This window comes from Triticum aestivum, chromosome 7A, assembly GCF_018294505.1.
Source record: "Triticum aestivum cultivar Chinese Spring chromosome 7A, IWGSC CS RefSeq v2.1, whole genome shotgun sequence".
Classification (NCBI taxonomy): domain Eukaryota; kingdom Viridiplantae; phylum Streptophyta; class Magnoliopsida; order Poales; family Poaceae; genus Triticum; species Triticum aestivum.
The window spans coordinates 39,335,599-39,407,687 of record NC_057812.1 but is presented as its reverse complement, the minus strand read 5'-3'; the positions used below and the strand labels follow the sequence as shown (position 1 = coordinate 39,407,687).

The following is a 72,089-nucleotide window of genomic DNA, read 5'->3' as shown; positions in this document are numbered from 1 at the left end:
AACACTCAGGAGGTTAAGATTGTGTCGACATCCTTCAAAAGAAGGTAAGGGCAAGGGTTTAGTGAAAATGTCAGCAAGCTGATCCTTAGAAGAAACAAACTTGATCTGAAGTAGCTTCTGTGCAACGCGTTCTCTCACAAAATGATAATCAACTTCGATGTGTTTCGTTCGGGCATGAAATACCGGATTGGATGAAAGGTATGTAGCACCGATGTTATCACACCAAAGAACAGGCGGCTGGGCTTGAGAGACCTTCAAATCTCGAAGCAATGACTGCACCCATATGATCTCAGCCGTGGCATTAGCAACTGCTTTGTACTCAGCTTCAGTACTACTCCGAGACACGGTAGCTTGCTTGCGAGCTTGCCAGGCGATCAAGTTAGGACCAAGGAACACAGCATGTCCCCCCGTGGATCGCCTATCATCGGGACTACCAGCCCAATCCGCATCAGAGAAGGCTGAGATCAAACCAGAAGTCGCAGGCTGCAGATGTAGACCATATGAAGCAGTGTGTCGAACATAGCGCAGAATGCGCTTAACAGCCGTCCAATGAGGATCACGCGGTGCATGGAGGTACTGACACACACGGTTAACTGCAAATGATATATCTGGTCGAGTAACGAGCAAGTATTGCAGTCCACCAACGATGCTGCGGTACTCAGTGGCATCCTCAGAGGAGAGAAAGTCCCCATCAAAAGCTGACAATTTGTCTGTGGAGGACATAGGAGTGGTAGCAGTTTTACACTGCATCATACCCGCACGGCGTAACAGATCCTGAGAGTATTTCTGCTGAGTGAGAGTCAAACCAATGTCAGAATGAAGAACCTCCAGGCCCAAAAAATAGTGCAGTCTCCCAAGATCCTTGACAGCAAAAACAGCCCCTAGAGAAACCACAAGCCGATCTGCAGCAGTGACGGATGAACTGACAAGTATGATGTCATCAACGTAGACCAGAATGTACATGGTCACCTCAGGTCGCTGGAGAATGAACAAAGATGTGTCTGCTGTAGATGGTACAAACCCATGTGCACGAAGAGCACCGCCAAGACATGCATGCCACGCACGAGGAGCTTGCTTCAAACCATAGAGAGCCTTGTCGAGGCGACACAGATAATGTGGCTGAGCGGAGTCAACAAAGCCTGGTAGCTGACGCATATAGACCTCTTCTTCTAGAACTCCATAAAGAAAAGCATTCTGGACATCAAGCTGACGAAGTGACCAGCCTCGAGTAACAGCCAACGAAAGAAGAACACGGATAGTCATAGGTTTAATAACAGGACTAAACGTATGTTCATAATCAAGGCCATACCTTTGTTTAAATCCTTTGGCCACCAGTCGTGCCTTGTACCTCTCAATGGACCCGTCAGCATGTTTCTTCACCTTGAACACCCATTTAGAATCAATAACATTGACACCAGATGGAGGTGGAACCAGTCGCCAGGTATTATTCTTTCGAAGAGCATGAATCTCCTGTTCCATAGCAGCGCGCCAGTGTGGAATGCCAAGCGCTGCCTGAAAATGTCGCGGTTCAGCCATAGGATAGGCCTCAGCACGAGCAACACAGGCCGCAAGCCATGCGACCATACCATCCGTGCACTTGAGAGGCTTGACAATGCCACTCTTGTTGCGCGTATGAGGGCGCAGTATGACAGGCGGTGGAGGTGTCGGAGAAGCCACCACGACAGGAGAGCCAACGTCTGGGAGCGGCACGGAAGACACACCAGCAGGCGAGTCCACAGGCTCTGCCGAGGGAGAGTCCACAGGCTCTGCGGGCTCTGCATGCCCCGGAGTGACTGGCGAAGGCGGGCCAGGCGATGCTAGGCCCGGAGGGGCCGGCGAGGATTGCCCATGCGGGGCAGAGGCCGGGGAAGTCGCCGGCCCGGGTGTGGCAGCCGGGTTAGGCGCGGTAGCCGCCCCACCCGATCCACGTGCATGGGGCATGCACGTGCGATCGTCGTCAAGCGACCCATCCGGCGTCACGACTGCAGTTGGTGCCGTAGCAACCATGTCATCGTGAAGAAGCTCAAGGCGAGCGCCCCGTCTAGTTCCTGCACCATGGTTAGGCAATAATAGAGGAGAATATGCAGCATCTACAAATTGATCAGGAAAAACTGGAAAGGAGTGCAACTCGGTAGACGAAGTTGTTGGGGAACGTTGCAGAAAACAAAAATTTTCCTACTCGTTTCACCAAGATCATCTAGGAGTTCATCTAGCAACGACTGATTAGATGCATCTACATACCTTTGTAGATCGTGCACGGAAGCGTTCAAAAGAACGGTGATGATGTAGTCGTACTCGACGTGATCCAAATCACCGATGACCAGCGTCGAACGGACGGCACCTCCGCGTTCAACACACGTACGGGGCGGGAGACGTCTCCTCCTTCTTGATCCAGCAAGGGGGAAGGAGAGGTTGATGAAGATCCAGCAGCACGACGGCGTGGTGGTGGATGCAGGGCGTCACAGCAGCAGGGCTTCGCCGAGACTACGAGGGAGAGACGTAACGGGGGGAGATGGAGGCGCCAGGGGCTGGTGTGAAATCCCTCCTCTCCCCCCACTATATATAGGGGTGCCAGGGGGGGCGCCGGCCCTAGTAGATGGCATCTACTAGGGGGGCGGCGGCCAAGGGGAGGTTTCCCTCCCCCCCAAGGCACCTAGGGGTGCCTTCCACCACATGGACTCTTCCATGGTGGAAACCCTAGGCGCATGGGCCTATAGGGGCTGGTGCCCTTGGCCCATCTAGGCCAAGGCGCACCCCCTACAGCCCATGTGGCCCCCCGGGACAGGTGGCCCCACCCGGTGGACCCCCGGGACCCTTCCGGTGGTCCCGGTACAATACCGATAACCCCGAAACTTGTCCCGATGCCCGAAATAGCACTTCCTATATATAATTCTTTACCTCCGGACCATTCCGGAACTCCTCGTGACGTCCGGGATCTCATCCGGGACTCCGAACAACATTCGGGTTTCTGCATATACATATCTTCATAACCCTAGCGTCACCGAACCTTAAGTGTGTAGACCCTACGGGTTCGGGAGACAAGCAGACATGACCGAGACGACTCTCCGGTCAATAACCAACAGCGGGATCTGGATACCCATGTTGGCTCCCACATGCTCCACGATGATCTCATCGGATGAACCACGATGTCGAGGATTTAATCAATCCCGTACGCTATTCCCTTTGTCTATCGATATGTTACTTGCCCGAGATTCGATCGTCGGTATCCCAATACCTCGTTCAATCTCGTTACCGGCAAGTCACTTTACTCGTACCGTAATGCATGATCCCGTGACCAGACACTTGGTCACTCTGAGCTCATTATGATGATGCATTACCGAGTGGGCCCAGTGATACCTCTCCGTCATACGGAGTGACAAATCCCAGTCTTGATCCATGTCACCCAACAGACACTTTCGGAGATACCCGTAGTCTACCTTTATAGTCACCCAGTTACGTTGTGACGTTTGGCATACCCAAAGCACTCCTACGGTATCCGGGAGTTACACGATCTCATGGTCTAAGGAAAAGATACTTTGACATTGGAAAACTCTAGCAAACGAACTATACGATCTTGTGCTATGTTTAGGATTGGGTCTTGTCCATCACATCATTCTCCCAATGATGTGATCTCGTTATCAATGACATCCAGTGTCCATAGTCAGGAAACCATGACTATCTGTTGATCAACGAGCTAGTCAACTAGAGGCTCACTAGGGACATGTTGGTGTCTGTTATTCACACATGTATTACGATTTCCGGATAACACAATTATAGCATGAATAAAGACAATTATCATGAACAAGGAAATATAATAATAATGCTTTTATTATTGCCTCTAGGGCATATTTCCAACAGTCTCCCACTTGCACTAGAGTCAATAATCTAGTTACATTGTGATGAATCGAACACCCATGGAATTCTGGTGTTGATCATGTTTTGCTCTAGGGAGAGGTTTAGTCAACGGATCTGCTACATTCAGGTCCGTATGTACTTTACAAATCTCTATGTCTCCATCTTGAACATTTTCACGAATGGAGTTGAAGCGACGCTTGATGTGCCTTGTCTTCTTGTGAAACCTGGGCTCCTTGGCAAGTGCAATAGCTCCAGTGTTGTCACAGAAGAGCTTGATCGGCCCCGACGCATTGGGTATGACTCCTAGGTCGGTGATGAACTCCTTCACCCATATTGCTTCATGTGCTGCCTCCGAGGCTGCCATGTACTCCGCTTCACATGTAGATCCCGCCACGACGCTTTGCTTGCAACTGCACCAGCTTACTGCCCCACCATTCAAAATATACACGTATCCGGTTTGTGACTTAGAGTCATCCAGATCTGTGTCGAAGCTAGCGTCGACGTAACCCTTTACGACGAGCTCTTCGTCACCTCCATAAACGAGAAACATTTCCTTAGTCCTTTTCAGGTACTTCAGGATATTCTTGACCGCTGTCCAGTGTTCCTTGCCGGGATTACTTTGGTACCTTCCTACCAAACTGACGGCAAGGTTAACATCAGGTCTGGTACACAGCATGGCATACATAATAGAACCTATGGCTGAGGCATAGGGGATGACGCTCATCTCTTCTATATCTTCTGCCGTGGTCGGACATTGAGCTGAGCTCAATTTCATACCTTGTAACACAGGCAAGAACCCCTTCTTGGATTGATCCATATTGAACTTCTTCAATATCTTATCAAGGTATGTGCTTTGTGAAAGACCTATGAGGCGTCTCGATCTATCTCTATAGATTTTGATGCCTAATATATAAGCAGCTTCTCCAAGGTCCTTCATTGAAAAACTTTTATTCAAGTAGGCCTTGATGCTGTCCAAGAGTTCTATATCATTTCCCATCAAAAGTATGTCATCTACATATAATATGAGAAATGCTACAGAGCTCCCACTCACTTTCTTGTAAACGCAGGCTTCTCCATAAGTCTGTGTAAACCCAAACGCTTTGATCATCTCATCAAAGCGAATGTTCCAACTCCGAGATGCTTGCACCAGCCCATAAATCGAGCGTTGGAGCTTGCACACTTTGTCAGCATTCTTAGGATCGACAAAACCTTCCGGCTGCATCATATACAATTCTTCCTTAAGGAAACCATTAAGGAATGCCGTTTTGACGTCCATTTGCCATATTTCGTAATCATAGAATGCGGCAATTGCTAACATGATTCGGACGGACTTCAGCTTCGCTACCGGTGAGAAAGTCTCATCGTAGTCAACCCCTTGAACTTGTCGATAACCCTTAGCGACAAGCCGAGCTTTATAGATGGTCACATTACCATCCGCGTCTGTCTTCTTCTTAAAGATCCATTTATTTTCTATGGCTCGCCGCTCAACGGGCAAGTCAGTCAAAGTCCATACTTTGTTTTCATACATGGATCCTATCTCGGATTTCATGGCTTCTAGCCATTTGTCGGAATCCGGGCCCGCCATCGCTTCTTCATAGTTCGAAGGTTCACCGTTGTCTAACAGCATGATTTCCAAGACAGGGTTGCCGTACCACTCTGGTGCGGAACGTGTCCTTGTGGACCTTCGAATTTCAGTAGGGGCTTGATCAGAAGTATCTTGATCATTGTCATTAACTTCCTCTCTAGTCGGTGCAGGCACCTCAGGAACATTTTCTTGAGTTGCGCCATTTTCCGGTTCAAGAGGTAATACTTCATCAAGCTCTACTTTCCTCCCACTTACTTCTTTCGAGAGAAACTCTTTCTCCAGAAAGGACCCATTCTTGGCAACAAAGATCTTGCCTTCGGATCTGAGGTAGAAGGTGTACCCAATAGTTTCTTTTGGGTATCCTATGAAGACGCATTTTTCCGACTTGGGTTCGAGCTTTTCAGGTTGAAGTTTCTTGACATAAGCATCGCATCCCCAAACTTTTAGAAACGACAGCTTAGGTTTCTTCCCAAACCATAATTCATACGGTGTCGTCTCAACGGATTTCGACGGAGCCCTATTTAAAGTGAATGCGGCAGTCTCTAAAGCATAGCCCCAAAAGGAAAGCGGTAAATCGGTAAGAGACATCATAGATCGCACCATATCTAACAGAGTGCGATTACGACGTTCGGACACACCATTACGCTGAGGTGTTCCAGGCGGCGTGAGTTGTGAAACTATTCCACATTTTCTTAAGTGTGCCCCAAACTCGTGACTCAAGTATTCTCCTCCACGATCTGATCGTAGAAACTTGATTTTCCTGTCACGTTGATTTTCAACCTCACTCTGAAATTCCTTGAACTTTTCAAAGGTTTCAGACTTGTGTTTCATTAAGTAGATATACCCATACCTACTTAAATCATCAGTGAGGGTGAGAACATAACGATAGCCACCGCGAGCCTCAACACTCATTGGACCGCACACATCAGTATGTATGATTTCCAATAAGTCGGTTGCTCGCTCCATTGTTCCTGAGAACGGAGTCTTGGTCATTTTACCCATAAGGCATGGTTCGCACGTGTCAAATGATTCATAATCAAGAGACTCTAAAAGTCCATCAGCATGGAGCTTCTTCATGCGTTTGACACCTATGTGACCAAGGCGGCAGTGCCACAAGTATGTGGGACTATCATTATCAACCTTACTTCTTTTGGTACTCACATTATGAACATGTGTAGCATCACGTTCGAGATTCATAAAGAATAAACCATTCACCATAGGAGCATGACCATAAAACATATCTCTCATAAAAATGGAACAACCATTATTCTCAGATTTAAAAGAGTAGCCATCTCGAATTAAACGAGATCCCGATACAATGTTCATGCTCAAAGCTGGCACTAAATAACAATTATTAAGGTTTAAAACTAATCCCGAAGGGAGATGCAGAGGTAGCGTGCCGACGGCGATCACATTGACCTTGGAACCATTCCCGACGCGCATCGTCACCTCGTCCTTTGCCAGTTTCCGCTTATTCCGCAGCCCCTGCTTTGAGTTACAAATGTGAGCAACTGCACCGGTATCAAATACCCAGGAGCTACTACGGGCACTAGTAAGGTACACATCAATTACATGTATATCACATATACCTTTTGTTTTGCCGGCCTTCTTATCCGCTAAGTACTTAGGGCAGTTCCGCTTCCAGTGACCGCTTCCCTTGCAATAAAAGCACTCAGTCTCGGGCTTGGGTCCATTCTTTGGCTTCTTCCCGGCAGCTTGCTTGCCGGGCGCGGCAACCTCCTTGCCGTCCTTCTTGAAGTTCTTTTTACCCTTGCCTTTCTTGAACTTAGTGGTTTTATTGACCATCAACACTTGATGTTCCTTCCTGACTTCTACCTCTGCTGATTTCAGCATAGCAAATACTTCAGGAATGGTCTTTTCCATCCCCTGCATATTGAAGTTCATCACAAAGCTCTTGTAGCTTGGTGGAAGCGACTGGAGGATTCTGTCAATGACCGCATCATCCGGGAGATTAACTCCCAGCTGAGTCAAGCGGTTATGCAACCCAGACATAGTGAGTATGTGCTCACTGACAGAACTGTTTTCCTCCATCTTACAGCTGAAGAATTTGTCGGAGACTTCATATCTCTCGACCCGGGCATGAGCTTGGAAAACCATTTTCAGCTCTTCGAACATCTCATATGCTCCATGTCTCTCAAAACGCTTTTGGAGCCCCGGCTCTAGGCTGTAAAGCATGCCGCACTGAACGAGGGAGTAGTCATCGGAACGTGCCTGCCAAGCGTTCATAACATCTTGTTCTGCAGGGAGAACGGGTGCGTCACCAAGCGGTGCTTGTAGGACATAATCTTTCTTGGCAGCTATGAGGATGATCCTCAGGTTCCGGACCCAGTCCGTATAGTTGCTGCCATCGTCTTTCAGCTTAGTTTTCTCTAGGAACGCGTTGAAGTTGAGGACTACGTTGGCCATTTAATCTACAAGACATATTGTAAAATATTTAGACTAAGTTCATGATAATTAAGTTCAACTAATCAAATTATTAATGAACTCCCACTTAGATTAGACATCCCTCTAGTCATCTAAGTATTACATGATCCGAGTTAAACTAGACCGTGTCCGATCATCACGTGAGACGGACTAGTCAACATCGGTGAACATCTTCATGTTGATCGTATCTTCTATACGACTCATGCTCGACCTTTCGGTCTTCTGTGTTCCGAGGCCATGTCTGTACATGCTAGGCTCGTCAAGTCAACCTAAGTGTTTGCATGTGTAAATCTGTCTTACACCCGTTGTATGTGAACGTCTGAATAAAACACCCGATCATCACGTGGTGTTTTGAAACAGCGAACTGTCGCAACGGTGCACAGTTAGGGGGAACACTTCTTGAAATTAGTATGAGGGATCACCTTATTTACTACCGTCGTTCTAAGTAAACAAGATGCAAAACATGATAAACATCACATGCAATCAAATAATAAACGTGACATGATATGGCCAATATCACATAGCTCCTTTGATCTCCATCTTGGGGCTCCATGATCATCTTGTCACCGGCTTGACACCATGATCTCCATCATCATGATCTCCATCATCGTGTCTCCATGAAGTTGCTCGCCAACTATTACTTCTACTACTATGGCTAACGCGTTTAGCAATAAAGTAAAGTAATTTACATGGCGTTTCTTGATGACACGCAGGTCATATAAAAGAATAAAGACAACTCCTATGGCTCCTGCCGGTTGTCATACTCATCGACATGCAAGTCGTGATTCCTATTACAATAGCATGAACATCTCATACATCACATATAGATCATTCATCATTCATCACAACTTTGGCCATATCATATCACAAACCACTTGCTGCAAAAACAAGTTAGACGTCCTCTAATTGTTGTTGCAAGTTTTACGTGGCTGAATTAGGGTTCTAGCAAGAACGTTTTCTTACCTACGTTAAAGCCACAACGTGATTTGTCAACTTCTATTTACCCTTCATAAGGACCCTGTTCATCGATTCCGCTCCAACTAAAGTAGGAGAGACAGACACCCGCCAGCCACCTTATGCAACTAGTGCATGTTAGTCGGTGGAACCGGTCTCACGTAAGCGTACGTGTAAGGTTGGTCCGGGCCGCTTCATCCCACAATACCGCTGAAGCAAGAAAGGACTAGTAACGGCAAGAAAGTTGACAAATCTACGCCCACAACAAATTGTGTTCTACTCGCGCAAGAAGAACTACGCATAGACCTAGCTCATGATGCCACTGTTGGGGAACGTTGCAGAAAACAAAAATTTCCTACTCGTTTCACCAAGATCATCTAGGAGTTCATCTAGCAACGAGTGATTAGATGCATCTACATACCTTTGTAGATCGCGCACGGAAGCGTTCAAAAGAACGGTGATGATGTAGTCGTACTCGACGTGATCCAAATCACCGATGACCAGCGCCGAACGGACGGCACCTCCGCGTTCAACACACGTACGGGACGGGAGACGTCTCCTCCTTCTTGATCCAGCAAGGGGGAAGGAGAGGTTGATGAAGATCCAGCAGCACGACGGCGTGGTGGTGGATGCAGGGCGTCACAGCAGCAGGGCTTCGCCGAGACTACGAGGGAGAGACGTAACGGGGGGAGATGGAGGCGCCAGGGGCTGGTGTAAAATCCCTCCTCTCCCCCCCACTATATATAGGGGTGCCAGGGGGGCGCCGGCCCTAGTAGATGGCATCTACTAGGGGGGCGGCGGCCAAGGGGAGGTTTCCCTCCCCCCCAAGGCACCTAGGGGTGCCTTCCACCACATGGACTCTTCCATGGTGGAAACCCTAGGCGCATGGGCCTATAGGGGCTGGTGCCCTTGGCCCATCTAGGCCAAGGCGCACCCCCTACAGCCCATGTGGCCCCCCGGGACAGGTGGCCCCACCCGGTGGACCCCCGGGACCCTTCCGGTGGTCCCGGTACAATACCGATAACCCCGAAACTTGTCCCGATGCCCGAAATAGCACTTCCTATATATAATTCTTTACCTCCGGACCATTCCGGAACTCCTCGTGACGTCCGGGATCTCATCCGGGACTCCGAACAACATTCGGGTTTCTGCATATACATATCTTCATAACCCTAGCGTCACCGAACCTTAAGTGTGTAGACCCTACGGGTTCGGGAGACAAGCAGACATGACCGAGACGACTCTCCGGTCAATAACCAACAGCGGGATCTGGATACCCATGTTGGCTCCCACATGCTCCACGATGATCTCATCGGATGAACCACGATGTCGAGGATTTAATCAATCCCGTACGCTATTCCCTTTGTCTATCGATATGTTACTTGCCCGAGATTCGATCGTCGGTATCCCAATACCTCGTTCAATCTCGTTACCGGCAAGTCACTTTACTCGTACCGTAATGCATGATCCCGTGACCAGACACTTGGTCACTCTGAGCTCATTATGATGATGCATTACCGAGTGGGCCCAGTGATACCTCTCCGTCATACGGAGTGACAAATCCCAGTCTTGATCCATGTCACCCAACAGACACTTTCGGAGATACCCGTAGTCTACCTTTATAGCCACCCAGTTACGTTGTGACGTTTGGCATACCCAAAGCACTCCTACGGTATCCGGGAGTTACACGATCTCATGGTCTAAGGAAAAGATACTTTGACATTGGAAAACTCTAGCAAACGAACTATACGATCTTGTGCTATGTTTAGGATTGGGTCTTGTCCATCACATCATTCTCCAAATGATGTGATCTCGTTATCAATGACATCCAGTGTCCATAGTCAGGAAACCATGACTATCTGTTGATCAACGAGCTAGTCAACTAGAGGCTCACTAGGGACATGTTGGTGTCTGTTATTCACACATGTATTACGATTTCCGGATAACACAATTATAGCATGAATAAAGACAATTATCATGAACAAGGAAATATAATAATAATGCTTTTATTATTGCCTCTAGGGCATATTTCCAACAGAAGTATCAGTGGATGGTGAGAGCGTGGAAAAAGGGAAAACAGTCTCATCAAAGACAACATCACGTGAAATGTAAACACGATTCGTCGGAATGTGGAGACACTTATAACCTTTGTGAAGAGGACTGTATCCGAGAAACACACACTTCTTAGATCGATACTCGAGTTTATGCTTATTGTATGGTCGAAGGTGTGGCCAACACGCACAACCAAACACTTTGGGAAGAGAGTAATCTGGAGTTTCATGAAGTAATACCTCTAGGGGAGATTTCATGTGAAGAAGTCGTGTGGGAAGCTTGTTTATCAAAAAACAAGCAGTAACAAAAGCATCACTCCAGAACCAGAATGGGACAGAGGCATGTGCGAGCAGTGTTAAGCCAGTTTCAACTATGTGACGGTGCTTGCGCTCAGCTGCACCGTTCTGCTGATGTGTATGAGGACAAGACACATGATGAGAGATGCCAAGCTTCTGGAAGAAGGTATTAAGATTGTGATATTCGCCCCCCCCCCCCAATCAGACTGAACATGGACAATTTTGCACTTAAGCAACCTCTCAACATGAGCTTGAAATTGCATAAAAACATGAAACACATCAGATTTGCGCTTAATAAGATAAATCCAAGTAAAGCAACTAAAGGCATCAATGAAACTGACATAATAGTTGTGACCACTAACAGAAGTTTGGGCATAGCCCCACACATCCGAAAACACAAGTTCAAGAGGAGCCTTGACAACACGACTCGATACAGAGAAAGGTAACTGATGACTCTTTCCCTGTTGACAGGCATCACACACTAGAAACTCCTTATTGCTTGACTCGACAGGAAGACTATGGCAATGAAGCAAATGGCGCACAATAGGGGTGGCCGGATGGCCAAGGCGAGAATGTCACTGCAACGACGACACCCGAACACCACTGAAAACTGCAGAAACAGGCGGCACATCAAGAGCATATAGGCCATGGCGAGCTCGACCACTAAGAAGAACGTCCCTCGTGCCCGGTCCTTAACAAAAAATGGAAAGGGTGAAACTCAACAAACACATTGTTGTCACGAGTTAATTTAGGAACCGAGAGAAAACTACGTGTGACTGAAGGAACACGAAGAACATCAAGGAGACGCAAGGTTTTAGTGGTACGTGAAAGAAGAGATGCCTGACCAACATGTGAGATGGACATACCTGATCCATTGGCAGTGCGGACCAGGTCATGACCAGTGTAGGGCTGGCGAGTAGCCAGCTTGTCGAGCTGACTTGTCAGATGATCTGTGGCACCGGTGTCCATGTACCAGGAAGGATCCACAGAATAAGAAGGAGTAAACCCAGGCTCCTGATTAGCGAGAGCAGCTTGTTTCTCATTGCCTTTCCCGTTGTTCCCAATGCCAAGGAAGTTGCGTTTGAAGCGATGATGGCAGCGAGACGCCAAGTGCCCCTCAATGCCGCAGAGTTGACATTCAACCCCACCACCACATGCCTCGCAGTGTAGCCGCTTGCGGCCAGCCGTCGGAGGAGGTGGAGCGGGCGAACGGGGCTGGTTGCCCGCGGACGGCGGCGCCTTCTGCTTGACACCACGGGCACCCCCGCGAAGTGCAGCGTTCGCAGAAGGACCCTCCGTGTAGACGCCGACGGAGCGGCGAGCAGCTAGCCGTTGTTCGGTGTTGAGGAGGCGTGCGTAGAGGTCGCGAGGCGGCATCGGCATGTCACATCCATTGATGTTTTCAACAAGAGAATCATAGTCCTCATCAAGCCCATTGAGAATGAACGAAGTAAACTCCTCATCACGGAGAGGCTTCCCAATAGATGACAGTGTATCAGCCAAACTTTTGACCTTGTTGAAGAAGGCCGTGACGGAGAGATCATTTTTCTGACCTCACCTAGCTGGTTACGAATGGCAGAGGAACGTGCCAGCGACTGCGAGGAGAAGCTGGAGTCGAGCGTGGCCCATGCATCCCTCGACGTAGCGGCAAAGACCACCATGTCGGCCAGAATAGCTTGATGCTGAGCAATCCACCGACGATGAGCAGGGTTGGACACCATGGCGGAGCCACCAGCAGCCGAGGGAACCGGAACCATGGCCGGGGGACACGGCAGCGTACCGTCGACATACCCCTCAAGATAGTGACTAATGCATCAGCGGCAACACCTGAGCACGCCACATGAGGTAGTTATCAGCAGAGAGCTTCACCGTCACCAGATGAGCAAAGTGGAACGGTCCTGGTTCAGCCACCGGTGCGGGAAGCTGCGAGTCGTATGCCGGAGGAGCACTGTACGAAATCAGCGCATCGGCCGACGGAGGCACACGGTAGTGTTGGTGATGACCGTAGGGCGCCGTAGGAGGTACGCCGTAGGGCTGCAGCGACGCGACGTACGGCGCCAGGGTAGCGTAGGGCGCGCCATACGGCGCCTCGTAGGGCACCGCGAAGGACGAAGCATACGGCGCCGGCGCGACGGACGGTGATGGCGGCGGCGCGACGTAGGGCGCTGGATACGACCCGCCGTAGGGCACCTGAACAGGGGCACCATGGGGACCTGAAGACGGCGGCGCAGCATGCGATGGGATCCCGACGTACGGCGGCGGCGCAGCATACAATGGAATCGCTGTAGGTGGCGTCGCGCTGCGCAGAGGCGCCATATGGGCGAGCGACAGCCGGATCGCGGGGCAGCTGTTGCATGCGATCGTGGGAGTTCGGAACATGCACATGCTGTGTGCGATCATAGCGATTGTGGGAGTTTTGTTCCAGCGATTCACCACGGACGAGAGACGGCTGGATTGCGGGCGATGGGGGCACGGGCGGGCGTGATCCTGATTCGACCGGACGGGCCCAGGCGAGCGGGGCGGACGCCATGAACGGCGATTCCGTCGCCAGGATTGACGGAGGCGGCACGGCGGCGGCGGCAGACGAAGCGCAAGCACGGCGCGGATCGAACGCGTCGCTCTGATACCATATTAGACAAACTAGGGTTTGAACAATGCTCGATACCCTAAGCGGGTACGGCTGTCATGTATATATAGGAGAGAACGTACAGGTACAGGTATTGTGTTACAACACGTATATATACAATATACCTAGTCTAACACCCAGCCACCGGTTTATCACATGGTCTATGTTGCATGTAGCCATTTGACTCCACGAGTAGTTTGGTACAATTACTCCATTACACACTTATGTTTAATGTATTGAACCATATATTCTCTTGAATTAAAAGCCTGGATACTTTAGAGACAGTGCACGTCTTTGATTGATTTGGTGAACTAGCTAGCTATCATCTAGCTGGGGGAATTATGCCTAGAGCGCGCACAGTTATCAATTTGGCATTCCTTCACTTACGTTCTACGCGTACATGGCTGAAATGGTTAGCTAAATTTACCTAGCTTATAGTTCAATTGGTTTTAACCGGTGATTGAAAAGTGAATATATAATTTCCCTTGACCAAGGGGCATAAGTATCATACTGGAGAAACAGAACCAGCCAATCTTGGGCACGACATATGCATATCCGGCAAGATCAAGCTGATACAACAATGTATCATCCATCTAGTTAACCTGCAGCCTTTTTAGTTAGTTAGCTAGTTAAAGAATTTGTTGCTATTCCAAGCTAGTGTGCTTGCTGGTTTGGGTATGCATATTGCAGATTTACCTAACAAAACTCAAGGCTTTTGATGAATTGACACCAATCAATTGTTTCACACCCTAATAGCAAGTTGATGTGAAAATCTCGATAGGAGACATCAAATCATAGAGATGTGTATCTATGTACGTGTGGGTAACAGTTTGCCAACACGTGTTTAAGAAAATTACAAAAATAGTAGAAGTAGAAGAACGGAGTATAGTATTAGAGCTAGTTAATCAAGATGTTGCTAGCTATGCAGCTGCCTAAGCTGCACTGGCATGCATGTTGAAGCCGCAGCCTTCTAATTTGCGAGCTTGAAATTGGAGATGACTTTCTCATTTTTTCTTGTTTCAGGACACTGGCATGCTTTGTTTTGTTTTGTTTCAGGAGCCTATGTTCATATTTTCTCAAGGTACCCAGCTCAACTTTTTGTATGGCAAATATGTTTCTATCCATGCCCAATAATTTTCTTTTTAGATGAGCAAAGTCCGATTTATAATTGTAAACTTGGGTCATAATCTCTAACCTTTACCACTACAGAACTTTTATGAGCTGGTTTTTATGCAAGCAGCTAAGGGCCATCCAATGGTATAAACATTAATCTTCGTCGGTTGTCAGAATTCTTTTTGGGTTAGAACATATATTATACTGATCTCATGCAAAAAAATGAGTTTTGATGTTGGTTTTATAAGTTATTAGGTATAACAACATAACATAATCTGTAATGGAATGACGGAATATGCTGCAACAAAAATATGTGCACTCTCTGTTAGACATCCAACTATTACATGCCACTTCTATTCGATGTGAAAACTCCCAGCTTGACCTATAAAGTTATCCTGATTGGTTACATGTGTATTAATATGTTAGGAATTTCATCCTAATTTGACATATAGGTTATGTATATCTTGGGTTGGTGTGATGAATGAAGCTGGACATATAATGACTGTCTCTCTTCTCAAGATATGCTATTTGGTATATGTTTCTAACTGACACCTGTTTACTTGGTGTGCTTAGCTAGGTAGATTGAATTGATCAAGTGTATAAGAGTCCACTCAGGTTGTCATCTCTCCCATCAGGAAGCTCAATTACCAGGAAGCACTAACACGAGGCAAAATGATAGATCTTTTTGGTCTTGTATCATGATGTTTGTTGGGCGGTGATACTTTCAGTCCTTACCACTCGGTCTTGCCGGCCATGTACTAAAAATGATTTTTATGCCTCTTGTGCTGTGCTGTGTTCACATGTACTCAAATACTCAAATGCTTGCTGAGCAATGATAATTCCAGTCCTTAATTCGCCCTCCTTCCAGTTTGACATGTATGTGTGGTTCTACATGCCTCTTGTGCTGTGTTCTCATGAACTCAAATACTGAATGCTTGCTGAGCAGCGATAATTTCAGTCCTTAATTTGTTATACTTCCAGTTTGACATGTACGTGTGGTTCTACTAGATCTGGGGTGGCTTATTATCTATGTGCTAAAATATTTGTGATATATATTGATGTTTTTTAGTGACCAAGATGTTCAACTCTCTTGAAAAAATAGTGGTGTCACTTTAAGGTGTATGGATTTCATGCAATAAATATTTACAAAGATTTTATATCAGATCAGTTGTTTCAGACTAAGAGGAGATGAGCATTAGCATTGTATATCTGAAAATGGTTGTATTTCACGAACTCTTGAGGTGTATAATATAATCTCAGTTTTCGAGATTATACTAAACTCAAGAACCCTTCTCTTTTCGCAAACTGGAATGTGAAACCAGCGCTCGGTAAATGTTAGTACTTGTGAATGAGACCATTGCCTTGATGATTTAGTAATACATAGTTCATATTTCTCCCATGAACCTTGTACCCCCTTATCCTTTTACTGTGATTGGTTCTCTGATTAAGTAGTTTCTGCTCACTGTAGATCTAACAATTGTCTCGTTGAATGTTGACAGTGTTCACCTTCTCCAACTACAACTAAGAGAGTCAACACTTTTTCAAGACACTGATGAAGAGAAATTTCTGTGTGATAAAAAATATAACGCAAAGATCGCAGGGCGAAACAAAAGCTTACAAGGAAGCAGAACTTGTGTACTCTAATATATCAAATACAATGAGGACCGACAACGAACCACAATAGCTATGACATACATAGCAATTTGAGAATATTACCATGACACTACGATAAAATAAATGTACCTACAACTATGGATAAACAGATAACCATCTCCTACTCTGTTAACAGCTGACCGTATACAAAAGCTAGCACCTTATTATCTCTAATCCACTGCTAAAGATTTTCAAGTTACACCCTTTATATAAACAAAATGGTATTTGATTGATGTCTAATTATCCCTTCCGTCCGCATACAGCAGCCACCACCATAAACCCTCTTCAGCACATCATACCTCTGAACCTGCAATGGTAATAACGTGTTTAAACATCAGTCTGAATTCCTTTCAATGCTACCAATGGGAAGCAGTTATTTCAGTAGTACTCCCTCCGTTCCAAATTACTTGTCGCAAGTATGGATGTATTTAGATGTATTTTAGTTCTAGATACATCCATTTCTGCGACGAGTAATTTGGAACGGAGGGAGTACAATTCTACCGCAAGAAAACAAAGATGCATGACAATGATAAATTGGACCTTTGTTTCCTAGGACGCTGATCCATTAATTCTAAGGTTGATTCTAAAAAAACTCTTGTCTCTCCAAGTCACCTCACTAAAAAAATAATGGTGCTGGGTTCTCGGATTAATTAATTGTTCATTGTTTCACTATTAAATGATCACATGAAACTGTTGAACAAGTATTGGCGGTCATAATCTAAATAATTCATACACATATGTCATGTTTGGTACTCCCCTCGTCTCATATTAACTGTTGCCCAAACGGATGTATGTAGCCGTATTTCAATACTAGATACATCCGTTTGAGCAACACTTAATATGGGACAGAGGGAGTACTAAGTAAAGAAATGGGAAAAGGTTTCCCTTTGTATTAATAGGACACTAATGACTTGCAGATTTTTTTTGCAGGATGAGCACACATACTCCTCGATCTATTATAAATATCAACACAAGGCAGCACGGTTGTTGCCGTGCTATAAAAATAATAATTATAGCTTAATATACGTACAGGTAACGATCATAGGCAACAACTGACTCTTGGGCGAACTAGTTATTCTATTAAAATCAATTAACATATATCAAAACTATACATGACTACTTCTCGTGAAGCAATGACTCACCTACTATACCTAACCAACATATTGCCTAGTAATGAAGACGGTACAATTCTAAGCTCCTTATATGTCATCCTTGCTCTTACCTGTGCCACTCAACTAGCGGTGTGCTCTCCTTCCCACCTAAATAATGTTTCATGTTTGTCATCTTTTGCTTTGCTCTGCAAGTTCTGATAGGCATCGGAGGTGTTGAGAACCTCTCAACATCATGCTTTCAAACACTGACAGAGACGTCATTGAGTTTGATACAGAAGATCCCATGAGATTTCAGTAAGTACATTAAACTGGTCACTTTATCAGAAGGTAGATCCAAAATTGGATCTTTCCTGCAGCTCATCTACTTAAACCTTTCAAAAAAAGTTGGGAATATTGTTACTCTATCCCTATTTTGGAGCGACATATTTTGGAGCGCCACGTACTGTTTATGTATTTTCACAAGATAATGACTATCTGCAAGTATTCTGTTGTTCTAGGTGTGATGGTTGTGTCATTGTGTGATGGTTTAATATAGATGATTAGAAGGTTTGATCAATGTTGTCTGCCTAGATATAGATGGCCTGTGGATATTAGTTCTCGTAACAGTCTAGGAATCGGCCTGTCTGTACCCTCTGCAAATGACTTTGGCTCAAACAACTATGTAATACTACGTGATTGTGTTTCCCAATCAAAGAGAGTTGCTGCTTATTTCCTTGATTAAAATATAATCTACATTTTCTGTCTTCGTACAATTTTCTGTGAAAAGCCAATGTTGGTGTGATGTTAGTATTTGCGAACGAGACCATTGCCTCGATGATTTTGTATCCAAAGTTTGTATTTTTCCCATAAACCTTTGTACTCTTTATTCTTTTCTAGTTGTTGCATTCCCTCATTTAGCAATTCCTGCTCAGCGTAGATTTCAACAGATGTCGACACCATCTCTGTTTTGTACAACAGTGCTGTCACTCTCCATCGTGGGTGAAAATTCGCAGATGCAACTAAGAGAACCAAGAAATACTCATTTAACATCAAGAAAACTATTACCACAGTAATGTATACCCTCCGTCCGGAATTACTTGTCACATAAATGGATAAAAATGTATGTATCTAAAATTGACCATTTCTTCGACAAGTATTTCCAGACGAAGGGAGTATATTTTTCCTCGGTATTGAAAAACTCATTTAACATCAAGAAAGTTGTTATTTACATGTGTACCCCGATAGAACAGAGAGCAGAGTTTGATGGACAACAAAAGGAAAGTTATCACAACAATTGACCTACACAACAATTTGAGAATATACCATGATAATAGGATAAAATATCTACAGCTATCACTAAGGGCATTTCTAATTGATCCCTTATCCAGCCGTAAGGGAGTAAATTTGGCTCTTTTTTCTCCTCTAACCCGCACCTAGCCGATCCCTTATAACGGTTAGTGGAGTAAAAAAATTACTCCATTCCCATTGCTCATTATATTTACTCCGATCGCGGCGCCCGAGTAAAATTTCCCTACACTCTCTTCCTCTCCCCCGGCTCCTCTTCTCCCCCTGGCCCCGTCGCCGGTGCGACCCCCACCCTGTTCCGCCGCCCTCCCTCTTCCCGATGGCCAGATGAGGTGGCCATCGGTACCCACCGCTGATCCGCAGCGCGGATCCGCGCCGCCACACCCACGGGTCATCGTCCGCTGCTGCTTCCTTGAGCTGCCGCCACTCAGCCGATCTACCCGCCGCCAGGCCCCTCACGCAGTTTGAGGACTTCCCGACCCTTCCACTGCCACGATCGCCTACAAGGAACTACATGGGCATCCGGCAGTGGTCGTGGGGGACGTGGGTGGCCGAAATCACAGGCTGCGAGACCCACAAGCGGAAGTGGGTTGATTCGTTCCACACCGCCGAGCTCGCTGCCATGGAATACGACTGGTGGCAGGTCCGGTTCCATGGCTGCAACGCGCGGCTCAACTTTCCATTCGGCATGGCTCCGGTCCACCTTGTCCCGCCGGAGCTGGGGATGGTGACCGCTCAGATGGCGCAGGAGGACAGGGAGGCAAGGGAGGGCCTCGGCCTCGGCCTACATGAATGAGCTCGGCCAGCAGTATCTGAAGCTAGTGGAGGCGGAGCAGGCGATCTTCGCCGTCAATGATGGCGAAGTTATCGTCATCCCCGACGACGACGACATCTACACGGGCGGCGAGGTGGGCGACGACGATGAGATCAACGTCGAGGAGTGGCGGAGCGACTTCCCCGACGACGACGAGGAGGAGGATGGCACCAGCCCGAACCCAGCTCATACCGAGGGTGGCCTCACCCGGAAGGATTGGCTCGACCTCCACTTCAGCAGAAACTAGTTCTAGTTTAGTTTTAGTTTAAATTTATATTTAATGTTCGGTACCGAGAACTTCATGTGTTGAACTTATGTTTAAATGCATCATCTTGCGATTCAAATTTGATTGAATTTGTGCAAATTTAGTTTGCTCCGCTAACTTTAGGGGATCAGCTAGGTGCGGCAAAATTTTAGTGGAGTATATATACTCCACTAAGATATATACTCCGCTAACTTTTTAGGGGATCGGTTAGAAATGCCCTAAACAGCTAACCATCGGCTACTCTGTTTTCAGCTGACACTGTCCAGAAGCTAGCACCTTATCACCACCTCGAGTCCATCCCTACAGAACTTCAAGTTACACTCTTCATATAAAGAAAGTGATATCAACTGATGTCTGACTATCGCCGTCCTTCCGTCTACACATAGCAGCCACCACCATAAACTCTCTTTCACCACATCAGACCTCTAAGTGAACCTGCAAAGATAAATATGTGTTTGGTTAGCCAAGCAGGTTGGGCAAACAACAGAAGTCCAAATTCCTTTCATCCATGTGATCCTCCTTGCTACCAGTGGAAAGCAATTAGTTCAGCAGTAGGATTGTACCTAGAGAAAGTATGCAAGCCAATGATACAATAGTTGTTAGCAAGCACTCAAAATTCAAGAAAACCAGATCGATTTTATCAAATAAAAAACAGTGTGTGCAATTGATAAATGATACGCAATGTTTTGCCCCTCTTAAATCCTAGGAATATTGCTTCTCAGAGTAAAATCATATCCTGAACTCCAATACATTTTAATGGGTGCACCCTCAACTATCTGACATTAATTTGAGTCAATACGGGGCTCGTTTCATATACAGTAATGAACATCACTGAGGAATTCCATCCAGTATTCAATATGTTACTTTTCCAGCAAGATTGACCAATTTGAACATGACGTTCCTCCCTGGATAGACCAAGGAAAGTGGTTATTTTATTGGAGAAAATACAGGGCAAAAGACAAGATATACCTACTATACATACTTTAGATGAAGACAAGGTACACATGTAACCCTCGCACAAGGTACACCCACCATGAATAACAACACAAAACACGACATAGTGTATTACTCCTCACTGGATGCCTGGACCTGGATAAAACCCCTGCACGACCTTCGTTCCGGTACTTGCGGCCACGATCGCTACCCTGCGAAGGATAATGATCGGATTATGCATTGTCACTCTCACCAAGTTGTCTCCTGGCCTAGTGGGCCGGTTTGAGTACACCCCATGTCTGGTTCAGGAGTGGGCCATGATGGGTTGCCCATGATGTATAAACATAAGGCTCTCGAAGGCTTGTCATGACTCGATCTCCTCATATGTAGCCGATTAGGATGTTGTAACCCTAGACCCCTCTGTATATATAAACCTAGGATTATGTCTCATAGAAGACAGACAACAAATCTCAAGGTTGACCATCTCTACTTTGTACTCCAATCCAACGCAATAAACAAAAGCAGGACGTAGGGTGTTATCTCTTTGAAAAGCCCAAACATGGATAAACCATGTACCTACCATCGTGTCTAATCATCTAGCTCGGGGTCCACTAACCCGAGATCTGCCGGATTTAGCTCTGTCACATCGGTAAGCCATGGACACTAGAGAACACAGGTCCATGGCCTCCTAGGTCGGAGTGACATCAGTAGGAGGCTCATCGCGACGCCAGACGCATTCCTTGTACGACACGCCGTCAAGGGCAGCCGCCACTAGGGAGACACCACAAGAAACCCACTAAAATCCATAGTCGCGGAGCAATGGCCGCATATCAGAGGAATAAGAATGCCATCACGGCGCCACCAAGGGTGGCCTGACCCAGCCAAGGAGCCCCCGCCGCCACCATCCCCAGAGCCTGCGCTGACGGATGCAGGAGACGCCAACGAGCGCCAGATCTGGCATAGGATCGGGGGGGGCGGAAGGAACCTTGTCGACGTCGGGCGTAGGTGGCAGCCGGTGGCAAGTAGGTGGGTGAGGTCGGGAAGCAGGGGGGCGGGTGGATCAACGCGCCGGCACTGGGCGCATCGACCGGTGGCAAACCGAGGGGCGTGGAGGGAGATCCTCAAGAAATGGGGCCGGAGCCAGCCGGGGTGCCCCGCGGCCACCATACAGGGAGCTAGCATGGGCTTCGCTAGCCGCTCCTCCAATGGCGGTGTGGTGGGGGAGGTGGGAGGGGATGTTGTGCATGATTAAAGGGTTCCCTGACGCCGCCAGGGAGGGCGGCGCAGGGGGTGTGGGTCTCTTGCCGACTGCACTATCTACTTCCTCTATCACTACCATACATAGGCACCAACTTGTTGCACAGTGAAACCTAGTTGTTGGGTTAGAATATGCTAGATTAACATATGTACAATTAACAATGATGGGCTAGCACCAATTGTATATAAGCACTATTCACTTAACTAATTGTCATATTAAAATTGATAAACACATATCGAAACTGGACACAGCTACTTTTGCTGAAGTCATGACTCGCCTACTATTGTCTAGTAATGGAGATGGTACAATTCCAAGCTCCATATATACCATCCTCACTCTAAGCCGTGCACCTGAATCCTTAGTCTTAGCCGTCCAGCTCAACAAGTGGTTTACTTTCTTTCCCGTCTAAACAATGTGTCATCATTTGCTTTGCTCCTCGAATACTCATACGAATTGGAGGTATTGGGAACCTCTCAATTGCACGTTGACAAGTAGCCATAGAGATGTTGGTGAGTTTGGTACTGAAGAACCCATGGGATTTCATCAAGTACATTTGCCAGGTCACATTATATCAGAGTGTTTCTATCATAGTGCTCTGACCATCTCCTCCAATAAGTTAGGGATAATGTTGCTCCTAAGCCTATTTTCAAATAATTGACGCATATTCTTGCTCCTAAGTCCTAACTACTCTAGGTAGACTCCTTGGCAAGAGATAAACTGCTCATTATCAAAGTAGTCAAGGAACATAGTCACCTGATGTCCAATAGGATTTAGTGATTCATGTTCATTGCCACCGTCACCACCTCCAATGACAACGGCACCACTCTGCATTGTCTTGGGCTGGAGCCAAAACTAGTAGGCACAAGTAAGAGAACTAACACTTTGGCCAAGCACAAGTGAAGAGCATAACAAGGGCAGAACAAGGCAGCACAACCAACATACTCCAATAGATCATATAAGATGCAGAGCAACAACTAACTACCTCATCCGTTCCTAAATATAAGTCTTTTTAGAGATTTCAATATGGATTACATACGAAGCAAAATGAGTGAATCTACTCTAAAATATGTTTATATACATCTGTATGTAGTTCGTATTGAAATCTCTAAAAAGACTTTTATTTAGAAATGGAGGGAGTACAATAACTATGACAAGCACAACAACTTGAGAATATTGCTACTGCATGGGTAAATTAAATGTACCTAGATATATGAATATCGTGATAACCATCATCTGCACTGTTTTCAGTAGACACTTTCTGGAAGCTAGCACCTTATCATCATCTCTAGTCCACACCGCTAAAGAACTTCAAGTTAAAGCCTTCATATAAGCAAAATGATGTCAACTGATGTCACATTGTCCCCACCCTTCTGTCTAGATACAGCAGCCTTCACCATGAACTCTTTCACCACATCAGACCTCTAGGTGAACCTGCAATGGTAAATACATGTTCGGTTAGCCAAGCAAGTTGGGCAGACAACAGGCTGAATTCCTTTCATAACTATGATCACCAATGCTACCAATGGAAAGCGGTTAGTTCAGTAGTAGGATTCTACGGAAGAAAATATGCAAGCTAATGAAACAATAGACATTGGCAAGCACTCAAAATTCAAGAAAACCAGAACGATTCAATCAAAGAAAAAGTGAAAAACAGCATGTACAATTGATAAATGCTATCCAGTCCTTCATTCCAATTACATCCTAGGACATTGCTTAAAATCAAATCATATCATGAACTCCAACACCATTTACAACTATCAAAAATGTTACATGCCTGCCGAATCATCAATTTTGCCACCTCATCCTCTACAAGAAAGCAGACTAACATGTCTGGCATGAGAATTGGGAAGAAAAATAAAACAACTCATCCACCCAACACTTCACTGCCACCTTTCCATCCATGCCAGCGACGACGATGTGTCCTTCCACATCCAAACATAGCCGGTCAGTCGATGACAAAAACTAGCCCTTCCGCCCACTGCTAGCAACAGATGTGGCCAGCGGATGCCCATCCGCAACCGTTGAAGTATGTGCCTAACTTGAAAGCAACCGAAGGTATTGAGTAGCAAAATGTTGTTTGGGTAAATGTGTGGTCGGTATGGGAGGGAACAAAAACAAAGGAAGGGGGAGAAGGAGAGGAAGCCATCTAGGATGATCCGGAGGACAATAGAACTTCGAGTTGGGGCCAGTTCTTCAAGGCTCTGATTATAGTTCTTCAAGGCGTGAGTTAAACGGCATTAGAGTTGTGGTGAAAACTAAACTGCGAAAAACGTTCAGCTACCACAAGTAGACGTTCTCCTGTGAATTTTTTAGTGGAAGGCAGTGACATTCGACATTGATGTCTCAGTCAATGTGGAGCTCGTTTCATATACAGTAATCACTTTGAACGTCACTGAGGAATTCCATCCACTATCTAAAATGTCACTTTTCCAGGAAATTTGACCAATTTGAACATGACATTTCTAACTGGATATATCAAGGAGAGTGATTATTTTATAGGAGAAAATACAGGGCAGAAGACGAGAAATACCATAGTATTCTCTGTCTATTTCATAGACTCTCGTGTGAACTAGGTGTTATTGTATTAAACTCAATAATCATATATCGAAAGTAGGCACAGTTATTCGCGATGAAGTCATGACATACCTACCAAATGCCTATATTTATATACTGCCTAGTAATAGAGATAGTGCAGTTTGAGATCCTTACATATCATTCTTGCTCATACCCATGCCATTGAACTATCGGTTTGCTCTCCTTCCTACCTAAATAATGTGCCATATCTTGTCATCATTTGCTTTGCTCCTGAATTACTCATGGGCATTAGAGGTGTCGGGAAACACTGAACAACGCGTTGTCAAAAACTGATACAGATGTCATTGGGTTTAATAAAGAATAGCCCATGAGATTTCAGTAAGTACGTTTGCCCGATCATGTAGCGAGGGAGTAGTTCTACAACAAGTCCGCTGACAACATCTCTAGCGCTACAGAACTTTGTTCAAAGTAATGTTCTAGAGGGTTCAACGAACTTCCTGGTTGTATTCGAAGGGGAGCCATCGCCTTTGGTAGATCCCCTATTAAGAAGGCGAAGAAGATTTAGCAGGAAGAGATCCTTATAAAAAAATATGTTAGTATTCAGTGCAGGAAATCATCGCCTTTAATGATTTTGCGTACATAGTTCATGTCCCCATGAACCTTTTATCCTATTGCTCATCTCTAATTTAGCAATTGCTGCTCACCATAGATCTCATTGGATGCCCAAACCAATACCATCTCCAACAACAGTGCCACTCTATTGTCTCATACTAGTGCTAAAGCTCGCACACAACTAAAGAAAAGCAAGAGAAGCTTGCTCCAGACACCGATGAAGAGAATCGGTGCAGTCTTCAAATCCAAAGAATCATTCTCTTATCTTACAACAAAACAGATTTATGCTGTCATACATACAAAAATCACAGAGCTTGAGTTCCTTGTAGTATTGAAAATACTTAACAGTACATGGATCATTTACTCATTTTAAAATTTGGAATACTTCATCCAATGCAGAATTATGTTTCAGGATTCAGTTAGTCTTTGCACACGAATCATGAGAATGTATATACTTCCAAAGTGCTCACAGAATCATTATTATCTGCTATACATGATCCCAGCAGAACAGAGAGCAAAGCTTGATGGACTAAAAGGAAAAGTGATCCTGGCCACAATAGACAGCTGCTATGCAGAGCAATAACTGACTACAAGAACTATGACATACACAAGAATTTGAGAATAATACTATGACACTAGGATAAAATAACTGAACCTACAGCTATAACTAAACAGCTAACCATCGACTACTCTGTTTTCAGTCGACACTGTCCAGAAGATAGCACCGGATCATCATCTCTAGTCCATTGCTACAGAACTTAAGTTACACCCTTCATATAAACAAAATCATATCGAATGATGTCGTGTTATCTCCGTCCTTCCATCTAGATACAGAGCCCACTACCATGAACTCTCTTTCACCACATCGGACCTCCAAGTGAACCTGCACCCATAAAAACGTTGTTTGATTAGCCAAGCAGGTTGGACAAACAACAGCAGTCTGAATTCCATTCATCGGTGTGATCCTCTGTGCTACCAGTGGAAAGCAGTTAGTTCAGCAGTAGGATTCTACCGAGAGAGAATATGCAAGGCAAACCAGATCGATTTTATATCAATAAAAACAGTGTGCAATTGACAAATGCTATGCAATGGTTTGCCCCCTCTTAAATCCTAGGAATATTGCTTCTCTGAGTCAAATCATATCCTGAACTCCAATACCATTTAATTGCGTGCACCCTCAACTATCCACATTGATGTTTGAGTCAGTGCGGGGCTTGTTTCATTACAATAATCACTGTGAACATCACTGAAGAATTCCATCCACTATTTAAGATGTCACTTTTCCAGCAAAATTGACCAATTTGAACAGGACGTTTCGAACTGGATAGATCAAGGGAAGTGGTTATTTTATTGGAGAAAATGTGCGGCAAAAGACAAGATATACCTGCTATACATACTGCAGATGAAGAATTTGCTTTGTCTACAGAAGAGCTTCACACGTTGCCTTGTTGTGGCCAGCCTGCTTGCACCTGCTACAGAGCCGTATAAGAGTGGTTACCTTGTTGGGATTATACCTCTTTCTTCTTGGTTTATCTGATGTGCGTGGCTTGGGAGGTGGGATCGTTGCCCCGGCACTAAAATCAAAGGTATCCATGTCAGGAATTGGGAGGATTGTTCCTGAATATGTCATATGGTAGCTCTCTATTTTTAAAAACTTGGAACAGTAGTCGTAGAAAGATCGTCCAATCCTGTTAAACACAGCAACAGCATGCATACAAGGGAGGCCAGAAAGTTGCCACCTCCGACATGTGCATTCCCAATTTGCAAGATTAACAACAAAAATACCACTGCCCCGCACTTCAAACACAGTCTCGGAAGAGCACAGCACGGTCAGCTTACTAGCCTTCGACATCTCACCCTGCGCTTTGAAATCCATGGAAGGTGTTAAAGGCCCTTCCCATGACTTGCAGGCTTCACGCCTTGCTTCCATTATCTCCGCTATTTTTATTCTCAGAGAGTCTATCATCAGCACCATGGACCCCTCCTTTGTTGGTATCCAGTTATTAAATGCATCAACAATGTTTGATGAGAAATGGTCATACCGACAGCCCGTGAAGACGGCATCTGACCAATGCTCTGGCTTACTCGCAATGATCCAGTCGGCAGCTTCAGTGGATATATTCCTTATGCTCTCAATTGATGCATTAAACTCATCAATGCTGCATGCTTCGGCCGCACGAGTAAAATCTTCGACCATCGCATCTCTTATCTGTTGCGACCATGGTCCCTTCCTCAGTTCTCCTCTGAATTCCTCCATGATATGATGTAAACAGAAGGCATAGTGGCTATCTTCAAACACATGTGGGACAGCAGCATCCAGACCCTTTTGTCCATTGGACAAGAATGTCATAGCATTGAATGGGTAGCTGTGATATTGGAGAGCAATCCTCAGCTGCATCAAGAACCAAACCCAGCTGTCATAACTTTCATCTTCAACCACATTAAATGCCACTGGAAAGACACCATCATCTGCATCAACTGCAGCCGCAACCAGCAACTTGTACTCATTTGTGGCCTTGAGCGGAACCTTGTCAAGAAAAAGGAGGGGCCTGCACCCATTTGCAAAACCGTGTAAAGAAGCATGGAATGCGATAAAAACACGGCGTGTATCCACTGTCTGAGACAATTCAAGTGAGCTCCCTGGGTTAGTCTGAAAAAGTCTATCACGGTACCAGGGCAAATGGCCAAATGTCTCCCTCATAACATGAAACATCTCCTTCTGTGCCACTTCTCTACCCCGCCAAACCTGTGAATAGGTCAGCAGAACTCCATATTCTTCATATATTTCTTTGACAAGGTCCTTCGGCTTGAGTGATGCATTCACACGCAGTTTCTCCTTAATGATGGTAGTCAGCCACTGCCTTGTTGCTCGCCGCTGACCCTCTCCACCTTCTCCTCCACATGTGTGCACATCAGTCATTTTCTTGATAACAAACTTCTTGCTACGAGATGACTCAGATGCATGCAATCGCCAGGTGCAGCCATCCCCAACACACTTCACAGTCACTCTGGTGGTTTCATTTTTTATGAACCGGTATGCAAATCCTTTCGCGATGGAATACTTGCACAACTGAGCTCGGAAATCCTTCACGTTATCAAATTCTTGACCAACACCTTTAATAATGTCATCCCAGAACATAGTGGGGTTACTGGTAAGTTCCTGGGGAGGATCTATTATTATCTCCGAACCATCATATGCATTGATTGAATCATCAAAAGGCCCAATTAGTTCCCTGCAAAAGCCATGCAAGCATCGTTGGAACTTACATTTTTTGATTTTTACGAACTTTGTAAAGCACAAGACATAACTTGACTAGATAACTACCTTTGTGTGGTATCAACGAGAGCAAGCTTCTCCTGATTCATAACCTCTGGAGCAGAGGAAACAGCTTCAGCTGTGGTGGCAAAGGTAACATCACGCCCAAATTCTAGTTGAAAATCCCTAGTTTCATCAAGGACAATAAATTATTTGTTTCAAACAGCATCACATCACAAGTAAAATGATTGATCCTTAGTCCTTACAATCTACAAGTAAAGTAATCGTGCATAACAGTCCAACCAACGGATAACATATACGTAATCATGTGGCTGGAAGAAGGGCATCTATCTATGATGAACTAACAGTTCACTAAGCATTAACTGATCACAAAGTAGGGTTCATAAAAACAAATCTGTAACTCCTTCAAATGAAAGAGGAACAACAAAAGTAGCAGTAACAGAAAAATACAGAGACTGCAAAAAAAAATCACCTAAGGCACGCAATCAGAACATGGAACCATTCAAATAACTATGCGAACTGCAGAAAGTGTCACGGGAAACTAGGTAAAAGAAACAGCTATAACATGGGCTACTAGTAGATATGAATTAGCAATTGCCATAATTGAAAGGAAGGGACAGACAGAAATTAGTGAAGATATGACATGTTTCATAGACAAAATGATGCTATAAACCAAGGTGCTGGCGAGATTTAACTAGAGATTTCACCAAACATGAATAAATGAAAATGATGGTATCAGTGGCAGAACTAAATACTCCAGCAAATAATGTAGGGTTTAATTTTCTATGATAACCACAGCTTGACAATCTGCACCTCTTTAAGTAGGCATATATTTCATTGACTGAAGAAAGGCTACATTAAAAAAATAGGGATTCTGAATTTCCTGTTTCTGTTTTGAAGGGCACAATAGATTGTAACCAAGGTACATGTCATAAGGTAGCAACAAAGGCACAACAGAAATGCAAAGATGTAGCAATAGAAATGTACTCGTTGTAATCATTTAAAGTCTCCATCGGTCTTGGCTGATTGAAATCATGGGTATTAGCTTGAACTGCAGCACCGTTAGCATTTGGAATCTTCTTGTTACTTTTGGATACCCTGGACACACACACACACACACACACACACACAGAGACCATTGAGTATAATGTGAAAGAGTAATAACTAATAACATTAGAAAAACAGAATCAGAGCAGTAGCACCTACTTGTTTTTGGAAGCTGGCCTTTTCCTTTTGTCACCCTGTGCATTAGATCCAGATTTAACAGTGGAAGCTCCAGTGTAAGTTACAACACTCCTAGTTACCCAGTATAACAAAAATGTCAGTCGCATCAGAGATACTTGATATTGGCTCTTCTAGATGAACTATAAAAAGGCTACACAAAACAGTAGAAGAAGAAATACCTGTTCTCCCCTGTACTAATGACAAAAACGTCTACTTGCGCAGCACTAGCAGTAAAATCAACCATCCGTTGCAAATCTCGGTCACATGAGATTGTGATGAGCGTTCTGTTGTTGTTCGGCAGAAAGTATTTGAACGACATGTCAGTGACATCGACATGGAACACCTTGGACACCTCATCCTTGAAGATGTCCAGTGGCATCTCCCGAGAGACGTCAACGGCGTGCGCTTCCCCCCCTTTGTAGACCAAATTCCCATTGGGGCCAGAGGTGAACTCCCCGCCGTGCTGGCAGATGGCCACCACAATACCACCCTCCGTCATGCTTCCTCTGTTGTTCCGCAATGACACTGCATTTTAGAAGAAGAAATTACATTCTGGTACTGGAAAGTATATATACCATAAAGTTTATTCCCCCTTCAAATATTTAACTCCGCATATATAATTCATTTTCTCTTCATAGAATAATTGTGCAAACAAGAGGCTCCAAGGATTTCTGGTTCAGAAGAATACGAACTCTAGAACAGAGGTTGGATTGAAGATGAAATTTCAGATAATTCACCAATTGTATGACAAGTTGGCATAGAATTTCTTACACACGAGCAACAGAGGGGTGCAATTCCTTCTGATCTTTCAGGAGATACAAGCACGACCAGAAAAAGAAATCACCTTTAGGCTTCGCCGGGGAGGGGGGGCACGGACGGGACCGGCTCCGTTGGTCCTCGGGAGGCGCAGCGCTCTTCGGCGGGTTCGGAGAGGCAGCTGGCGTCGGGCAGGGCTGGGCGGCGGGGAGGGCGGCGCGGGCGGCGGCGCGGCGCAAACCCTAGGCCGCCGCTCCGTCGCGGATGGAGACGAGCCGGGAGAGGAGAGGAAAATCGAGGGAGGAAAGTGCGAATATACACTCAGTGGCAGACGTTCCGTAATTTGCTCTCGAGTCTAGGGGCATTTTTGAAATACTAATTGGAGACATAACCTGCGCACCCCCCGGAAAATGCCATCGGAGGCCGAGCTCCAGTGAGCTCGTTTTCATTTTTTATTTTTCTGGAGCACGAAAAATTCGAAATTTATTTTTTGAACACACATGCACATGTATACTATGTATATGCAAAATTTCACAGTATTATACGTTTACATGTGGCCTACAGGAAAAAGACAAATACACATTTTTAATGGGCCTTTTATTTTTGTTATTGGGCCAGAAATTTGTTATTTTTGTACAGCCTACAAATCACAACATTTTTCGACGAAATTTATCACGTTCTTGTGGAATACATATAAGTTTTCATGATATTTTTTCAGATTTTTTTGGAACTTTTAAATACGCTTTTTGATTTTTTCAAAATACCGAGCTCACTGGAGCTCGACCTCCAAAAATCCGCACTCGCGCACCCCCTCTCTTTAGAGCAAAATAATTTTTTCATGGGAACAAGAAAAAAAATTGCGGGTGAAAAGGAAAATATGTTAGCTTAGGCATGTCCCAAGGGGGATTTCTAAGCCGGACACCGATTTTTTCTTACCTATAAAATACGGAGTATATTTTTAGATGAGCAAGAATACGTAGTACTGGATTGTGTGCGCTCGATGAGAAACAACTTGCTATACTTTTCGGGTTGTATGTTGATCTTTTCTCTTAAACCAAACTGCCATGGTCATTTCAAGTAAAACTGAATTATGTGCGCTCAATGAGAAACAACTTGTGCTTGTCATTTTGTAAGAAACCGAAAGCTTCCTTGATGGGGTGCACTTGTGCTATGAGATTTTGTGAGAATCTAAGAGCTTAATTAATATATTGCGCTATTTCATTTTGTGAGCAACTCCAATAGCTCCCCTATCCATAGAAAAACTGATGTTTACGGGAAGTTGGAGCGAACCTCTCTAACAGTTCCGTAAACCATTTATAACTATTTTAGGGGATCATATAACCTCTCTAACTGCCACCAGACCGCCTCGCACCGTCCCTCGCTAGCGGCCGTCACGTGTGCCACTGATTGCGGGTCCAAGACCATTATCTATTTTTTGTTTAATTAAAAAATGAATTTAGGGGAAGAAATTTACGGGAACTGGCAAAAGTAGCTCTTAGACCACTTCCACTAAATTTATAAGTTTCTTAAGTGAGCTGTTAGAGTTGCTCTTAGACTGTGAAATATGTGTTGTGCACTTGTGACTATTGGATATTGTTTGGATTGTTAGTCTCAAAATGGTCTATATTTTTGTTTATTTTCCTGTGGTATTGTCGAGAGGACCTGATATGGACATTCATTAGGTTTGGTCATGGACATAAAGTTTAGCTCGTAGGTTTTTTCCTTGGGTGGGTATAGAATGTCTTCATGAATTTGGGTATGGATTTGATAATGTTCAACCCGAGCTGAAACCGACCTATTGCCACTTTGTGTCAAAAAAGTAGCATGCATTGGTGCCAAAATTCCTCTCACATCCCATGAACACCATTGTGGTGGTGCGTAGGAGCTTTGAGAAGTGTGGCTCTATGGTCCTTACACGAGCCGCACACGAACATCTGTCGATTCAGCTTGCATACATATGTTACTTCATACGAGTCTTGCTGGTCACTAGCTTCGTCAGAGCATGATATGTGCATTTTGCATCACAACTTCATAAAGATAAATTGCTCAATATGCATACTCAACTATAAGTCTACTATTTTATCTCTACTTTCTCTCTTATTGCAAGGTTGCACGAAGGGGGGGGGGGCGCTGAAAGTCTATCAGAGCCGGAAAATGAAGGTTTCATGAAAAATACTTTTCGAAGAGAGAAATAATTAAGCATAAAATACAACAGTCTTTTTTGAAGGAAAAGATCACCGGAGACAAGATGGGTCCATATGGTGGCATATGGGGCCCATGCTCCATCGGCCCATGACGCGTGTGTAGGATGTGCGGCGCCCACATAGCTCCCCTGATTGCCTACTTTTACATGCCACCATCATCTCAACTGCCATAAAAACAACACCTGGCTTTACCGTATTTTTTCACCACTTGGGAGGAACAAAGAACCATACTTTTCACCCTTACAGAGGTTGATCCTAGGTATGCTGCCTGTGGCCGGTTGAGTTCAAAGCCATTGTCACCAAGTTAAAGGCCCTGATTGGGAGCATATTCATCCACTCCAGCATCACCAATTCCGTCCACAACACCAACCCATGTCTCCATCTCCAACAATATCTCAACAGTTGAACCGTTATTAAATGGTGTAGATGATGTCAATTTGCTCCACAGAGATGATGTTGTTATAAAGCTGTGAAATATAGCATACTCCGATGAGTATGTTGCATGTAAGACACTCAAACAACATGGCCCCTTGCTCGGAAATCTCAATTTTGTTGAACTGCAACCAAATTTTGTCGAATCTTGAACATAGAGCTCTAGCTCGAGGAATTTTTTCATGCACCCCTCATGTGGTTACCACGCGCATGTGCGACTGTGTCCAGATACCATGCCACGTTATGTTTCCTGGATAACTTCGATTTTACTCTTTTTTTGTGAAGTAGTACCTTCCAGTTGGTTTACAATCATCCTCGTCCATAAGAAGAGTTGGGCCGTCGACTTCATGATTCGCCAAATTTTCCTTGATCTCAAGGTTAGGCTGCAAACATTCCTTCAAAAAGTAACACATCTGATGAAGCACTTGACCTTGGATAGATCAAAATTCTGAGATTTTCGTGCATTAGATTTACTGGCCTTACCATGACTTGCAGTCAGTGTATCCGCCACGCTTCATCTAATTAGAGCTTTCACCACCTTCGCACCTTCCTTTGCTACTTGGGGTCTCAGTAGCACACGAGTACAAGAGTTAGTTGTCTCATCCTCCCATGTTGGTGTTGCAGGTGAGTAGTTACCTTTGTTATGGTCATATTCTTGATGTATTGGTAAGCTGCTCTGATGATATACGTGAATTGTCAATCTTTGAACGGAAAATTTTCTCCATGATCTCAACTTCCTTGAGGTTTCCACAAGAAAATTTGGTGGTGCGCAACCCTTGCACCTCTTCACCGCTCTCTTCGGTTTATATACTAGAGCTACAGACCAATGCACGGAGACTTGCCCCAACACAATAATTTGCTACAAACACCCCATTCCGGTTTACAAGTAAGTGACTCATACGTCATGGCTTTGATAAACAAAAATCTAGACAAACTCAATAATATACCACTCTCTCCGTTCACTTTTATAAATAGTTTCAGACAACTGAAATTGAGTTGTTTTGCACGTTGTCTGAAGTGTTTACAACACCTTATAAAAGTGAATAGAGGAAGTATCTTTCTTTTTTGCGAATGTGATAATAAACTATCTAGTATTACTAAACATCTGAACACAACTAGGTTGACATCTTCAAAGAATCGAAGTGTCACAGTATATAGCCACATCCACGCGATGCCCATCATCTATGACCACTGCACCACAATGGTCACTATCGATACAAAACTTATATGTCTTTTTTTTCTTTTTGGAGGAAAAAGAACTTATATGTGTTTCAGCAATATGCGCAACTGTAGCTCATGATGAATATTCCTTGTATATTTTTAAATCTTTCCCTGATTTCTAGTTTTCCTTTTTCTTTTAAATGGGAAACAGTTGAAAATATCCTACTGGTAAATTTTGAGCTACAGATTGCTTTTCTTTCCCCTCTCGCGAGGCGACTATGGAAAGCCTTCCTCCTCTCGATCTCCATCGGCGAGCCTGTGGATTCGCCTCCCCTCCGCCTGTCGCTCCGACGGACGGTGGCGGGGAGGGTATTTTTGGTGCCTCGTCTCCAGCTAGTAGATAGGTAGGGTTTTAGTTCTCGCAGTGGCGATGTTTGGACGGAGGGCTGCATTTTCTTTTCAGGCCACTCTTCCGGCCTTCGATCCTTCTCAAGTTCATCCGCTAGGACGGATTAGACGGAGCTCTGGCGTAGATTCCTACCAGCTCTTTGGCACGTCGAGGTTAAGCTTTCTCATCGTGTGTACGAAATGGCGATACTCGGTGTCAAATTCTTCGGATCGATTCAAGAATCCAACGGCGACGACTGCGACTCCGGGACGCTGGTCCTTATGGCATCTCCAGCCGCGCCCCCAACAGGCCCTCCCCAGGCGATTTTGCCACGCCGGCGCCAAAAAAACGGCCCAGTCGCGCCCCCAGAAGCCCGTTTTTCGCCGGCTCGGGCAAAAACTGGTGCCGACGGACCCAGGCCGAACCCGGCGCCCTGGGAGGCGCTTGGGGAGCCGGCGCAAGCGAAAAAGGCGCGTGGGCCCGCCCTGGCGGCGACCCAAGGGCCTTTTCCCGCCATTTCTTGACGCTTTTCCCTCGCATCTCTCCCGCTCGCTCGCCTTCCTCCCGCTATTCTCTCCCTTTCTCCCGCCAAACCCCCTCTAGCTCGCCTTCCAGTCGCCGCCATGCCGCCGAAGAAGTACGTCATGCCGCGCGCGGCGGCAACCATGACTGGCACCGTGGCCCAGCCGAAGCAGAGGAAGCCGAGGGCGCCGCCATCGAAGCCACCGGGCATGTCGAGCGCCGAGTGGAGGGTGGAAGTTCAGCGACACGACGCAGTCACCACCGACCGGCGGAACAGGGCCATTGCCAAGAAGGCCCGCGACAACGCGGCGCGTGCGGCGGCGTCTTCCTCATCGGTCGACCACGCGGGGATGATGAATCCACCCGCCGTCAGCCACGCCCAGTACGCGCCCTGGGGACAGCAAGGCGTCGGCTCTCCATGGGGATCGTCGTCGCCCGGCTACGCCGACGGCGACGCGCACGGGGGGTTCAACCCAAACGTGACCTTCCCCCATGGCCACCCCGCGACGTGCACACCCTCGCCCGCCTTCGTCGGCGTGCAGTACCCTCCATACAACTACTCGCCGCCCGCCGCCTACGCGTCCACACCGACGCCCCATCTCCGACGTGGTCCGCTGCCCTTCTCGCACCTCGGCGACGCCGACGACACAGGAGCCGACACGGACGACATCATCGAGACAGGATCGACCGCGGCCGCCGCGTCTCCCGGGTTCGCCACCCAGGACGAGGTAGTGGATCTCAACGACGACATGGAGGCCGAGCTCGGCTACGTCTACGGCGAGGACGCGCACGAAGCGCAGGAACCCGAGGAGGAGGAGGAGGACGAGGAGGAGGAGGATGAGGAGCCGGCTCCTGTTCCGATGAAGGGGCGCCAGAAGAAGAAGAAGCGGGCGGCTAGGTCAGGCGAATCGCGCATCAAGTGGACGTCCAAGAAGGAGGAATGCCTCGCCGAAGCATGGAAAGTCGTCTGCCTCGACCCGACCACCGACGCGAACCAGAGCTTGGAGACGTACTAGGACCGCATCAAGGCCGAGTTCGACGAGCGGAAACTCGTCGACCCGTACTTCAAAGGCGTCTACATGCAGCGCGGCTCCAAGGCGATGGCGAACCATTGGGGGTGTATCCAGTTAGCGTGCAACAAATGGCATGGAATCGTCGAGGAGGTCGCGGCTCGCCCGGAGAGCGGCGCCAACATTGAGGATCAGGTACGCACGCCGTTCGCCCGCATATCTTCGTCGGCTACGCCCACCGCCCACCAACTGTTTGTTCCTCCGCGCAGCTGCTGCGTATGTTCGCCATGTATCGGGGCGACAACCAAGACGCCGACTTCAAGCACCTCCACGTCTACAAGCGCATTGACAAGTGCGAGAAGTGGGCGGAAGTCCGACGTGCCCTCGACAAGGCCAAGGAGACATACAAGCCGGACGCGACGACTCCGGGCGCGAGTGAGGGGCGGCCGGACGGCCACAAATTGGCAAAGAAGGGGAAAAACGCCGACGCGGCAACCGCACGAGTACAGGAGTCCATCGAGCATTGCCTCGCCGATGCCCAGGCCCGGGCCGTCCTACGTGAAGAGAAGACCGAGGCGCGGTGGTCATCGCTGATGAAGAACAGCGCCATCAAGCTCGACCTGCTCCGGACGAACGTCGCCGCGAAGAAGAGGAACACCGACATGGCTTTTCTGATGGGCGGGGCGGACATGCTCCAGAGCGACGACGAGGAGCTCAGGGCGTGGTACATGACGGAGCGCGGCCTCATCATGAATCAGATGCGGACGGCAACGCCGACGACGCCGACGACGCAAGCTCCCGCGCCCACGACCACACGGACGCCAAGCCCGAACGACGCCTCTACGTCGCCGCCCAGCAGTGCCGAAGCCGCGCCGACACAGCCCAGCACCGAAGCAGCTCCGACACCGCCGAGCCCGAGCACGCCGACTCCGCCAACGCCTGGAGCCGACCCCACCGAGTGAATCATGCACGCGAACTTACGGCGTGCGACGCTCTATTTTTTGTAATGTCAGACTACGTCCGATCGCCGGATTTGTGGCGTCTTTTAAGGGCGGGAACGACCAAGTTTTAAATTTCCCGCATCCTGGGGCCGGCGCTTGGGGGCGTGACTGGGAGCTAGGTCGCCCCCAGGGGCCGAACTAGCGCCGGCACGCCCCCAGGCCGCTCTATTTAGGCGCCCTGGGGGGCCGAACGGCTGGAGATGCCCTTAGGGGCACGTGCACGAAGACTTCTCTGCTGTCATCGACAAGGTCATGCCGGCTCCAGTATGGGAGTGGCGACAACGGCAATGGCCTTTCAATGGTCCATGGATTTCGATATTATTTTTATTATATCTTAGGTGTTTTGTACTTCAAGTGAATTTTTATAACAGATTTGATCTTTTCGTGAAAAAAAAGTTTAAATTTTGAGCTCTTACAGTACCCAGAATTTTGAGTATATTTACAGCGGCGATAGTTAAAGAGTCGCCTGTATGAAGCGTATGGAGCTGGAGAGATTGATCCTCAAGCGGAAATCAAATGCCAGCTGACAACAACAGTGGTCGATCATCGGTTGGACCCGCGAGCGGGCAGGCGGCCTCCTCGACGATGCACGGAAGATCTCCGTGAGGGTCTGCTCCCTCCCGACGAGCAGCTCCCGCAGCCGGCACTGCAGGTGCAGGCAGTTGTCCCGGTCGGCGGACAAGATGGCGCAGTGTTAGACTCTGTATATACTGGGCCTATATATATTATAGTTGTAATTATATTTGTACATGATGATGTATTCCCTATATAATATAAAGGCCACCCCATGTTGAAGGTGTGCCACAAACCCTAAAACCCTTCGTTTTACATGGTATCACGCCTATCGATCTAAACTACGTCTTCCGCTCCCACCCCGCCGCCAGCCGCCGCCGTCATGACGCATCCGGCCACCGACACCGCCGCTGCCCTCGCAGCGTCCCTCGCCGCCGCATCGTCTGCTGCTGCCGCTGGTGTGGGTCTCCGATCCGTCGCCACGGACCACGCGTTCCTCCCACCGTCACTCGCGGCTCTCCTCTATGGAGGGGCTGCGCCCTACACGACGGAGGGTACGCTCGGCCCCCTGTCGACGCAATCTTCAGGCCACCAGTACGCCGGCCCCGTCGCTTACCAGTACGCCGGCTACTCCTCGTCGCCCTCTGCATCTACCCTGCTTCCGGCCGCCTCGTACCCGCTGGTACCTGCGCCGCCGCCCTCGGCCGCCCCGCATCCGATGATGCGCCCGGCCGTGTCTGATCCGACTGCTGTCGTCTACACCGCAGCGGACTCGTCTGTCGCCGACGCCCCCCACGTGGCCTACGGCGGGTATGGTGGCCTTCCTCTATATGGTGTTCCGTACGGCTCTTCGCCCGCGCCGCGCCCTCCACTCGGCGCATATCCTCGGTTCGGCGCCCCCGCGGCCTCCTCGATGTATGGTCAGCCGGCAGCGTACGATGCACCCTCGTCCCATGGCACTGCGGCGTATGGCGCTCCACACATCAACCCCTGTCCGCGCTGCCGCCCTACATGGATCTTGAAGCTGCTTTGGCTGCGATCTCCTCGCCGCCGTTCCTGTTCTCGCACCTCCTCCCGGTCAAGCTCAAGCCGGATAACTACCTCTACTGGCGTGCGCAAGTGCTACCTTTGCTTCGCAGCCATTACTTGGAGGGCTTCATCGACGGTACCCTGCCGTGTCCGCCGCCGCATCATCCGATGTTTCGCGCGTGGATTGCTCAGGACCAGGCCATCCTCTCGGCGATACAATCCTCCCTGGGCGAGGGTGTTGCCGGCCTGGTTCTCTTTGCCACGACATCTCATGAGGTGTGGGACATCCTGGAGTCGAGCTTTTCCTCGCAGTCTACTGCGCAGAGCATGTCCATCCGCGCTAAACTTGCTGACACTCGCAAGGACAACGGGTCGGTGACCGTCTTCTACAACAAAATCAAGAAGCTGGCGGACACCCTTGCTTCCATTGGCGAACCTCTTCGTGACACTGAGTTCACATCCTACATCCTTGCGGGCCTGGATAACGACTATGACTCGTTGGCGGAAGTGATCAATGAACGCAAAGTTCCTATCCGTCCTCAGGATCTCTACAGCCGCCTCCTCTCAACGGAGCAACGGCTCAACGCACGCCGCCCGGACACTCCCGTGGACCTCTCTGTTAACGCTGTGTATCGTGGCAAAGGAGGTGGCCACGGCCCTTCTGCTTCCTCGCCTGGGGGGGGGGCAAATCCGGTGGCAGCACATCCTCGGGTCAGCAGCCGCCCTCGCGCCCTGGCTCCTCTGTGGTCACGATTGATGGCCGTCCACGTGCATGTTGTGCTGCGTGTGGAGCGGCCCAGCCGTGCCAACTCTGTGGTCTGCCAGGTCATGTTGCCTCTCGCTGTCATCGTCGCTTCAAGACCGACTTCCTTGGCCTCGGCAACAATGGCAAGGGCAATGATCGCCAAGTTCTTATGGTGCAGCAGGGACATACGCCTTCATATCCTATTGATCCTTCTTGGTATATGGATACTGGAGGAACAGCCCACGTGACGAATGAACTGGGCAAGCTCAACGTTCAGCAACCCTACTATGGCCACGACAAGGTTCACACAGCAGATGGGGCAGGTATGCACATCTCTCATATTGGTCAGGCATCACTTCTCACGAACACCTCTAGGAACTTGCATCTTAGAAATGTTCTTCGTGTTCCCTCTGTTACTCGTAACTTGCTCTTTGTTCCTAGACTTACTCAGGATAATAATGTCTTTTGTGAGTTTCACCCGTATCATCTTTTTGTTAAGGACCGAGCTACGAGGGACATACTTCTTAGAGGTCGTTTTCGCCGAGGCTTGTATGCTCTGGATGCACCCACCGCCGTGCCTGCTGCCGCTGCTGATCTTCAGGTCTTCAGCGGGGTTCGCGTGTCTCCTGCATTGTGGCATTCACGTCTTGGTCACCCTGCGTTACCCATTGTTCGCCATGTTCTCCACCGTCATGAGCTACCGTCAGAGTCTAGAAATAATGATGCTGCTATCTGTGATGCCTGTCAGCAAGGCAAGAGTCATCAGTTACCTTTTTCTGTTTCCAACCACATAGTCAAAACTCCTCTTGAGCTTGTGTTTTCAGATGTATGGGGCCCTGCCCAACTATCTGTTAGTGGTCATGAATATTATGCCAGTTTCATTGATGCTTATAGTCGGTTTACTTGGTTATATCTTCTTAAACATAAGTCTGATGTTTTTGATGTATTTCATAAGTTTCAAGCACATGTTGAGCGTCTTCTCAATCATAAAATCATTCATATGCAGTCGGATTGGGGGGGGGGGGTGAGTACCGCAATCTTAGCACTTTCTTTGAAAAACTTGGGATTGCTCATCGTGTGTCCTGCCCACACATACATCAGCAGAATGGTTTGGCTGAACGTAAGCATCGTCATATTGTTGAAACTGGGTTAACCTTGCTAGCACATGCATCCGTTCCATTTCGTTTTTGGAGTGATGCTTTCACCACAGCCTGTTTTCTTATAAATAGGCTCCCTTCACGGCTCCTTCATATGAAGACTCCACTTGAACTCTTACTTGGTCAAACTCCTGATTACACGTCCTTAAGGTGTTTGGGTGTGCATGCTGGCTGCACCTCCGTCCTTATAACAATCGCAAGCTTGAGTTTAGATCTAAAGGATGTGTCTTCCTTGGGTATAGTTCTGTTCACAAAGGGTATAAGTGTCTTCATGTTCCATCTAATCGTGTGTATATTTCCCGCGATGTTGTCTTTGATGAACATGTTTTTCCCTTTTCTGCTCTACCCGCATCTGTTGCCGCCTCCACACCGCCTGTGCACCCCTCCAGTACCTTGCCTGGTTAATTTTTAGATGCTGCACATTAGCCCCTTTTATTGTCTAACCATGGCGCAGGTATTGGACGAGGCACACGCTTGCAGCTTTTGGACGAGGAAGAGTCACCGACTCCCTCCTCCACGACCTCGCACGACGATCAGCCGGCTACCTGCATGCCCCATGCAGCCTGCCCGCCAGCTGGCCGTGCTCCGGTCCAGTGGACTGCCTCGCCTGGGCCCGGGTCTCCTCCACCGGCTGCATCCACGCCGGTCTCACCCGGGCCGGCCTCAGCTAAGCCGGCCTCCCCTGTTCGGCCCGCTACGCCGCACTCGCCTGGGTCGGCCTCGCCTATCGGGTCCCCTCCGCTGAGCTCGCCTGGGTCGTTCGTGTCGCCTGGGCCAGCTTTGTCCTCCGGTGGACTGTCGTCCCCTGTTCTGTCGCCATCGGCCACGTCTTCATCGGCTTCCTCGCCGTTGGCCTCTTCTGAGGTGGTGGTCTCCTTGCCGCTGTCACTGGCGCCTTCACCACCACCTGCCCCTGCACCTGTGTCGTGTCCTCATACACGCAGCAAGAGTGGCGTTGTTCAACTGAAGAAGCGCATGGACGGGACTGTTGCCTGGCTCACGACTTGCATGGCGCAAGCACATGCGGATCCTACTGTTGAACCAAGGCATTTTCAGGCAGCTATGAGCATTCCTCACTGGCGTCTTGCGATGGAACAAGAATACCAAGCTCTTCTTCAGAATGACACGTGGTGTTTAGTTCCTCCCAAGGCAGGTGTCAATGTTATTGATTCTAAGTGGGTGTTTAAGGTTAAGCGACATGCCGATAGTTCTATTGAGCGCTACAAGGCTTGCCTGGTTGCTAAAGGATTCAAACAACGTCAGGGTCTTGATTATGAGGATACCTTCAGTCCGGTGGTTAAACCCACTACCATTCGACTTTTGCTCTCACTGGTTGTTACTCGTGGATGGTCTCTTCGTCAACTTGATGTTCAGAATGCCTTTCTTCATGGGGTATTAGAGGAGGAGGTATATATGCGTCAGCCTCCTGGTTTTGTTGATCCCGCTCGACCGCAGCACCTGTGTCGCCTTGTTAAGGTGCTCTATGGCCTGAAGCAGGCTCCGCGTGCTTGGCATGCACGTCTTGGCACCACTCTTCGGGCTCATGGTTTTGTTCCCTCTACGGCTGACACCTCACTGTTTCTTCTTCAGCGTCCTACAGTTACTATGTACCTGCTAGTTTACGTTGATGACATCATTCTTGTCAGCTCTTCAGTATTTGCTGCGGATCGCCTGGTGTCTTCCTTGCGGGCAGATTTTGCGGTTAAGGATCTTGGAAAACTGCACTACTTTCTCGGTCTGGAGGTCTCGTACTCTGGTTCTGGTTTGACGCTGACTCAGCAAAAGTATTCTCTTGATGTTCTTCGACGTGCTGGTATGCTCAAGTGCAAGCCTGCTACTACACCTATGTCCTCTACTGACAAACTGTCTGCCCTCGATGGTTCTCTTCTTTGTGCTGATGAGGCCACTGAGTATCAGAGTATTGTTGGTGGTCTGCAGTACTTGACTATTACTCGTTCGGATATCTCTTATGCTGTCAACCATGTCTGTCAGTTTCTGCATGCACGAGATTTTCATTGGACTGCTGTTAAGCGTATCTTACGCTACATTCGGTTGACACCTTCGTATGGTCTGCATTTGCAACCGGCGACCTCTGCAGCTCTTTCCGCGTTCTCTGATGCAGACTGGGCCGGGAATCTGGATGACAGGCGATCAACGGGGGGCTATGCAGTGTTCTTTGGTGCTAACTTGATCGCCTGGAGTGCTCGTAAACAAGCAACAGTGTCTCGCAGTAGCACTGAGGCTGAGTACAAAGCAGTTGCAAATGCTACAGCTGAGCTGATTTGGATACAGTCCTTGCTTCGAGAGTTGAGGATCTCTCAGAAGCAACCTCCTGTTCTTTGGTGTGATAATATCGGTGCTACGTATCTGTCTTCGAATCCTGTATTCCATGCCCGAACAAAACACATCAAAGTTGACTATCACTTTGTCAGAGAACGTGTTGCCTAGAAGATGCTTCTCATCAAGTTCATCTCTTCAAAGGATCAACTTGCTGACATCTTCACCAAGCCACTGCCGCTTCCTCAGTTTGAAGGCTGTAGGCACAATCTCAACCTAGTAAACTCTTCTGAGCTCGGTTGAGATTGAGGGAGGGTGTTAGACTCTGTATATACTGGGCCTACATGTATTATAGTTGTAATTGTATTTGTACATGATGATGTACCCCCTATATAATATAAAGGCCACCCCACGTTGGAGGTGTGCCACAAACCCTAAAACCCTTCGTTTTACACGCAGCAGTGCTCGAGCAGCCCCGGGATGCCGCCGCCCGCCGCGAGCTCGCAGGTCCTCCCCTCCGTCGGGTCGATGTAGCGGCAGCCGTCCGCCTGGGCCTCGACGGAGGCCACCGCCGCCACCAGCACCATTGCCACCACCACCGCCTGGGCTGTGCCGGTCATTGTCGCCAGCTTCCTCGTGGCGACGGCCATGGATCGTGGCTGCAGAGCAGATGCTGCTTTGAAGCTGTGTGCTGGATCGGTTAGTTTCCGTTTGGAGGCCGTTGCGGTTCCTCGAGTCCGTTTTATAGACCCGTTGCTGTTCCTTAACTATATCATCAGTTAGCTGGAGGGATCAAGAGATGAATCAAGTAAACGCACTACTGTAAGCAAGCTGCATTATTATTATTGCAACGGAATTGGTTAGTTGTGTGCCAGGTCAGGGGAAATGCTTGCTTAACAATAATTCGCTGGCCGGATATATACGCAGCCTTTTAAGAACCCTAGCTGGCCTGTAGACATGTAGTAGTAGCATATACATACAATTTGCATTTCAATATATTATCAGCACGTCGCAGGATCAGAGGCAGTTAGTAAACTAATGGGGCACGCAGCACGCGCTGGATCACAGGATCAATATGACTAAACCAAGGATTTGCATCGCCACGCCCATAAATAATTTAAGGTTGCATTTTCAAGGCCCTTCTTCCTTGTGCGAATAACGATGGAGGGCGAATAACGATGGCGAGCCACGGTGGAGCGGGCTAGCCATCTACGTGTGCCGAGGTGGTGGTGGTGGTGGAGGCAACAATTGAAGTGATTTGAGGAGACACCAGAGACAGTGAAGTACTAAGTGTCGATGGGCGATTCAGTGATTTGAGGACGATGAAAAGGCAGAGAAAAAGGCCCGCCAGAAGGGAATCATCGGTATCGCCCCTCGGGTCAACAAGGCTAAGTTGGTGACAGTAGGTGGTGGCGGCCTGAGGAGTTGGTGTGTGGAGCTGCCACAAAATCCATGACGACACCCCTAAAGAGAAAAACGACGTCTGAGGACATCGTTGCCGCCGGCATCGACAAGGTAATTGCAAGGTTTTCATCTGGATCAGTGCAGCAAACCAACGAGCTATAGAGGAAGCCGACCACCGAGCCCCAGCTAGAATAGGCAAGTCCCCCCCCCCCCCCCCCCCACCAAAGCCGATCGCCGATCGCCGACGTTGCAGGCCCACCACAGCCAGGAATAGTGTCACAGGCCCTCCGGGGCCCAGATCTGACCCGCAAAGCCGACGGACACCGTGCCGCTACCAAGCACTCTTCGCGCCACCACCAACCAGCCAAGCTGCACCACGCCACCATAGGACTCCCTTCTAGTGTTGCGCCTCAGCGGGAAGGAATGGGCACCTCCAGAACTGGGCACGAGGCCCACCAGATCTGCCGGCCACCCTGGTGCACCATGCTCGCCGAAGTCGAGCCGACGCCAGGAAGACGCGCGCCCCCACGCAGGACCGCCAAGTCAGGTCCATGAGGGCATGCACCATCATCCAGAAGTCGCTCACCGCTGCATCTTTTCGCCACCATGGGAGCACCAAGGTCCACCAAGAAGAGGAGAAAACGATGAAGCATGTGAAAGAGGGTATCATGTTTTAGAGGGATGGCTTGATCAATACCATCATGTATGGAAACTTAACGCCTTCTAAGATTAAGCCACAATGTTTCCAAGCAAAGCACCCTATTTTCTTATGCTAGAAGGATGAACACATATGCAAAGGAACTGAAATCAACTTCAATGTTTGGCACATTTTTTTGGCAATCACTTCCGATTTTCAGAGCACTAACTGATGTACCTGCCAACAAAGACACAACTCACCCTTTCACTCCAGCTTTGTTCTGTTTATCTAACTACCAATGCCACATGAAGATAACCACAAGTGTCACATCTTCACTGTGGCCATGTGGCAGTCCAGGAGCCTAACCCAAATATCCTCAAGCATGAGTACAAGCTATGCCCGCTGCACATTCTTATATCTCTCATATTTATAAAACAAGAAAAATATAGTTTGGTGCAGCTAGGATAGATAACTTTGGTACTTTAGTGCCACTAGTAGAAAAAGGGTCAAATGTGAAGCACATTAGTGCCGGTTTGAATTTGAGCCGGCACTAATGTGACCATTAGTGCTGGTTCTAACGGCTATGCATTAATGCCGGTTCGTGTCATGAATCGGTACTAAAGGGGTGATGGCAGGCTGGCGTCAGGCCGGGGCCCCACGATCACCTTTAGTACCGGTTCGTGTCATAAACCGGTACTAAAGGCCCTTACGAACCGGTTTTAAAACTCCGTTTTCTACTAGTGTGCTCTCTCCTTTCCTAAATATATGATGTTTTGGGAGGGAGTACTTTCCAATTAACATGAAAATTGTACACCTATATAGATCAGAAGCAACTTTTGCAGGAACAAAATCGGATAGCGAAAAAACAGTTTGATATAACCAAATACATATAGTTAAAACACAAATAAAGGTTTGCACCCACTAAACGAAATAGAGTAGGACGGATGCAATAACACCATTTGATATGCATTGCCGATAGTTGATTTCAAAGTGTTAGGATCTGAAAGCCATGAAATAAAACATCTTCATGGAAGAAATTTGGACAGAAAATAATAACTTTTACACTGGAGGAATGTATAAAAGGATTATAACCTTCAAACTGTAGCTAATATGGTATACATCTCCCTAGTAGGTATATTGAGCTAACATAGAACTATTATGTAAAACTAATGATGCAATACAAAAAACAAGTGTCTAGTTGGTATCTTCATGCATCTTGCTAGCAAGTTCAGTATCAAACTGTAACTCTTGGCAGAGATTTTGGAGGAATGATGCTTTGTTAGGAGCAGCAGCCAAAACAGTACTAAAGGATTCTGTAAGCCTATTTCTGCATGCCTGTGCTTCACGCTTACCTGATCCAAATATATTTCTCAGGTCATTCAAAGGAATAAGCTGAAACTTTTAATCACAAAAATATTTATGTTAAGATACTAACATATAAAACACTTCAGTGGTCAGTAATATAAATTGTAGAAGACCATGTATCATGTATTTAGAGTCTCACAGTCAACCCAACTTATGAACTCTTAAAATATAAATACTTATGGACTCATGCCATTTGTGGTGATAGACATCTGTACGATGAAAGAAATCTAAAGAATTGACCATCATTAAGAAATTTGTGCAAATATTGCAGGTGCTCATAAGAAAATGTCCCTAATATTTACATACACATTAGTTATTAAACATGCAAACTGCAGCTCCATCTGTATTTTTTTACTGTATTGTTGTTTGATAAAATGCAGTTTTCATGCCTTACCCCGTACTTGAATTGATAAACTGGGTATACAGATGTTTGCTTTTTAGCATTATACTCCCTCTGTCCAAAAATAAATGTCTCAACTTTAGTACAACTTTGTACTTATTCATCTTAATGGTAAAGGGTACAGAGAGGTGATTTAGTAAAGGAGTCTATAATGACATTTAAAAGATTAAAAAATCCAGTATAGATATGCACAATATGGACATGGATGACATAAGCAGGAAGCAAGCAGCGGCACAATTCACTATCTCAATCTCGTCCATTTTCTTTTCACTCTCAGTCTTAAAATTTCTCTCAATCCCACCGAATCAAGTAGCCCCAACCCTCATCTCTATGTCATCTCTCATTTCTACAGCGACAGAGCCATCGCCAATCAGCAGCCGCTATGGAACACTAACAACATAGTTAGCTCAGCCAGAACAGCTAGCCACATCCCATCTTCTCCGCCACCTTGAATCTGCAACCTGAAAATAAATGTCTATGTCCCTAGAAATTAGACAACTACATCTGTACTTTTTAGTTCCTGTTACAAAAAAACATGGTTTCCTTTCAGATAACCGTGGGTATTTATTTATTTAAGCGATCATCAAGAAATCAAAATATTGCTAATTTATTGTATAAAAGAATAGTGTAATTCATTTGGATGTAAAACATTGATGGCAGAAAGGAGTGATACAAAAACAAATTAACGCATCTATGAATAGACCCTAAATCTTGTCTATCACTGACTCGTTGAGAGTTTAGGAGTAGCAAGTAGAGTTCCACACTATTGTCCCACAAAAACTGCAAACATGATGCTAATAATGATTGCAGCAAACACTTTCAACTAGGAAGTGATATACACAGGCAAAACCTTTGACAAGCGCACTACAAGAAAATGTATTATTAGCGACCACACCTATTGTTACCAAGCATTTTGGTGCCTACAGATGTACTAATTGCAACCAGTTTTGGACAAACTTGGTTATTCAATCACGTGAGTACCTATAGCAACCAGGGAGGAAATTGAAAAAAAGCCAAATCGGCTCAGTCCAGGGCATTCATCCATCCCCACGCTCGAAGCAAACAGAGGCGAGGTAGCGGCGGCCGACGGCAAGGTGACTCGCCCCAAATCCCCCAAATCAAATCGTCCTGGCGGCGGTCGACGGCAACCGCGGGTCCTTGCGGTAGGCTGACTTGTTCCTTCCGGCGAAGGGGGCGGCGGAAGGCGGAGGGCGTGTTCCTTGCGGCAGTGTCGGGCGTGTCCCTTGCGGCGGCGGTGGCAGCGCGGCTGCGTGGGGGAGGGGAAGCAGCAGCGGCCGCCCGCCGCGTGGTCAACATACCTAGGCTGCTGCAACATATCTCGCTCTCACCATCAAGACCAGCTCTGAACCAACCGACGCTCCAAGCTCGCCAGATCTCGCTCTCACCATCAAGACCAGCAAAGGCTACAACCCGTAAGAATGATCTCGCCTCTGTCCTTGCCCCCTTCCCTGTGTTTCTCCATTTATTTGCTTGGAGTACTTGATGGCTAGATCATGCACATCAAGTGTTTGTGGAAATGTGGAAGTAAAATATACTGTCATGCCTTCTTCCGTTGGAACTTAGAAGCCTGACACTCAAGAAACGGATCCCGTCAGCTGTGATCCATTTGACAACTAACAGGTTCAGAGGCGCATCAAGGCAGGGTATGTGTGTGTGTGGGGCCTGCGTGCCAGCGTGTAAGGCGAGTGCGTGTACCCGTATGCCTATAGATAAGGACCAACAACATGTACTGTGCAGAGAGGAAAATGAATGAAAACTGAATTCTGCATCTCATCCCCCGTCTTCCCTCTGTTTCCCATCCCCTTCTTGTGATTCGCGTAGTGGGATACTACAGTTGGTACTCAGAGCTTGGTTCGGTCTGGCTGCGCTCCGTAATCCCTCGATCCTACCGGTAACATCGACCAGCTGGTTGGGAATCGCTCTCGGGTTTGATTCCCGTAAATCCGAAGTTGGCGTTCGGTTGATTTGGGGGGAGTTGCACTGGCACCAGTCTCCAAGCCTTCCGCACAAACTCGATTCGTTTTAGAGAAGATGGAGGTGCTCCAAAAATCTCTGGAGGAGGTCATCTCCACGCTGAAGGGATTCGGCACCAAGCTTGACGCCGTCGCCGTCGATGTGAAGGGCAACAGTGAGGAGGTCGTCCGCCTCACCAAGCAGGTGGATGATTTCGGGGTGGATCTTGAAGAAATTCGCCGTCAACAGCTCACCGCCGATAAGGCCAAGCGCTTGGAGACGGAGGACACCGGGCAGCGTCCTTCAGAGACGACTGTTTCCGGGGCACAGCGGCACGCCGTCCTCGCCAACAATGGCAGACCCCTGCTTCCGGAACCATCGCGTGCGCGCGAGTTCGGGGATCCGTCCCGCGTCGGCGCTACGGGCAGCGATGGTGGTGGATTTCTTGCCAAACCACCCAAGCACCACTTCCCCAAGTTCAATGGTGAACACCCGCTGTTGTGGATCGATTTGGCCTACACATATTTCACCATGTACTCTGTTCCTTCAGCTCACTGGGTGGCTACGGCGACTTTGTACCTCGAGGGCCATGCCGCGTTATGGTTCCGTGCATACAAGCGTCGCCATGCCCAGCCAAGTTGGACAACATTTATCGCAGCGGTGGTTGACGAATTTGGTCAGGAGGAGTATGAGGGACAAATGTCCAAGTTGCTTCAACTGAAGCAAACAGGCTCTGTTCCTGAATACAAGGCTGCCTTTGAATCATGTATGTATCACCTTCTCTCCCTGGATGAATCCTTGAGTAATCGCCGGTTCGTCTCTCAGTTTGTCTTTGGCCTCCGCGACGAGCTACGAGCTGCCGTCCGCCTGCAGGCGCCATCAAGCGTGACCCGCGCAGCCTCCTTGGCACGCATACAAAAGGAGGAGGCGGAACACCAGCGACCTCGCACGCGGCCTCCCGCGCCCACCAAACATCCCACGGTGGGCACTGCACTTCCTCTGGGATCGGCTGTGGTCCCTGTTGGCGCGCGCCGGGCGGCCACCGACGAATACACTCGGGAGCGCCAACTCCGGGATTTTCGTCGCACCAACGGCCTTTGCTTCAAGTGTGGTGACAAGTACTCTAAGGACCATCAATGCAAGAAGCCAGCACATGTCCTGATGATTGAAGTCGGGGAGTTTGGTGAAGTTCTATCTGATGATACAGTTCATGCTCTGAACTTGCTTGATGGTAGGCCTGATGCTGCTCCAGCTGCAGAGTGTTGCACAATCTCGGTTCATGCTGTCTCAGGTACCGAAGACAATTCCACTATTCGCATAAGAGCAATGGTTGGCAACCAGGTGATGTTGTTGTTAGTCGATTCTAGTAGTTCTCACTCCTTTGTGAATGCTGCTTTTGCTGATCGAGCTGGGTGTACAGTCACCAAGATATCTCCTATCAACGTCAAGGTGGCCAATGGTCAGGTGATGAATTGTATATCAGCGGTTGAAGGGCTACAATGGTGGTCTCATGGCGCCACATTTTGTGATGACATGCGTGTTCTTGAGCTGGGCGCATATGACGCAGTGTTGGGCATGGATTGGTTATCCAAATGTGGGTTGATGACTTGTGACTGGGCTGGCAAGGTCTTGCAATTCAAGCATCAGGGGGCTGTAGTTACTCTCAAGGGTGTGGCATCCAAGTCAACTTCTGCCCTACAAGAGATGAGTGTGGAGCAATTGGATAAGTGGATATCGGGGAATGAAGTTTGGGCTATGGCTGTCATTGACTCTATTCCAGCAACAGAATCTTCCGCAGGCGCATCTACTCCTGTAGCACCTGATTTACAATTGTTGTTAGATGCCTATGCAGATGTGTTTCAGGCACCCAAGTCCTTACCACCCCATCATGCCTTGGATCATGCAATTACCCTCGAGATAGATGCAAGGCCAATCAATACTCGTCCTTATAGGTATTCACCTCTTCACAAGGACGAGATTGAGCGCCAAGTAACTGAGATGTTGGAAGCTGGGATAATTATACCGTCCATGAGTCCTTATGCCTCACCGGTGCTTCTGGTCAAGAAGAAAGATAATACATGGCGTTTTTGTGTGGATTACGGGCGGTTAAATGATGCCACGGTAAAGAACAAATTTCCCTTACCAATAGTGGACGACCTCTTGGACGAATTGGCAGGCACTAAGTTCTTCTCCAAGCTGGATCTTCGGGCAGGCTATCATCAGATTCGAATGCGTGAGGAAGATGAACCCAAGACCGCATTCAAAACTCACCATGGCCATTTCCAGTTTCGAGTTATGCCATTTGGTTTGACCAACGCACCAGCTACTTTCCAATGCGTGATGAATTCCATATTTGCCAAGCATCTGCGCAAGTTCCTAATTGTCTTCCTAGATGATATTCTGATATATAGTGCTTCTTGGGCAGAGCATCTTGATCATCTTCGCCAAGTTCTTGAACTGTTGCGCCAACACCAACTATTTGCCAAGCTGTCCAAATGCTCATTTGGTCAATCTAGCATCAACTATTTGGGACACATCATCTCTGATGCAGGGGTTGCTACATATCCTGAGAAAACTTCTGCAATGGCTCGGTGGCCTATTCCAAACACTGTCACTGAATTGAGGGGATTTTTGGGCCTCACCAGCTATTACAGGAAATTTGTGAAGAACTATAGTTGGATATCAAAGCCTCTTACTCGACTGCTTACGAAGAAAGGTTTTCAGTGGAATGAGCAAGCTCAACAAGCATTTGAGGCTCTGAAGGTAGCTATGATCAATACTCCAGTTCTAGCTCTACCTAACTTCTTCACTTCCTTTACCATTGAAACCGATGCTTGTGCAACGGGCGTGGGTGCGGTCCTGACGCAGAATGGCCATCCAGTAGCCTATTTGAGTAAAGCACTTGGTATCCAGAACAGCAAGCTATCAATATATGAAAAAGAGTTTTTAGCCGTGATTATGGCCATTGATCGTTGGCGCACATATCTGCAAAGAGGACCTTTTGTGATTCTTACTGATCACAAGTCCTTATGCACCTTATCTGAACAACAATTGGGCACTGATTTGCAGCGAAAAGCAATGGCTAAATTGATGGGTTTGCAGTTTCAATTTCGCTATAGGCGTGGAGTGGACAATGGTGCAGCTGATTCTCTCTCTCGGGTTGGGCATAAAATGGGATGCCAAGCGTTGTCAGTTTGTCAACCTGGTTGGATTCTGGATGTTACCCATACTTATGAATTGGATGTTGTTGCGCAAGATTTACTCGCCCAGCTTGCCATTCATTCTCCTAATGAGAAGGGTTTTTCTCTGGATAGTGGCCGTATTAAATACAAAGGTCGTATCTACATAGGTGCGAATTTAGCATTGCAAACTCAGTTAATTGATGCCCTCCATAACAGCCCAATTGGTGGTCATTCGGGGATTCAGGCTACATACCAACGCTTACGCAAGCTATATTACTGGGTCGGTATGAAAGCTGCTGTTGAAAACTTTGTACACCAGTGTCAAGTTTGTCAACAGGCTAAACCTTTGCACACGAAGCCGGCTGGTCTTCTTCAGCCCTTGCCTATCCCACAACAACCATGGGAGGATCTTACTATGGACTTTATCGAGAGTTTACCATTGTCGGAAGGTTATGACACTATATTGGTGGTGGTTGACCGTTTCACTAAATATGCCCATTTTCTACCCCTTCGACATCCGTTCACTGCAAGTTCTGTAGCAAAAGTGTTCTTGGATTCTATTGTCAAACTTCATGGAGTCCCTCACTCAATCATCTCTGATCGTGATAAGATTTTCACCAGTGCCATGTGGCGTGACATCTTCAAGGCTGTGGGTTCCAAGCTCAGTTATAGCACCGCTTATCACCCTCAAACCGATGGTCAGAGCGAGCGGGTGAATCAATGTGTCGAACAATATCTTCGTTGTGCTGTTCATGACCGACCTGGCAAATGGAGGTCATGGTTGCCCATGGCCGAATTCTGGTACAATTCCAGTTTTCATACTTCTACTGGATGCTCTCCTTTCAAAGCTCTCTATGGTAGAGATCCTAACTTCGGTGGCATGCCTAATGTTTCGTTGGCTGTTGAGCATCTTCCTTCCGGTTTGGCCCTCCCTTCCCAGGATCATATTGAGCAGTTGCGTGCCCATCTACTCCGTGCACAAGAGCGTATGAAGAAACAAGCTGATAAACATCGTTCTGAGAAGGTGTTTCAGGTGGGCGATTCCGTGCTCTTGAAGCTGCAACCATATGCTCAGTCTTCCATTGTCAATCGTCCCTGCCCTAAATTGGCTTTCAAATATTTCGGGCCTTTCAAGATTGCTACTCGTATTGGTGCTGTGGCTTATCGCCTAATTCTTCCGGAGGGTTGTCAAGTTCACCCGGTGTTTCATGTTTCCCAGTTGAAAGAATTCAATCCAAGTTTTGCTCCTAATTTTCAGTCTCTGCCACCTCCACGTGTGTTCCAGGATTGTTCAGCTCAGCCGTGCATCATTTTGCAACGAAGGATCGTTCAAAAAGGTAACGAACCTGTGGTTCAAATCCTTGTGCAGTGGTCATCGTTGCCGGAGGATTGTGCCACCTGGGAGGACTATTATGTTCTTCGCCGTCGTTTTCCAACTGCTCCTATTTGGGACGAGGTTCTTCGCCGTCGTATTGTGATCCGTTTGACAACTAACAGGTTCAGAGGCGCATCAAGGCAGGGTGTGTGTGTGTGTGTGTGGGGCCTGCGTGCCAGCGTGTAAGGCGAGTGCGTGTACCCGTATGCCTATAGATAAGGACCAACAACCTGTACTGTGCAGAGAGGAAAATGAATGGAAACTGAATTCTGCATCTCATCCCCCGTCTTCCCTCTGTTTCTCATCCCCTTCTTGTGATTCGCGTAGTGGGATACTACATATACATGCAGCATTTGGTCTGTGATTTGAAAACTGGCTTGGCCTACGATGTAGAGTTCGGTTTTGTGATCTGAATATAATATGAATGTAGTAAAATATACAGTATATTGATACTTACAACATCAGGACTTGTAGTATATTTTACTAGTACAATGTTTAGAAAGGATGTACAGTTCTATGATGACTATCTTCAAATACTGTTATGTGAAGACTGTCTTTGTATAATGTTGTAGTATAATATTTGAAGACTGTCTTTGCATACAATTCTAGTACAACATTATAGAGTTCCATGGACTGCTGTTGCTGTGATATTATATTTTAGTATAATGTTACTGCATATAAAAATAATTACATATGCAAGCTGCGGGTTTAGTTTGATAAAGTGCAAGTTTTCTTTTGAAAATACAGTGGCAATGTGACACATATATATGGGGTACTGTAGGATTGTTATTTTGATAAATATAAGCCTGATTTAACCAAAATTCAGTAGATCAATTAGTTTATCATGTCGGGTGGACTGGTTGAAAATGATTTGTAGGTAATGTGGTTATGTTGTTATATTTTACATTTCTAGTACTATTTTGGTTTACTTGTAGAGTGCTTGTGCAGGAAAAGATAGAGTATGGATAAGAGTTGGATGAGGTTGCCTGATAGGTTTTCAAGCGATTACGTTTCAGGGGTGAATGCATTCATTGATTTTGCTTGTCAACATAACAGCGGCAATGATAAGATGCGTTGCCCTTGTGAAAATTGTATGAATATAAGTCAGCAGAGTGTTAGTCAAGTTCGAACCCATTTGTTATTGTATGGTATACAAACTTCGTACACAAAATGGGTATTCCATGGAGAACAAACTATTATGTGTACCATAGAATTATGATAGTTATGCATACCAGCAAACTATTATGTGTACCATAGAATTAAACCTCGATAGAATAGCCATAGCCATGCCAAGAAAGAATTACAAGGTGCACTAATATTTCCTTAGAATACAGATAAGCCCCTGCAGTAATGAAGAACAAAGCTGAAATTAGCAATCAGTTAGTGCATCTATAAACGAAATATTGGTTGATTACCTTAATGGTAAGAGGTTCACAATTCTGGTCCTGGTCTGTTTATACAAGAAGTTGAAAGAACATAATAGTTAGTAAAAGTATTAGCTCTAAAACAACATGTTTAGATACGAAGTGCAGATGCAGTCATCAAATTTTCATAAGACAACACGCTTGCTAACACCATACCATTGTAAAGAAAACATGAAAATGTTGAGTAATTTATCAAAAGTGCAGATGCATTGGCAATATAGATGTATACACTTGGTAATGCCAATATCTAGAAGAGATATTTAGTAGATATAAGATATACACATGCCACAAATGATGTTACCTCGCGTTGGAAGGTTGTCATGTAGAATTAGATGGATGCCCTTTTTTTATAGAACACTATATGTTAGTATTCTCCAACGCTACATGTATACATAACATTGATAACATATAAAAGAAGGGGAAGCACGGATGCTATGGCCTATCTTCAACAAAAGGGAAAAGAGAAGAAAAACTCCATGAGCAAGTAGAACCCACAAACAAAGTAGAAGTATATCATCAATGATATACAGAAGGAAAATTATTTTTTGTTACTTCATTACTATTTGATTTCGAATGCATAATCCACACAACAGTAATCAAATATGTTATATCTGCATCATGAACCAAGAATCCCTAGCAGCAATTTGATCGACAATCCTTTTGTGCCCATGAAACCATCTTCACCAGGATTGAGAAGTACATAGATCTTCTATAGAAGAAAGTCAACACTTCCATTAAACCAACAAACTGAGGAGTAATTGATGAATTGAATCCACAAAAAGGAGATAAGCATGCATTTGAAAAATTCTCAAACCTGAGTCAGTGGCGTCCAAGAGAGTAGCACCTACGTTCACAATCACTAAGGACACTGTCAAGCCAGCGAGGTCAACAATCGGCGAGGTCGAGCATGAACGACCTGACCAGCTTGGCAGTGGCGAGTGCGCCGCCGAGTATCATCGCCCGAGCAAATGTTCCAAGTGTCTTCAAGGTTGATCCATTGCAAACTTCTTCACCCACGACGTGCTTCTCCCATGTCCTGGTAAATAGATGTTAGTCACAAACATCATAGTCTGGGGTGAATAATCAGTGACCTCTGCAGTAAAGAACATATATAACAACTATCCATTACCGGAGAAATAACTAAAATGTTCAGAAGCTTCAGGCAATAATGAATAGCAAGTAATTAGTAATACTCTCCAAGCTTCAAGGCTCAGGCAATGAATTGAAATTGACAGCAAAAATATAAGAAAGAAATAACTGAAAACTGTTCAGAAGCTTCAGGGAATCCATAACTGAAGCGAGAACCACCAAAGCGTAGAGCTCCCAGTTTGGCGACGAGGACAACCTGCCTTTCCTCCAGGCCTTGGCCGCGCCTCCTCAACTTGGATGTGGATCTGCACAGAAGGAACATCGGAGCAAATAAAACATGTAGGCAATAAGATTGATATGCTCCTCAATGGATCCTGCAGCGACCACCGTGGCCACCTCGCTAGCATCGTCGGTGGTGGCCGATGTAGCTGCATTGGTTGTGGCCACCGCCAGATCCATGGAGCATGGCGACGGAAGGTCGGGAAGGAGACGAACGACGACAGTGGAGGTCCCCCTCCATTGATCTAGCGACGTGGACGTAGCCAGCCGGGAGGAGATCGATGAAGGTCGAGAGACGGCGACGTGCAGGTCAAGGCTGGTCGGTGGCGATGAAGAGGAAGGCGTCGGTGGACATGGTTGGATCCAGCGACCCCAGCCTCCTGAAAGGTTGGGGCGATGGGGGCTCAGGCAATCTCATGAGCGAGAGGGGCTGGGAGCTACCTTATCCACCAGCCCTGATTGTCGTCGCCAGTGGGGAAGGAGCAGGGTGTAGCGGAGAGGATGGGGCTGTGGTGGAGCCGATCAACCAAAGGGGAAGAGTAGAGGGCAGGCGATCGCGAGGTTTGGGAAAGAGAGATCGTCTGTGGGCCGGGGATGCACCGATCGAGGGATCGTTCTTAAATTCTGTTATTTTTTCCTTAGAATTCGCCATTTTATTTCCTAAAGCAAATTGCATTGATGGGAAAAATCAGTTGATTTAGGTAAGTTAGGATAGGAAAGTTAGATTTGTGATCTTTTGTACCTTAGGAAAGTCTTGGTTTATAAGAAAAGAATGAAGAGGAAAATAAACCAGTAGAAAAGAGAGGAGGGAGGGGACGAAAAAAAATCAGACGAAAAAAAACCAGACGAAAGTCGTGGGACTATTCAACCAACTCGTCCATTAGGAGTAGAGATGTGCCGTAGTGTTATCTCGTTATTGCAGTCTGTGTTCCCAGGCCACGTAGTAACTGCAACCATAATGTCGTACAAATTCTGACAGAAAAATTCAAGTAGGTTCACATGGTGTGTTTACTACTCCCTCCGTTCCTAAATATTTGTCTTTTTAGATATTTCAAATAGACTACCATATACAGATGTATATAGATATATTTTAGAGTGCAGATTCACTCATTTTGCTCCGTATATAGTCACTTGTTGAAATCTCTAGAAAGGCGCGTCGCGGGTCGTGTCACCGCCGCCACTTCCGCTGCTTATGAGAGCCCTCACTGCCGCCACAATCTCCTCCCCTATACGCGCCCTCCTCCTCCACCACCCCTAATCATAGCTTAAAGATTGTGTAGTTTGTTTGCTGTAGCTTTTCTGAATGTCAAGTATCATTTCCTTAGACCATGAGATTGTGCAACTCCCGGATACCGTAGGAGTGCCTTGGGTGTGCCAAACGTCACAAGTAACTGAGTGACTATAAAGGTACATTACAGGTATCTCTGAAAGTGTCTGTTGGGTTGGCACGAATCGAGACTGAGATTTGTCACTCCGTATGACGGAGAGGTATCTCTGGGCCCACTCGGTAATGCATTATCATAATGAGCTCAATGTGATCAAGTGGTTGATCACGGGATCATGCATTACGGCACGAGTAAAGTGACTTGCCGGTAACGAGATTGAACTAGGTATTGGGATACCGACGATCGAGTCTCGGGCAAATAACGTACCGATTGACAAAGGGAATTGTATATGGATTGATTGAATCCTCGACATCGTGGTTCATCCAATGAGATCATTGTGGAGCATGTGGGAGACAACATGGGTATCCAGATCCCGCTGTTGGTTATTGACCGGAGAAGCGTCTCGGTCATGTTTGCATGTCTCCTGAACCCGTAGGGTCTACACACTTAAGGTTCGATGACACTAGGGTTGTAGAGATATTAGCATATGGTAACCCGAAAGTTGTTCGGAGTCCCGGATGAGATCCCAGACGTTACGAGGAGTTTCGGAATGGTCCGGAGGTGAAGATTTATATATAGGAAGTCAAGTTTCGGCCATCGGAAAAGTTTCGGGGGTAATCGGTATTGTACCGGGACCACCGGAAGGGTCCCGGGGGTCCACCGGGTGGGGCCACCTATCCCGGAGGGCCCCATGGGCTGAAGTGGGAGGGGAACCAGCCCCCAGTGGGCTGGTGCGCCTCCCTTGGGCTTCCTCCTGCGCCTAGGTTTGGAAACCCTAGGGGTGGGGGGCGCCACCCTTGCCTTGGGGGCAAGGCACACCCTTTGGCCGGCGCCCCCCCTAGGCACCCTATATATAGTGGGGGCGGGAGGGAGGGCAGCCGCACCCAAGCCCCTGGCCTCTCCCTCTCCCTCCCGTGACACTCCTCCGTCTCCCTGCGCTTGGCGAAGCCCTGCCGAGATCACCGTTGCTTCCACCATCACACCGTCCGTTCGGCACTTGGTCATCAATGATTTGGATCACGCCGAGCACGACTCCATCAACCCCGTTCTCTTGAACGCTTCCGCACGCGATCTACAAGGGTATGTAGATGCACTCATCTCTCCCTCGTTGCTAGACGACTCCATAGATTGATCTTGGTGATGCGTAGAAAATTTTAAAATTCCGCTACGTTCCCTAATAGTAATAGCTGGGTATTAGGGCCAAATGCCCCAATGCGGCCCAGAATCCTGACGAGCCCGCTTCCCGGAATTCCTCTGGTCCTCCAAATATGCAAAGGGTAAATCAGCAGTCAATCTCGCCATCATTTCGGCTTACCAACCTTGAGCTGGGCCTACCTGTCAACCGCACGGTGACGCTTCGAACTCCCAATGCCACCACACCTAGCACCAGTCAAGTCACTCCTCCGCCACCTCCTCTGCCCCGCCCAAGAACATCCGACCTCGTTGCCATCCGCTCCGCCTCTGCCGCAGCAATGGCGAACTTCCCCTTTGACCCCCTCCCCTTCCTTCCCTCTGGCCACCAGCCTCTCCAAGTTGAAGGAAGACCACCGCGTGTGCGAGTTGTTTGCGAACACATTCACAGGAAGAATGAGACTCTGGCTATGGCGACGATCATTCCCATGCCCGCAGGAGAAGTCCACTTTGCCAATGTAAGAGAAATCCTCTCTGAATTTCTTACCACTCACAAGCGACCAGGGTTTCAGAAGATTTCCACGTGCCTGCTGGGACAAGCTTTTGTTCAGTTACATAATGTTTTCGACAGAGATGAGTTGGTTCTGCAGAGTCCGCATCGTTTTGATGATGTCCATATCATCTTTGAGAAGCATGATGAAGGAATGAACTGGAGAAGATTTCAGCTTAATCGTGAGTGTTGGATCTTTATTGCGGGTTTTCATGCAGATCTCCGCAATTTTGCTGAAGTTAGGAATGCAGTCAAATCCTTTAGCACTTTCATGTAGTGGGATCAGCAGCTCAGCTCGGATGCTGGAATTCTAGTCAAGATAAGAGTGGAGGAACTTCGAGATATCCCTTCAAGTATTCTTATTACAGGGTCTAATGAGTTCAGAGGAGATTCTTGGTCTTGCCCAGTTTCCATTCTGTGGCAACGTCTCATTGAAGAAGGGCCAGCAGATGAAGAACCTGTCCCCCATGATGGAAACCCGCACCCAATTCCTCCGCAGCCGCACTTTCATCCAAACCAGCTCCATTTTTTTGGGCCTGTCAATCAGCATCAACAGGAGGAGAATAATGAAGAGCAAGATATCCAGGCAGAAGAACAGAACAATAATCATGTCAATTTGGACCTGAACTTAGTTAATGTGCCTGTCCATCAGGTCCACGATATTCATCCTTGGGGACCACAAGAACATTTTGACCTCAATGTTGATCTTGAGCTGCATCAGGGGGAATTTATGCAAATGCAAGAGCTCATGGAGCCTTTTGATAACATGGATCTTCCACATGCAGAGCTGCCACTCATGCGCCGGCTGATTCTGGGCCACTGGATGTTAGTACTCGGTGGCAGCTGGTACATTTCGCACAATGGACCTTGTAAAGGCACTCAACTGCGCAAAGCAGTCCTTCCGAGATCCCATTGCCTTCTTCCCTTTGCTCTGCTCGTACCTGTACACCGGCGATTTGCAAGCTGGGGTTAGCAATTTGCTCTGTCGCCTCTCTCCCCTCCGCCCCTCCTCTGCTGGGCCACTCGACCTCTTCCCGCCTGGTCATGTACGTAGTTTCAGCGTTGTACAAGCGCCAGCGCCGCTCCTCTCCCCTGAAACAGTCGCACTGTCGGCGAGCGCGTACATGTAGCGCCGCCATGCTGTAGGCCCGGGCAATGTCAACCCAGCCATCGCAAAGAAGACGGCCATCTTCTGCAGCTTAAGGTATCAAGGTATGATCTCCTATTCGATTACCCAAAGTATTACGTTTCTTCCCATTTATCAGTTTTCCCCAATTGCAGCAATGGACTAGAAATCAGGCAAAAGGTGTGCTCGTTGTTCCCATACTTAAGTCGTAAACAGTATCTATATCTCCTGCAGGCTATAAAGTAAGATTTGTGCATGAATGTTATGACTTGTATGTGAAAAATGATTACGAGCCTGGAGTAGATTATATTTTGTTGTGTGTTCTTTTGATTCATTTTGTTGATCTTAAATCGAAACTGCACTTTGATGTCCAGTTGAACTTTCTGAAATCATTAGTAGTTCTTCTTATTCATGACTTTTTACTTGTTGCGATGCACTTTCTAACAATGCTTTCAAAATCCCCTAAAAACAATACTTTAAAATCAACAATAATGATCTGGCGTACATGCCTGGAGTCATCTCAACAATTCTTGATACATGTAACTCTAATACCTATAAATTTTAATTCTAGGTATACACTTGCTTTCATTGGATGATTCTGAATAGGTTGTGCAAGCTAGTTAGAGGCTCATGTGTCAGTGCTAATGATGTCCCAGAACACATCTAGAAGGAACCATGCTGCGATTTCACATCTTCTCGCATGGTCGATCATCAAGCGCTCTTGCTTGGCAACATTTATTTTGCCTGTTGATTTAGCTTGTACTCTGGCTATCATTATTTTTGTTCAACTGTTTCTTTTATCCAACCAGATAATTTTGTTGACCTTTCATATTGGATATGCTTCTAAAAATACATGATGTTCCTATTTTTTCAGGTATTGTCGGCATGTTCAGTTGCAAGCTCATCTCTAGTGAAAACAAAAAGTTCGCTGTGCAGACTAATGTTGTAGTTGTATCCACTTTGTCTCTTTCAGCCAACCAAGATATCTCTGTTAGATGACGATGGGAGCTGCGGAACCAGATCCTCTACCGTGCCTGAAGGCACGTCAGAGGTGCCGTGCCTTCTTGCTTTCCAGGAAAACAGCGCACTGGGCTCTAGCCTACGAGCAGAACGGCCGAGCTAATGGGCCTGCTATTTTGATTTTTTACTTTCAGCAGCTTGACAACGTTTGGCTAGTCTCAAAAAAAAAAAAAGACAACGTTTGGCTCAAAAAAGAAAACAGCTTGAGAACGGGAGGATCACGCGTGCGTTGAAATAGCAAAGCAAGATTTTTTCTGCGGAAAACTTCTAACCTATTTTTTTCCGGAAAGATCAGATCTATTATAAAAGTTGATAAAATAAATCAAGATGCTATGTCTGTGGTGACTTCGTACAATCTCAAAATGCCATGGCAGCTCAGTCTCTTGGAGGTGCTCATACGGGTAGGGTGTACATGCATGTGTTCATAAGGTGAGTGTATGCTCGTGTATGTGAGCGACTATTCAACGTTGGGTTTCTCGTGCCTCCCGCCGGTGCCGCCGCCGGTCTATCCCAGCCCTTGCCGGCGAGAGGGCTCTGTTTTTTCAAGATTTTTTTAGTTTTCTTAGGGTTTGTGTCCTCCCCAGAGAAGTCAAGCGGCGGTGACTATCTGAAGATGGAATAAAGTTCTCCCCGCCTAGTTTGCGTCCCGGTGGTGTTTCTAGCATCATCGGAGGGTGTGTGGAGGTTTGTCTCCGGCTGATCTCACGGGATCCCATCTTCATTGGTCTGTGTTCATGCGTCTACAGGTTGAATCCTTCCGATATATGCCTCTCTTCAACAGTGGTGGTTGTTGTTCTGATGCGCTGATCATATGGAGCCTTGGCACAACGACTTTCTAGTTGTCTACAACAAAAAGGTTGGCGGGTTCCGAAGAGGGAGAGGCGAAGACGGCGGCGCGCCTTCGGCTTGCTCTAGTGCTTGTAGTCATTGCTAGGTCTCTACGGACTTAAATGTATTTTTTACTTCTTGTTTTCTTTATACTCCCTCCGTCCCAAAATTCTTGTCTTAGATTTGTCCAAATACGGATGTATCAAATTATGCTTTAGTATTAGGTACATCCGTATCTAGATAAATGTAAGACAAGAATTTTGGGACGGAGGGAGTACTACCTTGACAGTTCATGAATAAATTAAAAGATAATGGTCATTTGATGGTTTGAGAATCTCGATGTAATTTTTATTATGTTTGAGATGATTTATACTTTTGATGAACTTTTATAGTAGATTTGATTTTTCCAGAAAAAATGTTGGATGTTTTCCGCATAAAAAATCTTGCTTTGCCTATTCAACTACCGTGTGATGCTCCCGTTCTCAAGCTGTTTTTTAGACAAATGTTGTCAAGCTGCTGGAAATAAACAGAAAAAACAATCAAAACAACAGGCCATTAGTTGGGCCGTTCTGCTCGTAGGCTACAGGCCCAGTGCACCTGTTTTGCTGGAAAGCAAGAAGGCACGGCACCTCTGACGTGCCTTGGGGCACGGTAGAGGATCTGGTTCCGGGAGCTGCATGGTGCTCAACCTATTGCTCAAGTCAGGATATATTGGCATCTGAAACGAAGTGTATCTATTGTAATAAAGTGACTGGTAATAGAGCACAACAGGCCTTCTTTTCGGGAGTTGTGTACAACAAAGCTATCCTTGTGAAATACGTTACATCATATATATGTGTACAATGTTTGAATCCGACTTTGTATACGACAGCGGGCCTTCTTTGATGCATCTGTTGTTCCTTTTCTAAACATATTATATTTCTCGCATAGCATTTATTCAGTGGTCATGACTTCAGTGCAAGGTTAGAAACTACACTTATTTTTTCAGTTGCTTATTTCAGCACAAAATTCAGAATAGAAGGCCCAACTAGAATCTGAAAAGGGCATGACAAAGACAATAATACCAACTGTAGTCTGATTTCTATTTTGGACATAGCAAATGCACACACATCAATAGGAGAAGGCTCATATATACAAGAAGTTCAATGATATCCGCCGTAATCAGTAATCAGGAGAATATTCTTAGCTCTTTTTTCGTTGCGCCTGTGAAATAAATATGCAACTCACGATCTGAATAAAGAAAGCAACTCAGCTTGTTAGGAATTTGCGATGGCGTTGAATCTGAGCCTGCAACGGCGGCGGCGGACCGGCGGTGACCAGGAGTGTGCGTCGGTCCTGCCAAGCCATAGTCAGCACCGTTGTGGACAGGGATAGATTGTGGAGATACAGGGAAAAGGGATTGCAGCCATCGGGGTGAGAGTTTTGCTGAAGAGATAGGTACACAACGGGACAGAGCAAGGGAAGGAGTGGAATTTCGGTAGAACTTTTGTGCAATTCAATAACTTGACAAGGTCTATTGTGTAAATATACCCGCAGTCACGTTATGATCACATCCAGTCCGTCTATTCCCAATCCAATGGGCCAGAATCGCTCGGTGTACTGGGTGCACGAGTTGGCTCGTTGCACAGGATACTTCCTCTAAAACACAAGGCGTCTGGAAAGAACTGAAACAGCTAGACATTAGGAGAACAAGTGAACAACAACTAATTAGCACTCCCCAGGCCAGGTCGTGAACCAAACACATCGATCCTATACTAGCCTGACCAGGCAACTTTAAAAAAAAAATCTTAGGCGCATAACAGGCATAAAAAATCTCCCAGGCGTGGTGTTCAGGGCACAAACCAAACTAGCCCATAGTCACATCCCGACATGGCGACATCAAAATTAAAATAATTTTGGTTGAAGGTTGAGCTTCTTGGGCACGAAAATCATTTTGCTCTGTTTTATTTTTTCATTTTCCTCTGATTTATTGCAGAAGGTAACTGCTGCTGCAGATTCCAACCAACTCTTAACATAGAAATAAGAGACTCTTCGCTAGCCTGTTCCAACTGAGATATGTAGCCGACTTGGGCTTCCTCCTCTGATACCGAACTGTGATCATTCTAGCATGGGAAACACATCTTCCTTGTCCACCCCGCGCCCGCAGAAAGCCTTCAGTGGATCACCGAATCTGCACCCGTCGGAGTGCCAGAATCTTCTGCATTTGTTGCTCGTACATGCACGGTAGGCCACAGGGTGGTCTTCATCCACCAGCTCTTCCATGGCGCCCAGCAGGACACCGTCCTTCCCCCACCACCTGAACAGCACCGACAGGCAATCGCGGTTCCTTGGCGTCCTGACATGGTGGATGCACGGCGTGACCCTCCCATTGGTCACCACCTGTCACGGCGTCAGAATTCGATGAAAACCGTCATAACCACAAAAGAAAGGGCTCGTTGTTCAGCCAGTGAGTGGTTCAGCTGGGCTCCCTTGGTGCTGCTAACTGCAATGGTTAACTAAAGAGAACTCAAGAGTTGATGAGTGAAAGCCATTCTTGCTTTTTCGTCAATTTTTTTCCGTTAAAGCTATTTTCACTGCTGCCAAAGATAGATCCGGACATACAAGTGGCAAGATCTTATTTAATTTCAGTTGAAAATCATATTTCCAAGCAGTGTCGGCAAACATTTTGATGGGAGTTGTCAAGCAATTCTTTGTGCAAGCTGCTCTGTTTTACACCATTGATTGTGTTCCTGGTTGCTTCGGTGGGTGGCAATGGTGCCCTACCTTGCAATAATCAATAACACTGCAAGAACAAGATGTGTTGAAGCACTGAGTTTCTTAACCTTCAAACCAAATTAACTTTTAAAATATTCAAATGATTTGAACTACTGCCTAGCGAGCACACGGGCTTGACTTTGCATTAATTCTCGGGGTTCGAGGATGTTTTACCTCTTGTTTTGCTTTCCCTGCGGATCAACCTGTTGATGCTAATGCATTGCAAAAAATACTTATCTCTCTCTCTAGAGGCAATAATAAAGTTGTTACTTATATTTCCTTATCATGATAAATATTTATTATTCATGCTAGAATTGTATTAACCGGAAACTTAGTACATGTGTGGATACATAGACAAACAGAGTATCACTAGTATGCCTCTACTTCACTAGGTCGTTGAATCAATGATGGTTATGTTTCCTAACCATAGACATGAGTTGTCATTTGATTAACGGGATCACATCATTGGAGAATGATGTGATTGACTTGACCCATCCGTTAGCTTAGCACGATGATCGTTTAGTTTGTTGCTATTGCTTTCTCCATAAGTTATACATGTTCCTATGACTATGAGATTATGCAACTCCCGAATACCAGAGGAACACTTAGTGTGCTATCAAACGTCAAAACGTAACTGGGTGACTATAAAGATGCCCTACAGGTGTCTCCGATGGTGTTTGTTGAGTTGGCATAGATCGACATTAGGATTTGTCTCTCCAAGTATCGGAGAGGTATCACTGGGCCCTCTTGGTAATGCACATCACTATAAGCCTTGCAAGCAATGTGACTAATGAGTTAGTTGCGGGATGATGCATTACAGAACGAGTAAAGAGACTTTCCGGTAACGAGATTGAACTAGGTATAGAGATACCGACGATCGAATCTCGGGCAAGAGGTATCACTGGGCCCTCTTGGTAATGCACATCACTATAAGCCTTGCAAGCAATGTGACTAATGAGTTAGTTGCGGGATGATGCATTACGAAACGAGTAAAGAGACTTTCCGATAATGAGATTGAACTAGGTATAGAGATACCGACGATCGAATCTCGGGCAAGTAACATACCGATGACAAAGAGAACAACGTATGTTGTTATGCGGTTTGACCGATAAAGATATTCGTAGAATATGTAGGAGCCAATATGAGCATCCAGGTTCCGCTATTGGTTATTGACTGGAGACGTGTCTCGGTCATGTCGACATAGTTCTCGAACCCGTAGCACTACTAGGAAAAGGCCTACTAATGGCGCATCTGTTTTGGCTACTAATGACGCACTACATATTCTAATGGCGCACCTCATGAAAGTGCGCCATTAGTAACAATTTTTTTTAAAAAAATCGTTTTTTCTTAATCTCAGGTCACTATTTCACATATGAGATATCCAACACATATATATATATATATACAACAAGCATCCATATAACAATCATATCCAACACACAAGTTTCATCATATATACATACATAGCCAACACATAGTTCCATCGTTACATATTACAAAAGTTTCACATTGTTCATCCAACACCGTTATCCGTCAATTCACAAAAGTTTCACGTTGATACAAAATAAAAACACAAATGAAAAAGAAGCACACCATCCATGCAAGCTTCCATGAATTAAATCAAATCTGCAAAATGATAAACAAGAAGTTAGAAGAAGAAGAAGAGAAGAAGAAGAAGAAGACTAGATGAATACAAGAAGAAGAAGAACACTAGAAGAATACTAGAAGAAGAATAAGAAGAATAAGAAGAAGACTATAAGCTTATTATGTAAACTTGATCATTTTGTGCTAACATAAGTAATTTTGAAGCTAACCTATAGGAAACTAAGCATATAAGCTCTCTAATTTAGCATATTAGAGCCAACTTAGGTAAAATGAAGCTAACCTATGTCATTTTGGAAAATAAGAAGAATAAGAAGAAGAATATAAGCTTATTATGTAAACTTGATCATTTTGTGCTAACATAAGTTATTTTGGAGCTAACCTATAGGAAACTAAGCATATAAGCTCTAAGTTAGCATATTAGAGCCAACTTAGGTAAAATGAAGCTAAGATATGTCATTTTGGAAAAGAAGAAGAAGAATAAGAAGACTATAAGCTTATTATGTAAACTTGATCATTTTGTGCTAACATAAGTAATTTTGGAGCTAACCTATAGGAAACTAAGCATATTAGAGATAACATAGGTAACTAAGTATATATATATATATATATATATATATATCATTTTGGAGATTTGACATACCTGACATAGTTCAGTTCTCATTGTTCTTCTCCTTCTCCTTCCTCAGCCTGATGCGCCAAGAGCGGCGAGGCGGTGGAGGCAGCTGTGGGATGTAGTCTTCTACCACAATTGGTGTGGTCATGTCGCCCAGCTGTGGGATCACCGACACCACCACCGGTGTGTGGTCATTGTCAGGCACCACCACCATCGCGAGGCCACCTTCAGGCAGGACAGGCACGACCATCGCTAGGTCATCCTCAGCCACCACCATCTCTTGCCCATGGTCAGCCACCACCAGCGCTAGGTCATCCTCAGCTTGATGCCCATCGTCATCCTGCAGCTCCTCATCCCCACTCTGCTCCTCTTCTCCCGCACTCCAGTCTGGATCATCCTTCTTGTTGTCTTTGCTGCTGCCAGAATCGCTGCTGCTTTCGCTAAAGCCAGAATCGATGTTGCTTTTGCTACAGCCATAATCGTTGCTGCCTTGGCTGTAGCCAGTGTCGCTGCTGATGCTCCCATTGCCTGTCCAAATGCAACAATGACCGTTAACAATCGATGTGAGACAAAGCCAAATGTAGAGGAATAAGAAGAGGCAGAACGCACTGGCATCTTCGTCGTCAGCGTAGCGCATGCGACACATAGTCGCGTTGAAAACCTTCACGATGAGCATTGTGGCGTCATCGTCGTACCTGAAGAGAAGAAAGTACCCGGTCCGCAGGTCGTAGGAACTGTAGAACTTCTCCCAGCCACGACACAGGTACATATGGCCCTCCTCGATCACCAACTCCACGTCCCACAGCCTGCGAACCCCGCTGTCGGCCTGTCGGAGCTTCACATTATCTGGCGGATCTTCACCCAGCATGTTTATAAAAGTGTCAGGCAGCCTCTGCAATTTGGGACAAGGAGTGATGTAGCAAACAACAAAGTTATCATAATGAGATGGGTGAAGGGGAGATCTCTTGTTTTATATACCTGCCTCGTGGCTGATACTGAAGTCCCAAGTATGATACTGAAGAACTCGAAAGCATCCAACTCGTACTCCGGTGAGGCAGAGCGGCGGTGGCTGCTTCCCCCCATCTCTGATAAGCAGCAGAAGAGACCAATTAGTTCCCTTACAACATTATAGCAGCATAAATTTTGAGCAGAAGATAATCAACTACACCAATGCACTTCCGAAGTTCCCGCTTCCCACCCATGATGTTGTTAAGCAAGGACTAGTGCCAAATGCATTTTCGGTATGAAAATACATCACATGCCACTATGTTATTTAATATCATTCTTCTCGAAGACTAATGATTGTTACATCCTACTAAAATGATGTTCTGTCCTCGGAGATGTCTCGTTGCTTATGAGGAAGCAGCAAATAAACACTTGAAAAAAGCTCTCGTCCTCGAAGATGCATTCTTGGTTATATTACCGTTCCGAGTTATGTTGTTCTGTTATTTTATTTGAATACATGAAGGGTTACTTATTTGAAGATGCTACTCCTAAGAAAGGTCAACTTTTCGATCATCAGCCTCTACAATTAAACAATGATGCATTCTTCCTTTTCCTTTCCATCTTCTTCTTCTCCACCTCTCTTCTTTTCTTGTTCTCCTTTTTCTTTCTTCTCCTTCCTCCTCCTCCTCTTCTCCTTCTTCCTTTCTTGTTCTGTTTTTCAACTTTCTTCTTATTCTTCTTCCTTTTTTTCCTTTTTACTCTTCTTCTTCTTCTACTACTTCTTCTTTTTTTCAACTTTCTTCTTTTAATTATCTAAACCTAAATCTAGCACTAACCTAAACCAACCACTAACCTAAACCTATCAATAACCTAATTAAACCTAAACAGCAAAGAAAAACAGTAGAAAAAAGAAAAAAATGATCACCTTGGCTCCAGGGCAGGGGGTGGTGGTGGACGGCCGCGGTTAGGGCAGCGGTGGCGGGCCTGGCTTCGGGGGGGGGGGGGCGCGAGGCGGACGTAGGGGCCCGCGACGAGCTTGGCTCCGGGGGCGGCGCGGGCGCAGGGGCCGAGGCGAGCCTGACTTCGAGGGCGGCGCGGGCGCAGGGGCCGACGGGCGGGTGGTGGGGGCGGCGGGGCACCAGGGGGGCACCGTTCGGGCGACGGGGCGGGGCGTCGTTCGGGCGACGGGGCGCCGGGGTGGCGGTGGGTGGTGGGGGCGACGGAGCGAGGAGCGGTGGGGCCAGGGGGCGGTGGCGGGTGGCGGCGGCGGTGGCGGGTGGTTGGGACGATGGGGCGACAGGGTGAGGGGAGGTGGGGCAAGGGGGCAACGAGGGGAGGGGCGATGAGGCGAGGGGAGGTGGGGGTCGGCATTACTAACAATTTTTTTTTCAAAACTACTAATGGCACACGATGGGTGTGGTGCGCCATTACTATGTCAACTAGTAATGGCGCACTGTACCACGGTGCGCCATTAGTAACAATTTTTTTTATTTTTTTCAAAACTACTAATGGCGCACCACACACCAGGTGCGCCATTAGTAATATATTACTAATGGTGCACCAACACATGGTGCGCCATTAGTATATAGTAATGGCGCACCACATGTCTGGTGCGCCATTAGTGGTCATATCATCTATAGCCCTTTTCCTAGTAGTGTAGGGTCCGCACACTTAACGTTCGGTATTATGAGTTTATGTGTTTTGATGTACCGAAGGTTGTTCGGAGTCCCGTATATGATCACAGACATGACGAGGAGTCTCGAAATGTTCGAGACATAAAGATTGATATATTGGACGACTATATTCGGACACCGGATGAGTTCCGGGGGTCACCGGATATTTATCGGAGTGCCAGGGGGTTATTGGAATCGCTGGGGGAACTAATGGGCCAACATGGGTCTTGTGAGAGAGAGAGAGGAGAGGGCCTAGGGCTGGCCGTGCCCCCCCCACCTTGGGAGTCTGAATTGGACAAGGGGGGGCGGCGTCCCCTCTTTCCTCCCTCTCTCCCTCTCCTTGCTTCCCCCTTCCCCCTTCCTAGTAGGACTAGGAAAGGGGAAGTCCTACTCCTAGTAGGAGGAGGACTCCCCCCTCTCCTTGGCGCACCCCAAGGCCGGCCGGCCTCCCCCTTGTTCCTTTATATACGGGGGCAGGGGCACCCTAGAACACACAAGTTGATTGTTTACACCCGTGTGCGGTGCCCCCCTCCACCATATCCACCTCGGTCATATCGTCGTAGTTCTTAGGCGAAGCCCTCCGCCGGTAGCTTCATCACCACCATCGTCACGCCATCGTGCTGACGGAGCTTTCCCTCGACTCTCTGCTGGATCGTGAGTTCGTGGGACGTCACCGAGCCGAACGTGTGCAGATCGCGAAGGTGTTGTACTTTCGGTACTAGGATCGGTCGATTGTGAAGACGTACGACTACATCAACCGCGTTGTCATAATGCTTCCTCTTACGGTCTACGAGGGTACGTAGACAATACTCTCCCCTCTCGTTGCTATGCATCACCATGATCTTGCGTGTGCGTAGGATTTTTTTGAAATTACTACGTTCCCCAACAGTGGCATCCGAGCCAGGTTTATGGGTAGATGTTATATGCACGAGTAGAACACAAAGGAGTTGTGGGCGTGGGTATATACATATTGCTTGCCGTCACTAGTTGATTCTTGATTCGGCGGTATTGTTGGATGAAGCGGCCCGGACTGACATTACGCGTATGCTTACGCGAGACTGATTCTACCGACGTGCTTCGCACACAAGTGGCTGGTGGGTGTCAGTTTCTCCAACTTTAGTTGAATCGGATTCAATGAACAGGGTTCTTTCTGAAGATCAAAAAGCAATCACTATATCGCATTGTGGGTTTTGATGCATAGGTAAGAATTGTTCTTGCTCAGCCCTTAGCAGCCACGTAAAACTTGCAACAACAAAGTAGAGGATGTCTAACTTGTTTTTGCAGGGCATGTTGTGATGTGATATGGTCAAGACATGATGCTAAATTTTATTGTATGAGATGATCATGTTTTGTAACAGAGTTATCGGCAACTGGCAGGAGCCATATGGTTGTCCCTTTATTTGTATGAAATGCAATCGCCATGCAATTGCTTTACTTTATCACTAAGCCGTAGCGATAGTCGTGGAGGAAATAGTTGGCGTGACGACAACGATGCTTCGGTGGAGATCAAGGTGTCAAGCCGGTGACTATGGTGATCATGAAAGTGCTTTGGAGATGGAGATCAAAGGCACAAGATGATGATGGCCATATCATATCACTTATATTGATTGCATGTGATGTTTATCCTTTATGCATCTTATTTTTCTTAGTTCGGCGGTAGTATTATAAGATGATCTCTCACTAAATTTCAAGGTATAAGTGTTCTCCCTGAGTATGCACCATTACTACAGTTCGTCGTGCCGAGACACCATGTGATGATCGGGTGTGATAAGCTCTACGTTCACATACAATGGATGCAAGCCAGTTTTACACATGCAGAATACTCGGGTTAAACTTGACGAGCCTAGCATATGCAGATATGGCCTCGGAACACTGAGACCGAAAGGTCGAGCGTGAATCATATAGTAGATATGATCAACATAGTGATGTTCACAATTGAAAACTACTCCATCTCACATGATGACCGGACATGGTTTAGTTGATATGGATCACGTGATCACTTAGATGATTAGAGGGATGTCTATCTAAGTGGGAGTTCTTAAGTAATCTGATTAATTGAACTTCAATTTATCATGAACTTAGTACCTGATAGTATTTTGCATGTCTATGTTGTTGTAGATAGATGGCCCGTGCTGTTGTTTCGTTGAATTTTAATGCATTCCTAGAGAAAGCTAAGTTGAAAGATGATGATAGCAACTACACGGACTGGGTCCATAACTTGAGGATTATCCTCATTGCTGCA

General features: G+C 46.7%; 2 protein-coding genes and 1 long non-coding RNA gene across 4 annotated transcripts; 1 reads left to right on the top strand and 2 right to left on the bottom strand.

Annotated features, from left to right (window-relative positions):
• Positions 1-25,817: 25,817 nt before the first annotated feature.
• Positions 25,818-30,980, bottom strand: LOC123147696 (uncharacterized). The gene is made up of 7 exons (XM_044566967.1): positions 30,738-30,980; positions 30,073-30,418; positions 29,876-29,965; positions 29,657-29,767; positions 28,718-28,834; positions 26,777-28,625; positions 25,818-26,275 (listed from the first exon to the last, which is right to left on the bottom strand). The coding sequence occupies exons 2-6, from the start codon at positions 30,390-30,392 to the stop codon at positions 26,813-26,815; spliced, it is 2,451 nt and encodes an 816-aa protein (XP_044422902.1). The 5' UTR covers positions 30,393-30,418; positions 30,738-30,980; the 3' UTR covers positions 25,818-26,275; positions 26,777-26,812.
• A 15,128-nt stretch (positions 30,981-46,108) lies between these two features.
• On the bottom strand, positions 46,109-55,657 carry LOC123147490 (uncharacterized). 2 transcript variants are annotated; one of them, XR_006473213.1, is made up of 3 exons: positions 54,841-55,657; positions 54,658-54,767; positions 46,109-46,481 (listed from the first exon to the last, which is right to left on the bottom strand). It is a non-coding gene; the product is annotated as an uncharacterized lncRNA (long non-coding RNA). The 2 variants fall into 2 exon arrangements; XR_006473212.1 differs by lacking the exon at positions 46,109-46,481 and having other exon boundaries at positions 54,342-54,767.
• LOC123147489 (uncharacterized) lies at positions 47,868-50,562 on the top strand. Its single transcript, XM_044566754.1, has 2 exons — positions 47,868-50,209; positions 50,289-50,562. Exons 1-2 carry the CDS (start codon positions 48,947-48,949, stop codon positions 50,334-50,336), a joined length of 1,311 nt encoding a protein of 436 aa, XP_044422689.1. The 5' UTR covers positions 47,868-48,946; the 3' UTR covers positions 50,337-50,562.
• Positions 55,658-72,089: the final 16,432 nt, after the last annotated feature.

Coding starts and splice junctions, on each gene's coding strand:
- LOC123147696 (XM_044566967.1), bottom strand. CDS start 30,392: ATGACGGAGGGTGGTATTGTGGTGGCCATCTGCCAGCACGGCGGGGAG. Junction 29,966..30,072: donor ATTAGTACAGGGGAGAACAG/GTATTTCTTCTT, acceptor CTGGGTAACTAG/GAGTGTTGTAACTTACACTG. Junction 28,835..29,656: donor ACTTTAAATGATTACAACGA/GTACATTTCTAT, acceptor TGATGAAACTAG/GGATTTTCAACTAGAATTTG.
- LOC123147489 (XM_044566754.1), top strand. CDS start 48,947: ATGGAGGTGCTCCAAAAATCTCTGGAGGAGGTCATCTCCACGCTGAAG. Junction 50,210..50,288: donor GAGCAATGGTTGGCAACCAG/GTGATGTTGTTG, acceptor CTGGGTGTACAG/TCACCAAGATATCTCCTATC.